Source organism: Vigna unguiculata, chromosome 2, assembly GCF_004118075.2.
Source record: "Vigna unguiculata cultivar IT97K-499-35 chromosome 2, ASM411807v1, whole genome shotgun sequence".
Lineage (NCBI taxonomy): Eukaryota > Viridiplantae > Streptophyta > Magnoliopsida > Fabales > Fabaceae > Vigna > Vigna unguiculata.
Genome location: NC_040280.1, coordinates 31,977,408 through 32,036,752, shown reverse-complemented (window position 1 = coordinate 32,036,752; position 59,345 = coordinate 31,977,408). Strand labels below are relative to the sequence as shown.

The 59,345-nt window shown below is 31.0% G+C and overlaps 8 protein-coding genes across 12 annotated transcripts in view; 5 read left to right on the top strand and 3 right to left on the bottom strand.

Moving 5' to 3' along the window:
- The window catches only part of LOC114168957 (respiratory burst oxidase homolog protein A-like), an 8,945-nt gene extending 5,211 nt beyond the window's left edge, over positions 1-3,734 (bottom strand). Inside the window, exons 1-4 of the mRNA XM_028053960.1 lie at positions 2,732-3,734; positions 2,465-2,624; positions 1,982-2,030; positions 1-90 (exon numbers count right to left, since the gene is read on the bottom strand). The exon at positions 1-90 is cut by the window's left edge and continues 24 nt beyond it. Of these exons, the coding sequence (XP_027909761.1) occupies positions 1-90; positions 1,982-2,030; positions 2,465-2,624; positions 2,732-3,326 (894 nt within the window). The 5' untranslated portion in view covers positions 3,327-3,734. The remainder of the gene's footprint in view (positions 91-1,981; positions 2,031-2,464; positions 2,625-2,731) is intronic.
- A 9,182-nt stretch (positions 3,735-12,916) lies between these two features.
- LOC114168314 (protein LURP-one-related 17-like) lies at positions 12,917-14,202 on the top strand. Its single transcript, XM_028053081.1, has 2 exons — positions 12,917-13,464; positions 13,610-14,202. Exons 1-2 carry the CDS (start codon positions 13,195-13,197, stop codon positions 14,009-14,011), a joined length of 672 nt encoding a protein of 223 aa, XP_027908882.1. The 5' UTR covers positions 12,917-13,194; the 3' UTR covers positions 14,012-14,202.
- A 90-nt stretch (positions 14,203-14,292) lies between these two features.
- On the bottom strand, positions 14,293-19,134 carry LOC114168296. 3 transcript variants are annotated; one of them, XM_028053064.1, is made up of 6 exons: positions 18,876-19,134; positions 18,037-18,385; positions 17,789-17,941; positions 16,376-16,713; positions 15,633-16,140; positions 14,293-15,260 (listed from the first exon to the last, which is right to left on the bottom strand). In XM_028053064.1, exons 1-6 carry the CDS (start codon positions 18,876-18,878, stop codon positions 14,752-14,754), a joined length of 1,860 nt encoding a protein of 619 aa, XP_027908865.1. In that variant the 5' UTR covers positions 18,879-19,134; the 3' UTR covers positions 14,293-14,751. The 3 variants fall into 3 exon arrangements, with proteins under 3 accessions (XP_027908865.1, XP_027908856.1, XP_027908872.1); XM_028053055.1 differs by having other exon boundaries at positions 18,037-18,300; XM_028053071.1 differs by having other exon boundaries at positions 18,037-18,275.
- A 9,432-nt stretch (positions 19,135-28,566) lies between these two features.
- On the top strand, positions 28,567-36,462 carry LOC114173869 (E4 SUMO-protein ligase PIAL2). Of its 3 annotated transcripts, none has more exons than XM_028058522.1 (16): positions 28,567-28,847; positions 29,308-29,380; positions 29,524-29,589; positions 30,050-30,115; positions 30,203-30,285; positions 30,529-30,580; positions 30,657-30,722; positions 31,101-31,168; positions 31,249-31,297; positions 31,391-31,475; positions 31,566-31,667; positions 31,785-31,830; positions 33,015-33,066; positions 33,382-33,498; positions 33,721-34,578; positions 35,632-36,462. In XM_028058522.1, the coding sequence occupies exons 1-16, from the start codon at positions 28,687-28,689 to the stop codon at positions 36,298-36,300; spliced, it is 2,613 nt and encodes an 870-aa protein (XP_027914323.1). In that variant the 5' UTR covers positions 28,567-28,686; the 3' UTR covers positions 36,301-36,462. The 3 variants fall into 3 exon arrangements, with proteins under 3 accessions (XP_027914323.1, XP_027914322.1, XP_027914324.1); XM_028058521.1 differs by having other exon boundaries at positions 31,779-31,830; XM_028058523.1 differs by lacking the exons at positions 28,567-28,847; positions 29,308-29,380; positions 29,524-29,589 and having other exon boundaries at positions 30,064-30,115; positions 30,198-30,285; positions 31,779-31,830.
- Positions 36,463-37,776: 1,314 nt separating this feature from the next.
- Positions 37,777-41,951, bottom strand: LOC114174080 (protein SGT1 homolog A-like). The gene is made up of 10 exons (XM_028058827.1): positions 41,668-41,951; positions 41,507-41,576; positions 41,260-41,384; positions 40,820-40,961; positions 40,257-40,353; positions 40,083-40,148; positions 39,076-39,211; positions 38,852-38,934; positions 38,241-38,345; positions 37,777-38,118 (listed from the first exon to the last, which is right to left on the bottom strand). The coding sequence occupies exons 1-10, from the start codon at positions 41,912-41,914 to the stop codon at positions 38,011-38,013; spliced, it is 1,179 nt and encodes a 392-aa protein (XP_027914628.1). The 5' UTR covers positions 41,915-41,951; the 3' UTR covers positions 37,777-38,010.
- Positions 41,952-47,989: 6,038 nt separating this feature from the next.
- Positions 47,990-50,635, top strand: LOC114173292 (endoglucanase). The gene is made up of 8 exons (XM_028057581.1): positions 47,990-48,290; positions 48,389-48,601; positions 48,806-49,006; positions 49,151-49,228; positions 49,323-49,475; positions 49,562-49,670; positions 49,800-49,966; positions 50,062-50,635. Exons 1-8 carry the CDS (start codon positions 48,045-48,047, stop codon positions 50,386-50,388), a joined length of 1,494 nt encoding a protein of 497 aa, XP_027913382.1. The 5' UTR covers positions 47,990-48,044; the 3' UTR covers positions 50,389-50,635.
- A 1,884-nt stretch (positions 50,636-52,519) lies between these two features.
- On the top strand, positions 52,520-55,612 carry LOC114174252 (meiotic recombination protein SPO11-2). The gene is made up of 11 exons (XM_028059051.1): positions 52,520-52,644; positions 52,735-52,818; positions 52,993-53,122; positions 53,223-53,360; positions 53,456-53,544; positions 53,654-53,782; positions 53,929-54,023; positions 54,190-54,252; positions 54,373-54,449; positions 54,539-54,666; positions 54,975-55,612. Exons 1-11 carry the CDS (start codon positions 52,564-52,566, stop codon positions 55,107-55,109), a joined length of 1,149 nt encoding a protein of 382 aa, XP_027914852.1. The 5' UTR covers positions 52,520-52,563; the 3' UTR covers positions 55,110-55,612.
- Positions 55,613-56,430: 818 nt separating this feature from the next.
- LOC114174243 (2-C-methyl-D-erythritol 2,4-cyclodiphosphate synthase, chloroplastic) lies at positions 56,431-58,746 on the top strand. The gene is made up of 2 exons (XM_028059041.1): positions 56,431-57,047; positions 58,175-58,746. The coding sequence occupies exons 1-2, from the start codon at positions 56,586-56,588 to the stop codon at positions 58,406-58,408; spliced, it is 696 nt and encodes a 231-aa protein (XP_027914842.1). The 5' UTR covers positions 56,431-56,585; the 3' UTR covers positions 58,409-58,746.
- Positions 58,747-59,345: the final 599 nt, after the last annotated feature.

The following is a 59,345-nucleotide window of genomic DNA, read 5'->3' as shown; positions in this document are numbered from 1 at the left end:
GTCTAACTCTTCCATGATCAGAGCTGCGTATTCTTCGGCTTGCTCTTTTAATCTGGATAACTTATTTGCTGAAGCGCTTAGCATAATGATCTGAGAAATGAAATATAACCGTCTGTTTAATACAAGTTTTAAGTTTACACATAGACATCATTTAAATTCAATATAAACACTTTTCAAAAAATTATAAATTTTTGTGAGTAGCAACAAATTCATCAGGTTCAGTAGTAAAATGGAGCAAAGATTTGATTCTTTGCTTGGAAAAAAAAGTAATATATATCATTATTATTTTAAATATATTATCGTTAAGAATTGGGGGAGTCAAAATAATATATACTAAAATTTTTTGAACTCATTAATCATTCATTTGAGAATTTTGTTTAACATTTAACGTAAAATTATATTCTTAATACTCAATTTGAGAATACCAACTTGTACCACAAATTTGAGAATGTTAATTTAAGTTATTAAAATGTAAAAATATTTAACTAAATACTAGTAAGTGGTATATACTGACGCCTGTAAATTGGTGAGATTAAAAAAATAGACTCAATCGGTTTAATTTACAAAAAAAGCACGGAATCATTGGGATGAAAACAACTATTTGATGGTTTGACCGATGTTGGTATTTCTATGGCGTGCATGTTTGGACCAGCTACAAAAAAAAGAAGGTAAATGTCCATCCTACCCCCACCAACCGCAATGAAAGCGTCAACTTTATAAATTCCAAGAAATTTGTTTAATCAACAAAGTGGGAGTGGCATCTATGTGAGCAAAAGCCAGAAATTCATTGGCCTTAGAAAGGAAATTATTTGTGTATAATTAAATTTGATATATTTTTACAACCATTAGAAAAAATAGAAAAGAAAAAGTGTGAGAGATAAATGATAAAATATATAATTATTAATTATTATACGAATAATATGACTTAACTTTCATTGAATAGCACCTAACAGTACGCTTATTGCTTTGGAACAATAGAAAACGTCCGGAAGATCAATTTATTAAAACACATATTTAAACGTTAACTAATAAAATAAAATTTTTATTTTATTTATTTAATAAATATAGTCTTCATCCATAACAAGAATATTTTTATTTGGTGTCGTAATGCGCGACATTACAATGCACGACATTACATGTGTTTTTACTACTTGTAAATAATAATCAGCTTCAACTGATTCTAGTTATTGTTATGGTTAATTATTAAAATTCAACTTGACAATATATGAGTCTATATTTTTTACTGACTTTTTTGGTACTATCCTCTGGTGAATATTAAAAGTGAATATTAAAAATACATTATGTTAGTATTTTAAATATTGTTTTAATATATTTTAAAACAGTAGAATTAGTAATAATTAGTGTATTATGAAAATACAGTATAGGAACAACACTAAAAAATCAATAAAAAATCCAAATTTGCTAACATACGTATAGGCTATAGAACAACATAGCACAAGTGCCTTTTGAATAAAAATAAAATAGTTAATTAAATATTTTCATTATAATAAAAGTAGAAAATGGACGTGTTTTTCTCTCTCATAAATTATTACCAAAAGAAGAGCACACACGAAGCCTAAGATTAAAAAAAAACTAAAATTCAATTTTTAAAATAAAAACAAACAACACATGTCAAACTTATACAATTAAATATACGACTGCAGTTAATAGTGTTAATTAAGTGTACGTGGGAAGAAATTAATTAACCATGTTCTAACTAAGTATGTCAAGTTCCTTACTCTTTCTTTTGAAGTTGTTGATCACGCTTCCACTTACAAAAATTGTTGGTTATGAGTTACGCTAGCTTCAACTATTTAAAACCCTATAGAAAAATAGTATTCACATGGCTATGCATAAAAAAGTCTTAAATATATTGAAAAATTAATTCAGTAGACAAAGGAGAAAACAATTCAAATGTCATAGGTGCACAGATGTATATCTGTTGATGAGACATGGAATGAAATTTCGGACAGAAATGTACCTCTTTCACTTCTTCTTCGGTGATTCTACCATCTTCGTTCTTGTCCACCCTATGAAGGTGATTAGGATTTTAATTAGACAGGGAGGAAAAATAAATATTTGCAGGAGTTTTTCTATCGGATACAAATACGTAAAGTAAAAAACTTAAATATAGATTTAACTCTATCGCAATTTAAATGTTTCATAAACTCAGTTCATTTGAAGTTTAATTTATTTAATTAATTATTTTCGCTTTAGTATAAAATTCTACGTTTAAATTCTGAGCGATTAAAAACGTAAAAAAAAGGACTAACACGCTACTTCTTCATGCCGCAGTTCTTTTCATAAAATTGAGAAATCCTTAATTACTAAAGCAAATAACGAAGATTTTTAAGAAGAGTGGTGTTTATTAAAATAAAAAGATAGGAAAAAAATTAAGTGAGAAATTACTTTTAACTAACTTTGTTATTTTTCAAAAAATATTATTTAGTCAATCAAAGCTTACATATCAAAGAAAATCTGGAGCCGTGAATCAAAGCTTTGATCGGTAATTTGCGACCAGAATTCGCTAAGTTCGTCTCTGCTGATCTTTTCAACCCTGAGTCTTCGTCTGCGACCCAGAGCATCGAACAGTTCCAGTGCGAACTCCTTAGAGTCCTTCATTCCTTCAACAAATAGAAAAAACTCTTGAACCAAAAGCGTAAACAAAGGAGTGAAAATGCAAACACGTGCAACGGAATACTCTGAATTGAAATTTGAAAATAAGTCGAACCTATGCATTGCGCAAAATCAGTGCGGTAGAGAAAACCGTCTCTAGCAAGACTATCGAAATTGCTTTGCACCTCGTTCCAGGCATCAACGCCGTTAGATTTACTGCTAATGAATTTCAGTCCACGGAGCGCTTTCTTCGTACCGGAGCGGTTGCGCTCAAGCTGAGCGCGCTGCTTCCTAAGATCTCGCGGCACGAACGCCGTTTCAGATCCTCCCTGGCCCCACGAAAACCGCCGCAGCTCCGCCTTGAGCTCCTGCGAGAACTGCCTCGCCTTCGCAACCGCCTCGGTCTTAAGCTCCTGCGAGAACTGCCGCCACCGGCTGGGAGAGCTCCTCCTGATCGATGGCGACCATGCGGAGGACACCGGAGTTTCAGTACCGCTTGCGGCATAACCTTCGTCGACGTTAACGACAGCCACCGGCTCAACGCCGCGGAGAACGACGGTGTGATCGTATTGAACGTCAAGAGTGACCTCGACGTACTCGTCGGCGACGGAGTAGGACTCTGTTCCTGGCGACGTCCCTGCGCTGACGAATGCAATATCCGGCACCGTATCAGACGCCCAGCGGCGTTCGTGCTTTGGAGAAACGTTCATGATGACTGAAAACAGAACAATGTATAGTTGTAGTTTAGGTACAGGTATCGTTTCTAATGCGATATTATAGAGATATTTTAATTTAACGAGATATTAGTTTGTTATATAATAAGGTGCGGGGGAAGGTATTGGGAGGAGTTTGGTTGGGTATGGGAAAGGAGAGAAGAGAGTAGAGTTTAGGAAAGAAGAAGGAGAATGAGAATGTGGCAAGAAAAAGACAATAACGTGTGCAGAGCTCTTGATAGAAGGAAACAAAATAGTTTGACCAAAGAAAAGGACAATGGCTTTGCTTTTGCAGTATAAACCAAAAGAAGGCAGGCACTGTTGTTACACTTAGAAAGAACAGAGATTACGTGGAATAGTGATAATTGTAATCTATAATATCCATAAATGGAGGGCGTGGTTTTATAAAATAGAGAAATGTGTTAGGAGTGTAATTGTGCAGGTTAGACGATGGTGTTTTCTTGTTCTTGTATACTTTTGCATAAAACTGGAGGAAGTGGTGGAAACAGAGGGTGAGAGAGAGTGGTGGGGCCGGGGAAGGAAAGCGAAGCTTAAAACTTTAATGGTAGTGGGACCCAGGATACCAGAGTCTTCGAAGTCCACGACGGGACGGATGGCCGAGTGAACTCCACTCACGGTTGTCGCCATCAATTCATTTGTTTCTTTAAATCATATTTTTTTTCTAAAGAAAATAATTTATTTTTGAAGAAGTCAGAAGGACTAAAGCATCACGTGTACATGTGTTTTATCTTTTTAGAATTAAATATATTTTTATTTCTTAGATAATTTTTCGTCAAAACTTTAAATTAAAGTTTAATTATGTCTTTGTTCTACATTTTAGAATCGAATTTGATATTAAAAATTTTAAAAGTCTCAAAATAATTCTATTTTTGTTAAAACATTTCAAGTTTACTCTTTATTTAAGTCTGGGTCGACGTCATGTCTCAGTTTCTTGATTTTTTTTATTTTTATTTTTATTTTATTTTTGAACTTTAACAAAAATAAAAATTTTGTTACATGTCAATCTGTTGTCATGCCACATGGTAATATGACAAAGTGATGTAGCAGTGACAATGACACATGTCACTTATATCATTTCCAAAATCTCAATTTGGTCCCTTTATTTTAATTTTTGTTTTAATTTAGTCACAATTTTTGTAAAAAATTGTAATTTTGTCTCTTTCCAAATTGAAATCAAATTTAATTTCTATATAAATGTACACAAATATTTCTATCAAAATTGATATTTCAAGTAAATATTTTTAACCAGATTAAGTTCATTTAATTAATATTTTACATTGAACTTTATTTAAAATTGTTTTAAAGTTATTAATAGAAAAAAAAAATCATAAATTAACGAGTTCACGTAAGAATAAAAAACATATAAATTTAAAATTTAAAAACAATTTGAAGTAAAGTTGAATGTGAAATACAATTTTAAATAAACTTAGTTATGTTAAAAATATATAATAAAAATATTAATTTGAATAAAAATATCAAATTTAATAAAAATATTTGTATAACATTTATATAAAAATTAATTTTTCTTTTAATTTGGAGAGGGACAAAATTGGATTATTTTTATAAAAATAAGGACTAAATTGAGACAAAAATTAGAACACAAGGACCAAATTGAGACTAAGAAGATAACACCTGGTATGATACTGACACACCTGGCATTATCACTACCACATTACTCTGTCATTGCCACGTGACATGACGACAACTTGACACATGGCAAAATTTTTATTTTTTAAAAATATTCAAAATCAAAAATCAAAAAAATATAAATATAAAATCGAGTAACAAACACATGGTACCCTATCTAACGGCGTCAACCCATACTTAACATAAAGGACAAACTTGAGACGTTTTAACAAAAAATGAGACCATTTTGAGACTTTTAAAAATTTGAATACCAAATTGAGATTTTGACTTCAAAATAGGAACCAAAGACACAATTAAACCTTAAATTAATTAAGTTTTCTCAACTTTAAAAATTTAGTATTTAGCTTTTTTTAATTAATTTTTTTCAAATTTATTTAACATTTTAAATGTATTTTATAACAATATTTGAGTTATTTGTATCGTCTAACTCATTTTCACTTTTATGTTAATAGAAAAAAATGGTTTAAAACATTAAATCAACTTAATAATTTTTATTAAAATAATTAAATTCATCCATCGATGAAAAATTAAATTAATTTAAAATTTCGAAAAGTTAAATTAATTTAAAATTTCAAAGTTAGATTAATTCTAATTTTTAATATTTAACATTTTTTTAATACATTTTTTTCGGTTCAGATGTTAATCTCGAGTGAAATTGTAGCTTCATTTTAGGTTTAGTATTGTCTCCATATGTTTTAAATTTTGTTCATACCTTCTTCCAAGATTCTGGGGCATACCGGATAAGAATAGGGGATTCATTTGGCTTTATGAGATGCCTTTTATCCATCAGTTCACAAATTAATAATACTTTTCGTTTTGTATGTCATCTTGAGTTTTAGGCTCTCTTTATTTTATTTGAACAGACAGTAACAAAGCACAGATTTATAAAGATAGATGAAAAAAAATTTCCCTGTTCTTATTAAATGAGTCAAGTAAAACAGTAGAGATAAATGAGTCAAGCGGAACAACAGAGATGGATTTGCGCGATGCTTAATAAAATCCATTCACTCATATATGAGTGGATTTAAAAAAATATAAACTCATTTTACTTTTATGTCCATTTTATATTATATATAAAATAATATGTATAATAATATGTATAATTAATTAATAATAATAAAAATATATATAAATATTTATAATAATTAATGATAATTACTATATTGTTAAATTTTAATATTTTTAATTTATTTAATAATCATTTTATTTTATTTTTATCTTCAAGGATATTTTAGTAATTTTCAAATTTTTATTTATTAAAACTTTTTTTTAATTTATTACATCAATCAAATCACTCACTAACTTTTTTAAAATTCATTTTCAAATCCACTCTTTTTATTCTCTAAATTCACTGAAAAAAACACACATATTCATCCATTCAAATCAACACCAATTCATCTTCATATTCTCTCTTAAATCTATCATACAAAGTGAACAAAGCCTTAAGTTTTTTCAATAAATTAATTCATCAGTTTCTCAAACCGAAAAAAGTGCAAGTCAATATAAAATTATAAATATGCAACACTCTTAACTTTTACTACAGAATAACGAGTATTTTTTTTAAAAATCCGGAGTTTGATTATATTTTATCTTGTTTGTTGTTGATGAAACATTAGCATAACTGGAAAATAACATGTTAACAAAGTTTTCTTTTACAAACTTTGATAAATTACCGATTTAGATAAAAAATAATTACTTTATTTAAAAAAAAAATTAAATATATTTTAATTCTATTTAGAGAAAGTTTGTCAACTTTGTAAACAAAAAATTATAAAAAAAAAAGATAGTTTTCCTTTGATTTGAGGCTGCGGAGCTAATTTTGAGGCAGTCAAATCGCCTATTTTACGCAGCACACTTGAATTTGCAAACAAATAATTTGAGTAGTCTGAAATTGTGATTTTTTTTTTTGAGTTTTATTGTAATAATGTTGTAGTAAAGCTAGATAAACAAATCAATGCAGCCTTGATAACTGTATGAAGAGAGATATTTAAGCTTTCTTGAAATTATGAAATATGCCTTTCATTGAATAAAGTTGGATTGGTTTAAGAGCTATGATGAGTTAACAATTTGTTTTTTAACAAATTTTTACAAAAAATATTATTTTATTTTAATTAAAAAATAAAAAATTATTCTATATTATATATATAAATATATATATATATATATATATATATATATATATATATATATATATATATATATATATATATATATGGACTAGTTTCTTCTAGAACCTTCTCTTGTGTGATGAGTCTAAAAGTTGAGAAAGAGTTATTGCTTATATATTTCAAAACAAACAATTAACGATGTCTTCACATTTATCTGACATCCTTAATGATCGAGATAATGTTAAATAATTTTCACTTACTTTTTAATTATTGAAAAAAAGAAATGGAAAAAAAAAAGAAAGAAAGTGGGATTAGGGTACGAGTGAGATTGTTCTAGAAGATCATTACGTATATTAGCGGAAGATATGAGGAAGCCATCGCTAACCTCCAAGTTTCAAGTCAATTGCTCACCAACTCCTATCCTCAACAACAATTGCTTATAGGCATAAATAAACCTATTATATAACATTCTTAATTTTTGTGATTCACATCTCCATTTTCCCCGAAAATATTATTCTATTTAGTATTCAGAAACGTCTTTCACAAGAATATTAAAACCAATCGAAATCCACACAACAAAACCGCAACTAATATTTTTTTTTATTCATTTATTTGGTATTGAAAATCGTGGCTGATAATTAGTGTTGCCAGTTGTTGCCTTGATGCCTATCACACCATTTCGTTGTTTGATTTATTTAGAGGGAAAAAAAAAGAAAGAATTAGTCAATAAGAAAGATGTTTAATTGTTTATTATAATGGAATGTAAGAAGTCAAAAGAAAGTGTTTTAAAAATTATATAATAGGATTGATTGGATAAGAAAGAAATACAAAGATGAAATAGGGATGTAAGTTTTATTATTTTCTAAATTTGTTTCCGTAAATGTGAACATCATAGTCCATTTTCTAGTCCCAATGAAATATATTTAAGTTTTAAAATTTAAAATAATTTTTTTATAATACTATGCGCTATCATATGTGTATGCATTAATATTTATTAAAATAAAATTAAATATATCAGATAAAAAAATAAATATTGATAAATAAAGAATAAGAGAAAAAGCAAAGCATATGATTTTATAAAAGATTTATAAAAATAACGGTCAATTTTTAAAAATTTAATAAATTATTATATTTAAAAAATAAAATTGATATTTTGAAAAGTGGACACAAAAAGAGATATCTCATTTATATATTGTTATAAATTCAATTACATAAAAATTAGTTACAACATGAATAAGTGGTTGGACAAAACTACCTGGTGCTTTCTATACATCCTTATTGTAAAATCAATTATAGTTTTATTATTTATTATCTCTTTTATTGATTTCAATAATCAAAAAATATAAATTTCTTTGACGAGTTGGATTTCAAGGAGAAATTCATTGTAACTTGTAAGAGTTATCTTGGAGAAAATAGTTTGAAATAAATTTAAATGATTGAGTATTGTTGAAAAACTGTGTCACGCTATAATATAAGTATGGAATACAATTATTATGTCCATATCAGAAACAGTTATTGGCGTGACCAAACTAGCATTGAGCATTTCGTAACTGTATCTTTGCATAAACATCAGATTTGTGATTGGATTTGATTAGTATCATTCGAAATAAAATGACTCTCATACGTAAAACAACCATATTTGGAAGATAATTAATTATATTTAAATGTTCATTGTTTGTTGAATTTTCTTGGATAATTGGGAGTACATAAAATCTTGGTTAGGTAGTTACGTAGCATCTGTAAACGTAAGTCTGAATCAACACCGACCTTTATTATTGTTTTTTAAATTCTTAGGTAATATTATTTTCTAAAAAAATTTTGTTTTGCACGTAACAAATTCGATTAAATTAATAGAAATATTTACTTTTAGAAATGACATGAAATTACAATAGAAATATCTACAAGAAACTTAAACTAAATATTTTTGCGAACCCAAAATTCATATAACAGTTACCAATTTTTATTGTCACAAAAAACTACATTAAAAAGAAAAAGATAACAGAGCCGAAAGTTGGTTTCTTTAATAAGAATCAGGCTATTACTTTCTGCACCCTCCACAATACTCAAAAAGACTTAAACACCCTTAATCATTGTACCATACCTCACCACCGCTTACACCAGTCACTGCGCCGCTGCTGTTGCTGCAAAGAAACAAGAGACAGAGAACGCTACACAAGAAAAAGAGTGAAAAAAAAAAAAAAAACTCATTTTGAAATATTTGTTTGAAACGTATTCCGTATATTTTGAAAAGCTTTTTCCAAAACATATTTCATGAGTATTGAAAAACTCATTTCGGAAACATTTCATGAGTTTCTAAAATTTATTTAAAAAAATTTCATTCTGCAAAATTAAAATTTACTTCAAAACACATTTTATATGTTTCAGAAATTTTATTCCAGAAATTATGTTTTGAAAATTGTTCCGTAAATCTGAAAATTCTTTTTTGGAAAGCTTTCAGAGTATTTAATCTGAAAGTCACTTATTTAGAAAGTTTGTGGAGGTGAACGAAGAAATTGAGGGGTGAAGGAAGTAAAAGCCTAACAATCATATTGCCCGTATGATGTATTTGGTCTGAATTTTTAGCCCACACTTATAGAATTGTTTATACCGTGTAATTAATCTGAAACACGAGTTACTTTCTAAGTAAATGACTTATGATATCACATTAATATGATCGTACTTATATTTGTAACTCAAATTAAATCAATTACATTATAATTAATCGTTTAAATCAATTATGATATAAATTGTTTCAATTGAAATTGATTTTTTTACTGTACAGATTATCTCTTTAATTAATAATTGAAATGATTTATTTCACACTCGCAATTTCATATTTTCTTATATCAAATTAAAAATTAAAAAAATTGATGACATAATAATTAGGTTATTATTATGAATTGATAATAATCACATAGTTGAAAAGGCTAATTAGTCCTGGCGCACGTGGTTGACGTTTAGAAGGAGTATTATGGAATATTGGGTGTAATCTTTTCCAAACTTGGAAGCGATTGATATCTATGCGGGACCCACTAAGATCACTATCGTTGCAAAAGAATGAGGGACACGCGTCCTTCATGCATAATCCAAAAAATAATAATCTCTGTTTCATTAAAAAATAATTTTCCTTTATCAAATCTCATTCATCCCTACCTTAATTGTTTGCTTCACAAGGGAAGAGAGAAAATAAAACTTGTGAGAGTAAATCAAATTTAGATGGGTTTATTAATGAAATTCATGTATAAAACAGAAAAAAAAAATTAAATTAATTGAGGAATACAAAACTTATTTTACAAGATTAAAATTCTTGTTAGCCATGCAAAAGCAAAATGATTATGTTAGTTGCAACAAAACGATGTAGTTGAAGTTTGGTTTATACATTAGTTTAGTTTACATGCTCTAATGCTCAAAAGAAGAAGAAAAAAAATAGTATTAATTTTTAGAAGTGAAATTTAAATTTAATTTAACAAAATTAGCTTGTAAGACAATATTTGTATTACTGTATATTTGTGTTATTTATAGTCGATATGATATCTTCGTCACATAATATTTGAGACATATATATTTTAAATGTGAGACTAAATATCATTAGTAGTCTGATAAATTTAAACTTAACTCAATCTCATAAAAATGGTCTGTCAAGTAAAATTGTATATACTTATATGGTATGAATTCTGTCTTTAGTAAATATAAAATTTTTAATATTAATGATTTGGAAGAAAAGAGTATTATGTTCAATTTTATGATAACAAAAATGCGCAATTGTAATTTTACGGTATTCCAATAGGTTAAACGTCCCATGTAATTTAAATGATTAGTTAATACATTTTTTTTTCCTATCTAAGTGTTTAAGTTTTGAAGCAAAGAATCTAAAAATATCGGGTTGGTTGAATTGTCTTGGTTGAAAAGCAAGTATTCAAATTGGAAAGCATTTGATGAGAAAGAGAGTGGTGAGACATAAAAGCGTAAGGAAAGCACCAAATATGGTCACCAATCGAATCGTAACCAAATTCAGCACGGGTCGGTTTGAAAGCTCTTTCTCTTCTTCTCTTCAACCACACAAAACACCAAAGCCGTGTTTCAACTTTCGACTCACTGACCAAAGAAACGCACACAATCATAATCATGTCTGCCACACCATTACATTTCCTATCACTATCTACACATTTAATTTTCCCAATTAATTATCCATTATCAATGCTATTATTAATAACTACTAATCTTTAGAAGAAGTATTACAAAGACAATTAAGGAAAACGAGATTGTGATGGTTTTAAGCAAAATAATTAGTTTACCAATGGCTTTTTCAAATTTTAAAGCTTGATGAACTTTACAAAATTCAATTCATGCACAAACGACACTAAAGAAAATTAGGTTTATATTTATATGAACCCCTCAGGCTTTTTGGTCAAAGCAATTAGTGTCCTACGTTTTTAGGTTACTGTAGCACACACCATGTGACTAAAAGCAATTTTCAGCTGCTTGACCTATTGAAAGGCTACACCAATGGCTGGTAGGCCATTTCTACTTTCTCATCTGTTCTACCCACTTCATTATTATTGTCCTTCTTTTATTTACTCAACCCTCTCCTGTTTATTTTATATAAAATTAATTAAAAATACTTAAAAAATTATCAGCAAAAATATGAATAAATTGAATGAAACAAATTACTTAAAATATTCTAACCCTTTTATAAAAAGATTTACAAGATATCTACAAAAATTTTACACATTTTAAAAATATTTATGGTAACAAAGTGTTGAAGAAGAAACGGATCTCCATACTTTTTAAAAGAGAAACGGATACACTAAATACTTTAGTTTTGGGATCTCCATACTTTTTTTTGCTACAAAAATATAATTTGGATTAACTTTTTTATTAAATTTATTTTTTTCAATTAGTTGTTAGTGTACTACGTGAAATATTTTTTCTAGAAAACATTAGAAATATCCAATTGAAAGAAAACGAATTTTGATTCCGAAGATTATATGTATATTTTATTCAAGTTGTAATAATAAGTATTGTTCTTTTCCGTGACCAATGAGAAATTTTGTTTGAGCACTCTCTTTAGTCACAGTGTTAGAATGTCCATAATTAGTTTTTGTTTACTTTTTTTTCTTTCATTTTCTTAAGAATGTCTATGTAAAGACGTAACTGAGAAAATAAGAAGCCAAAATCTTGAAAAAGAATCTAAATAGATTAGTTCTGGAATGGTTCTAGATCTTTGCTGCAAACAAGGCCACGTGTCACCTTCCGCAACATGTGTTAGTGTTACTTAAACAATTTCAACGTCAATACTTTTCTTCTTAGAAACACTTCAATACCCATCGATGTCTTAAAAGGGCTGCTTTTAAAAATCTTCTCCAAATCTCACATGTTCCAAACCAGATTTTGAAGTAATAAAATATTTATTCAAATGCAAAATAGAAAATTGTTACACTACCAAATAGACGCAACTATTTTTCACTTTCTGGTCCCTACTAATAAAATTCAACCTTTTGTTATATCATAGCTAGAGAAAATATCTAATTATTTGTTTTCTTTTTCAACACCATCCTTGTCGTGAATAATTTTCTTTCTTTCCCAACTGTTAATGTTTTTTTTTTTCAGAACTAAAAATTAACTTAAACTAGATGAAATCTGTTAGTTTAGTTAATATTACATGTACTGTTTCCGTATAAGTCAATAATTTTCCGCGCTATTATTTAATGAAATGTCGGCAAAAGGCTCACAAAAAAGAAGAAGAAAGTAATAAGAAAGTGGGTTTAAAAATGACATGTCAACGTCGTGGCCCTATATAATAATACGCGCTCCGCCATGGAAGAGTGTGTGAGTGAGCTTGTAAGGGTGGGTACGTGAACATGTCATGTTGTCACCCATACTGGTAGCAGCAGAATTTGAAATCAACAAAATCATTTTTTTATTATCTTTCGAAGACGTTCTCCGTTTTACTTTTCTACTGCGAATGTTACGACAGTAATGATATAAATGTGTTCCTTTGGCCCCGTTTAAACTTGACGCAGAGAATCTATCTAGCGAGGTTGAAAGTAAGAGAGAGTGAATTTGATAAAGATCAAAGAGAGAAAGAGATGAGGGTGTTTCCTAGGTTCAGATCCCTGTCAAGAGCAGTTCATCAGGAACAGGAACAAGAACATGAAGAAGAGAAAAACAACGCAGAAAAGTTGAGCACGTCCCTGACAGTTTGGAGAAAATCCTTGGTGATGAGTTGCAAAGGATTCACTGTGATCGATTGTTATGGGAATTTGGTGTATCGGGTCGACAATTATATTGGTCGACCCAACGAAGTCACACTCATGGATGCCTCGGGAAGATCTATTCTCACCATGTTCCGCCGCAGGGTATGTTTAAATTATTGTTCTTTATATATCATAAACTTTCTCTTCTTTCTTTTTTATTTGTTTATATGAGGAAAAGTGATGGTGCGATTCGTTTTTTGTTGACGATGGTTTATTAAATAGTTTATGTATGTTTGACCATGTGCAGAGGCTTGGATTGTTGGATGAATGGTTTGTGTATGAAGGGGAAGTGGGGAACATTAGAAGAAGGAGAAGTAACTTGTCTAAGCCATCAAAGAGTCCAATTTGTTGTGTGAGGAAGAATGTTAATATTTTACATGGCAACTCCAATGTTCTGGCCTATGTGTTCAGTGGAGTTTCACATTCAGATAAACGGCATGTGGCGTTTACTGTAGAGGGTTCCTACGCACATCGTACGTGTAAGGTGTTGGATGAGTGCAGAAGGGTCGTGGCTGAAATTAAGAGGAAGGAAGCAAACACCAAAAACGTCTCTTTTGGGATAGAGATTTTTCAGTTGGTTGTCCATTCTGGCTTTGATCCTGCGTTTGCCATGGCACTCGTCTTACTCCTCGATCAAATGTTTTCGTGACACTTTTTCATTCTACATGCGCTTTTTCTGCCTCGTGTTTTGTTAATATTTTGAGATGTAGTATATTTCAAGTTTTGATATGTTGTTCACGAGAGAGATCATAAAGGAAAACCCAGATTGGCCTAGGACTGTTACGTTCAGTTTCTCAATTCCTTGTTTCTTTCTTTCTGATAAAATTTATAGAAATTCAACTCGTTTCTAGTAATTAATTTCCACTTTTCATTCATCCTTCTATTAAAAGAAATTGTGCTTTAATAAGATGAATAGAGAAACAGTTCAAATTATGAGACTCCGGCAAACTACAGGAGAAAAATGTTATTGGGTAGTTAAGGTCACATTCATGTATCACATCTCTAATCAGTAAGCACCGACTATCCACAGTACCGTAAGTCTCCCGCACTGAGCAATTACTTATGATGAGAAATGATAACAGAAGTGGCATGCTATGGCATGTCTGTTACATAAAGTCATCGTACATAAGCACGCGAAAAAACTGAGAATCTGCTTGCTACTGTTGCCTCAAATGCTCTACATTGAACTAAGAATGATGTTATTTCTGTATACCTACAGTTAAGTTACAACATTTGAAACGAGTTTTCCCTTGAAAATAACATTTTCAACAATCTGATTGCAGCCATAACGATAATATAGAAAGCAGCCAATGACTAAATCTAACTTTGGGTAATCACAACAGCTGTCACAGCAATAGATGCTTCTAATTAGATAAGGCTTGATCAATCTCACTTGCCCTTTCCCCGTTTCCAATCCACTAATCCTAATTTTTGAACCTTGAATTGACTAACATAAGCCTTACCCTTATCCAAAATCCTATTAGTTGGGTGCATCATCGTAAGCTGCTTCAGTATGGTAGCTGTCGAGTGCTTGTTTTCTTTAATCAAGTCCCTAACCGGTTTACTGGGTAATGGCATACTTGATTTTGAAGAATAGGGTCCCTTCTTATCATAATGTGAATGAACACCATTCCTATTCTCGACTGTGGAAACCCGTGGCTTTTTTGCAGGAATTATTTGGTCGACAGTTCTGGCCATCAGGTTGGATCTAACCACTGAAGTTGGTGCTGAAGACATTTCTTCATGGTTTGCAGTTGGCTTCAAGTTTTTACCTTTCATGTTCTTATGTGAAGTCTTCTTCTGTGATCTCATGATTCCATATGGGTTCTGTCCTGGAGAGTTCGTTGTCATTTCACACAGAGTTTCTGCAGCTTCTAATAATCTTGGACAGTGCCCATCTGCCAGAGACCAAAATATTAAGCGGGGAGAAGATGGAGACACCTAAAACCACTTGTAACTTCAGCAAATGATTTAAGATTTACAATACATAAAACGTATTTCAGGCTTGCTGGTCATGCTGGCTAGATTATAAGATTTCAAATGAAATTTGGTATAAAATTATTTCATGAGGGAAATAACATAAATGGAGGTTCTGAATAATTTGCCTGATATCCAACCAAGGAAAAGTAGGGTACAGCAATAGCCAGACAAGTGTGCAAATAAAGAAATGATGTGTTTTATTCAATAACATCAAGTGACGAAGGGGGGAAATATATTAGATACAACACAAAAGGTAAAAAAAATTCAGGTAGCCGAAGAAAAAAGTGTACCTGTAGTAGCCTCGAAATCTGTAGGACGTGTTACAGAAGATGAGGAATTCCAATGACAGAAAGGAAGAATAGCAAATAAAGATGGGCAATCTTTATGGCTTGAACTACTGGTGGAAGGAACAAGGCTCTGATCATAACTGAATGAATCAAGGTTTGTAAAACAACCACGACTGATATCAGTAGAGCTAGCAATTAAACCTATCCTTGCCCATTTACCTTGACATGTGCTTCTACTTGTTGATAACTTAACTATGTCTGAATTAGTTCTAGAATGGCTTCCAAAAGCAAGTGACCATGGGAAAGTTGGCAAGCTTGGTTGATGAGATACCTGCTTGCCAGAACGTAGATTATTACTATTCTTTTTTGGAACAACAGGCTTGGACTCATCAAGGAGCAAAGAATCCAAGTCCTGGGATCGAGGGACTGCAATCCGTTCCAAGACATCCTTCGGTTGATATAATGGAAAGTCAAGTAGACTAGAGGAATTTTTGTTTTCAGTACAAAGATCCTGGATGTCAAGTACTACAGAGTATAAATAACATTACCATTATATAGTTTTATTTTACATTTACTATCACTGAAGGTAAATTTGCTTAAGAACTAAAGAACAAGACCAGCCAAAAAAATTATATATACAGCTTTTATATTGCGCATGAGGTAGTCCATTGTAATTCATACCAGTCCTATAAGCTATAACTTGAAAAAAACATGAATCTACTGAATACTAACTATTAAGTACTAACCTTGTGGCATTCAGACATGTCTGATGTGCAAGACTGTTCTTTATCCTCGATACCATTACTTTCTACAGCACTAAATAAACTCATTTGGCTATGGGACATCTTGTAGAAGGAACTATCAATTTCATCCATATTTTGGGATTGGACAGACTTTGGTAACTGAAGGAGAGAGCAAGCCTTTCTAACTGAATCAAAAATACTGCCACTTGTATTTGATGTCTTCTTCCTTACATCTTCACTCAAACTAAGGCAGTCAAAAGTTCCCCTAAGCAGTCCATCCAACGATGGCACATCCAGAAGTTTTGTCACATCATGAATATCATGCTTCAGACCATATAACCCTGACAAAATTTCCAAAATTTCCAGTTTAGAAATACGTAATCTTAATTCAGTAATGGCAGCTATATATCATAAAAACCAGAAAGCATTCTGGTAGAGAAGCTTACAGAAATAACAACACCTTATCCAATTAGATGGTGCTCACTAAATAGATAATTGTTATTGTGTTATAATGGTTTCTCTGAGAGTTTTCTTTGGTCTTCTCTTACCTTTCTCTTAATCTGACCATCTTCCAGTGGATCCACCTTTCTTATTGGTAAAGAAACTTAAGACTAGATATTTATATTAATGGAACCAAGAGTATATGACCAAAACTTATAGGATGTTTGATCAGAACTGATAACAGTAATATAGCACTTTGTTCATGTATAACAGCATGTGGGCTGGATACTAATAGATGGACAAATATTACTGGTAACTGGTCAAAAATCATATTTATTAGGGGGGCTATTATTTTGAAATGCTCAAATAGAAAATTTGGTTAACCTAAAAACGAGAGCCGTAATTTAAAAAAAAAAAGAATAATAACACATTAAATTTGTAGAAGTACAAAGAACTGAATATTGATAAAATGGCTTCAAAGTAATATAAATATAACCACAATGAAATTCATTTCAAGAACGATAATATAATATAGCATGTCTTTTGTTCAAACATACATGTTACAAGAAACATAATCAAGTTCCTACATTTATCTTACGCAATCATTTAACTGAGACTAAACACATGTGGTTATGAAATCATTTTATGGCTTCCATAGCATCACCATCACAATATTAAGACTAAAGACTTAGATATATTATGTACTTAGCTCTTGAAGAGAATGTTTTAGTACAGCAACATATAGCACAATAGTTAACTAGGAAGCTAGAGATGGGTGAATAGAGAGTTTCGACATAAATTACGTCAGAAACACCTAACCAGATTGCTAACAGGTTAAAGAGTCGTGACCTTAGGTAACATGCATAACGATACACTCACGCACAACCATAGTGAACCCAAGACTGCAAATAATCACATCAAAAAGTAATTTTATGCAAATAGTATGAAGAGTACAATAGACTTATAGTTACATACCAAAGAAGTTGTTCCCTCCATAAGCAGAACCAAAGATTGTGGCAGCCAATTTCAAAGAAGAACCACACTTAGCCGTAGAAGAGGCCACCTTGATGTTCCTTTTCTCTCCACACTTGGTAGAATGGCTCTTTTGCTTTGAAATTTGACTTTTCTCTGTACCAAAACAAAATCAAGGGAAAGGTTGTGAAAATATAGATATGAAGAAAATAATATCTGCTTTCGGGGACAGAAAATATTAGGAGAAATACTCTTTATGCGGTCTGATCCAAGCCTTTCAGAAGCATCTCTTGACTCCTCTAGTTTATTCAGGCTAGAGGATTTTTCTGATTCAGACATCCTTGGTCTCTTTGAACATGAACCACCACTCCGGCTAACTTTTGTTGTTATTTGTTGTAATGACATACCTTCTTCGACTTCAGGACAACTTTTCTCCTTTCCACTAGGCACATTTTCAGACAACTCCTTACCCTCAAGACTGCGAAGCTGACTAGAATTCTTACACAGTTGAGTCTCTAGAAATTCATTTCCAGGGGAAAATTGAACATCATATTTCATATTTGCAACATGTGGCACAACAAAGTTAACTGGATAAAAATCCTGCAACAATTAACGTCTATAAAAGCAAAACACCAAACACCATGACAAAGTTTTAAGAGTTTAGACTGAAATTAATGTACTTTACCTAAAAGACAACAACTCAACCGATGTGGCATGCATAAAATGGGTAGTTAGAGATAGCAACCACCTCAATTCTCATATATATACGTATCTATTAAGCCCGTACTAAACAGTTAACAGGTAACACAGGTAGTAATGGCTATTTAAACCAAAAGTAGTGTCTATGTGATAGAATGAAAACCCCATTAGGTGCCATGGAGGTACTCAAAGAGTGAGAACCTCCAACATGTATGTATGGCGTACCTAAACCTATACCTAGCTACTCCAATCCATTAAATGTTGTTTTCTTTTTCTCTCGAAAGCATGGAGCGATGCAGACAAGTCATGTTAACAATGAATGGCATAATAATCTGAAGAATGCGAGACAAGAATAGAATAAAAAGAATTCAAAAACGAGTGAGACACTTACCATGTTCTCGTGAAACTGTGAGAAACCCTTCTGATCCCATCAGTTGAGTAAATGGAATTGCAAAGCATTTTCGAAATTTACACAACAGGTGGTTGTGTGAGTGTTGGGTTATACAGTTATACATGAACGGGAAATGAAGGTGTATATTTACAAATGTGGCAAGTTCTGTTCGTCAGCGGGGAATATTCCGGCCAAGAACACCACCGCACACACGGTCTTCTTTTTTCCTTCCTTTCTTTTTCCACTACTCAAGCAATGGTTTATGTCACTTTGTTTTTTTCAGGATTCCTTTTCGCATAGAAAATTGTCAATCTTCTACTAACATTTTTATGAAAATATAATACAAGATGTTAGTAAGAAATTAAAAATGAGATTGCGTATTTGTTTATCGGTTTAATCAATTGGAAGTAGAGATGGCAAATAAACCCGTGCCCGTGGGTATCACCCGAACCCGTCCCCGTTTTGACGGGAATCCCCGCTTTGACTGGGTATGGGTATGGGTATGGGTAATACCCGAAATTTTCAACTGGGGATGGGAATGGGGATATATATATACCCGCCCAAATACCCGTCCCCGCTTAAATTACTAAACTATTTATAATTTATTAAATAATCTAAAAAATATATATAAATAAATAATATATTTACACATAAAATATAATATAATATAATATAATATAGTATATATACATATAAATAAAATATACTTTTATATATATATATATATATATATATATATATATATATATTTACACATATACATGTAATGTAATGTAATATAATATAATATAATATAATATAATATAATATAATATACATATAATATATATACATAATAATATAATATAATATAATATATATAATATATACGTATAAAACAAATTAATCATTTAACTAGTGAGATCTTTTATAAACAAATTTATAACATTACAAATTTATAAAAATTTAAAAGAAATATATATATATATATATATATATATAAATAAAAGCATAAAATATCTACGACATATACATATAATATATATACATAATAATATAATATATATTATTATATTTATATTATTATATAATATAATATAATATATACTTAAAATAAATATATATCTATAAATATATATATATATATATATATATATATATATATAAACATAAGATATCCACACATATAATATATATACATAGTAATAATAATATAATATATAATATAATATAATATATATAAATAATTATATATATATAAACATAAGATATCCACACATATAATATATATATATACATAGTAATATAATATATAATATAATATAATATAATATAATATAATATATATATATATATATATATATATAACATATTTCTCATTCTCTTTGTTTTTTGTTATACATTTTGTTTACTCTCTCAATTGTCTGGTTTGTTTTTCAAGATTTAATTTTGAAGGTAATTTTTCTTCTTCTTATTACATCATTTTTACTCTCTGTACATGGTTATGTTCAAATAGGTGTTCCTCAATTTCATTCTATGAAATAATTTTTAGGTTACACATTTGATTATCTTTATTTATTTATTTATTTTCATGAAAATGTTTGACTCTTATTTTGTAGCTCTTCTTTTTGTTACTTTGGTTATACACTTTTTTACTCTCTTTTAATTGTTTTTAATTGTTTGGCTTGTTCTTTAAGGTTTAAGCAGATCTTCAAGGTACTTTTCCTTTTATCATAATCTTAATTATACATTTTTTTCCGTTATGTTATGTTCAAATGGATATTCTCAAATTTGGGTCACACATTTAATTATCTTTACTCCTTTATGATAATTTTATTTATTATTTATATTTTGTTTCATGATAATGTTTAATTCTCAATAAGTTACTGGAGTGTTATTCATGATATATTGGCAATTGCTTCAGTTTTAGATCCAAGGTACAAGATGGACATGTTAGAATATTATTTTTATAAATTGTATGGTAATGATTTTGATCTGAAACTTAGTAGGATTCGTCAAATGTGCTATGATTTGGTTTTGGAATATCAATCAAAAAAGAATGAAACTTCTTCTTATAGAGCTACATCATTGGAGTTGGGAAAGGATGTTGATAATGATGCGAATGAATTTTTAGAGTTTATGGCAAAAAAGAAAAAATCTAGAACTACAGTTATGAAAACAGAGTTGGATTATTACTTGGAAGAAGATAATTTGCCGGTTACACAAGAATTTGATATCCTATCATGGTGGAAAACAAATGGGTTAAAATTTCCAACCCTTCAAGCAATTGCAAGGGATGTTTTAGCTATTCCAATAACAACTGTAGCTTCTGAATCTGCTTTTAGTACTGGTGGTCAGATATTAACTTCTCACCGTAGTCGACTTCATCATATTACTATAGAGGCTTTGATGTGTACAAGAAGTTGTATATGGAACTCAAACCATCTAGGTAAGTTACTCAAATTTATTAATATTTTTTGTTAGTATTTTTTGTGAATTCTCATCTAATATTCTACATTTGGTGTTTGTAGGTGTTAAAAAATTAAAAGGAAAAGATGTTCTCATGAGTGAAAATGAATCTGATGAAGAAGGTACATTATATTCTAGTAATTAAAATTTTCAATTTCAATTATTATATCATATCTAATTTTTCATTTTTTTTCTATGTGTAGGTGGATCGAATGCAAATGAAACCACTGATCATTTGTAAAATTAATAAATATTTTGGTTATTATAAAATTTTAGTAATGTGTAATTTTTTAGCTTTTATATAATTATTTGAATTTTATTTAGTTGTTATTTGATACTTTAATTTGAGATTTATACTATTATAATATTTTTCTTAATATTTGACATCATGAAAATCAAAAAGAGTATGTTATTTTAATATTGAATATTTTGATAGTATCATGATTCCGTTGGTGTGATTTTTAAATTTTTTTTATAAAAAATATTTAATTGATATATGGAACAATAAAAAAATGGGTATGGGTATGGGTATAAGAAAATACCCGTTACCCGGTGGGGATGGGGATGGGTCAAAAGTTGTATACCCGTTGGGTTTGGGGATGGGGATGAGATCATGATACCCGTACCCGCCCCGCCCCGTTGCCATCCCTAATTGGAAGGTCCCGTTATTCTTCTAAGATCTCAATTGGTTTTTAAGATATTATTGACTATCTTAATTTTTTCTTTAAAAAACAACTGAAACATGTTAAATTTTGGTTTTGTCACGTTAGCTTGTAGTTTTTTTTTAATTCTTTTTAATTTTAAAAAATTGTCAGGTGTTAAACTATGGTTATGTCAATTGTTTATATAAAAAATCTCAATTTGAATTTCTATATTTGTTATCTTGTCTTAATTTAGTCATAATTTATTTATAAACGAAAGTAATTTCATCCTTTCCAATTTGAGAGTCTTTTATAGGTAAAATTTTTCCTCTTTCAAACAACAAGTGATTCGATTCCGATCTACAACAGCATTCAAGTCGCCACTTGAATCTTGTCATGTATACAAATGTCTATGCTCCTTATCCCAATAAAAATAATTACTTAGATCTTATCACATGTACAAAGATTCGCATTCTCAATCCTCGATAATAATAATTTTAAAATATATAACATATAATAACAATCTTTTATTATTTTAATATATATATATATATATATATATATATACACACACACTAGCGTAAACACAGGCGCTATCGCGTCTGTGTGTATGTATTTTTTAAATATGCGTGATATTATATTAATAGGTGATAATATTGTAATGTTATTAAGTTAATATATAAATTAAAATTATATTTATTAAAAATAAAGTGAAATATATCATAACAGATGAAAGAATAATCATTGATAAATAAAGAATAATAGAAGAAGCAGAGATAGTCAATTTTACAAAAAGCTTGTAAAAGTAATGATCAATTTTTAAAAATTTAATAAATTATTATATTTAAAGGGTAAAATTGGTATTTTTAAATGTGGACACAAAAAGAGAAATTTGAGTTAAGTTTAACTTCCATGCTAAAAGCAAAAATATTAAAATATCTTTCATCGTTGAACCATGTTATTGCGGCTATCGAGCCTCTGCATCCGTCACCATTGTCACTACACTTTCGTTCTCCATTGTTGTTGTAATCCTTTTGAGAGGAAGCAATAAGAGAGAGTGTAAACCGATGATAATTTATGGGAAACTTGTTCAAGAAAACTCATTCTGAATAATTTGTTTCAGAAATCTTGTTCTTAAAATCCTATTCCAGACTGCATCTTATAAGTTTTGAAAAGTTTGTTATGAAAAGTTCATCTAAAAAAGTATTTCATATGTTCTAAAAAGCTTATTTTGAAAATTCTGGTATAGAAAGCTCTTTACAAAATGTATTTCATATGCTTTAGAAATTCTATTTCAAAAATTTTCTTCCAAAAACCCTGTTTTGGAAATCATGTTCTTAGAATTTCATAAAGTTTGTTCCAAAAATCTTGTTGAATAGGTAATCTTGAAGTCCCTTTAGGAAGGGTAGAAGGTTGTTTTGAAACATGTGACTGTTGTTAGAAATCATAGGAGCGCAAAATATAAAGCCTTTTTCACTCATCTATAACAATATATAGAGAATAGACACAATCAATCATCAGTTAACGTTATTTTAATACAGTAGAAAATGTATTTTTTTATTTATTCTTGTAAATATTTTATAATTACTTGTTGATTAACCTTTAAATGTATTAGAGATTTCCTTCCTTCATACTTATTGCATTTACATTGTCACGTGCTTGCTGAAAAAAAAAATTGTCATATGCTTCTTCATCTCTTTGATTTGATTATCTAATTGTTGTCTATTAAATGAAATTTTCAAAATGGTTTATAAATTTTAGATCTTTACCCTTAATATTTTGCCACTATAGAAGAGGTTTGTAGTTATTTTAGACAAAATTTAACATCTACATTGGGATAGATTAATATCTCTCGTAGTAGTAGTAGTCGACTTGATTAATTTTATTATAACATGAAATTATTTGTACCCTCAATCATATAAAAATGCATCCTTAAAAAGAATTATTAAGATAAATCAAGATTGTAAAAAGTTTAATTTGGACCTTTTGAAATAAAATGAAAAGTAATGAAAGGCTAAAAAATAATCAAGGAATTAAAAAATAAATAAAAGATATTAAAAGGAAACATTAGTTGTTCTGTAAAAAAAATATTGATAACATTGACTTGACCAATATAATAACGATAAGTCCAATGAATATCTTTGATATATTCCTTTAGTTGTACGTTATTTTTGTTATGATTTTTTGTTTCTTCTATTTTTTCTTTATATTTAAGAATATATCATTTTTATAAAATTATTTTATCTTTTAGGGATGAACAAAATTAATCTAACTAAACTTAACTATAATTATCTGTATTATATTAAAGTAACAAAAAAATTATATTTAATAAAAATTAAATATTCAAGTAAAAAATAATAATAAAAATTAAACAGTATTGTTTTACCGTTTAATTTTCTTATTTTTCTTCAATGGCATCTTACCCTAAACACCGCGCAGACTCCATTTTTCAATTCAATAACCACCATTGAGACAATGATCGTGAGCTTCTCATCCCCGTCACTACTAAATAAGGTCATGTCGCCTTGCTCTCGTCGTCCCTCCTTACCCCCCTTCACTGCAATTATAGCATTTCACATCCCACCTAATTGGTATGTTTTTTTTTTAACATTAACCCTAACTAACATTTTATCCTTCTCTTATATGTCTTTTGCATTCTTCTCATTTTTTTATACTCAAAGCTTCACTATTCCCATTTCAAATATTTTTTTCATCGTCTTATAATATTTTTCTTAAATATTTAGACTTTTACAAATTTCGGAACTTTATGCTCCCCACTTTGACAAAATAGTTATCTGTGTGAAAGGTGAATACAAACAAATTTAAGCTTGTCCTTTGAATTTTTGTTATTGAAAGTATACAGTTTATATTATTAACACTTGCTATATTTAATTTGCGAAAAAACATTATGTTTCAATTGTTTAAGAGGGACCTTGCGATTGTGGTGTTGGTGCTAAAAAAACTGTTGGGTATGACAATTTTTGTGCACATTACAAAGCAACTCTCCTTTTGCTCTACATTAATTAATTATGAAAGTGTGAAATTTTCCTTTAAATTTTCTCCTCTTTTTTTGAAGGTGTTTTAAAATTCAGCACAACTAAAGAGTATTTCAATTCAGTTTGGTTCGATTTGGTTTGTTTGGTTCAATGCAGTTCGGTTCGGTCTGGTCTGATTCGATTTAGTGTGGTCCGATTCAGTGCGGTTAGATTTGGTCCGGTTCGATTTGGTTCGGTTCGGTTCATTGGGATGCGATTCGGTTCGGTTCAATTCGGTTTGTTTTAGTTCGCTTCGGTTCGGTTCAGTTTAATCCAGTTTGTTTTGGTTCAGTTCGGTTTGGTTCGGTTTAGTGCGGTTCAATTTGGTTCGGTGCGGTTCAATTATGTCCGGTTTGGTTCAGTTTGGTTCAGTTCGGTTCGGTCTGGTTCAGTTCAACTCAGTTCAATTTGGTTCGGTTCAATAAAGGATATATAATTAATTTTTAAAATAGTTCTTAAATGTAAATTGGAAAATAAAAATGAACGTAAAAGAGGTTTTTAAAACAATTGTTGCAGACAAAAGAGATTTTTAGACTAACGGTTAAAAGTAAACTATTTATAAAATAATAATTAAGGGTAAAATTGGAATAACGAAATATGAACACAAAAGAGGGTATCCTCTTTATATATTGTTATAGATGAAAAAAAATAATCTAAAACTTAACTATAATTATATGTATTATATTAAAGTACAAAAAAAAAGCTATTGTTAATAAAAATTAAATATTATAGTAAAAAAATTAATAAAAATGAAACCACATTATTTTACCGTTTATTTTTAAAAAATTGAACTTCTATCGGTTAACTGCTCACTAATTGAATTATGTATTTTATTTTCTCATCTTTTTTCAATGACCTCTTATCTAAAACACCATGCACACACAATTTTTTAATTCAATCACTACCATTGAGACAATGATCGTTAGCTTCTCATCCCCGTCACTACTACATAAGGCCATGTGGTCTTGCTCTCGTCGTCCCACCTTACCACCTTCACTACATTTCTAACACCTCACATCTAACCCAACAAATATGTCTTATTTTGAACCTTAACTCTAACTTACATTTTAGCCTTATGTTATATGTGTTTTGCATTCTTCTCATTTTTTCATACTTAATGCTTCAATGCTCCCATTTCACTTTTATTTTTCATTGTCTTATAATATTTTTCTTAAATATTTAGGTTTTTACCAATTTCGGAACTTTATGTTCACCACTCAGACAAAATAGTTATTTGTGTGAAAGGTGAATACAAACAAATTCAAGCTTGTCCTTTGGATTTTTTTTTTATTGAAAGTATACAGTTTGTTTATGTTATTGTTTATACACTTGCTATATTTAATTTGGGAAAACAACATTATGTTTCAATTGTTTAAGAGGGACCTTATGATTGTGGTGTTGGTGCCAAATTTTTTTTTGGGTATGTCATTTTTTGTGCACATTACAAAGCGACTTTTTTTTTGTTCTATATTAATTAATTAATTATGAAAGTGTAAAATTTTCCTTTAAATTTTCTCCTTTTTTTTTCTGAAGGTGTTTTAAAGCACAACAAAAGAGTATTTCAGTTCAGTTTGGTTTGATTCAGTTTGATTTGGTTTGGTTTGGTCTAATTCGGTCTGGTCCGGTTTGGTTTAGTGCGGTCTGGTTCAGTGCGGTTCAATTCGGTCCGGTTCGGTTCAGTTCTGTTCAATCTGGTCTGGTTCGTTTCGGTTCAATGCTGATCGGTTCGGTTTAGTGCGGTTCAATGCAATTCGGTTCGATCCAGTCCGATTCAGTTTGGTTCAGTTCGGTTCGGTCTAGTTCGGTTCAGTTCAGTTAAGTTCAATAAAGGATATATAATGAATTTCGAAAATAGTTGTTAAATGTAAAATTAGAAAAATAAAATATGAAGGTAAGAGGGGTTTTTAAAACAACAGGTGCAGACAAAAGAGATTTTTAGATTAACGGTTAAAAGTAAACTATTTATAAAATAATTAGTTTTTAAAATAATAATTAAGGGTAAAATTGGAATAACGAAATATGGACACAAAAGAGGGTATCCTCTTTATATATTGTTATATATAAACGACATTAATCTAACTAAACTTAAGTATAATTATTTGTATTATATTAAAATAAAATAAAAAACTATTTTTAATAAAAATTAAATATTATAGTAAAAAAAATTAATAAAAATTAAATCGTATTATTTTATCATTTTTTTAAATTGAACTTTTATCAGTTAACTGCTCATCACTAATTGAATTATGTATTTTATTTTATCATTTTTCTTAAACGACCTCTTATCTCAAACACCACGCACAATCTATTTTTTAATTCAATCACCACCTTTAAGACAATGATCGTGAGCTTCTTATCTCCATCACTACTATATAAGGCCATGTCGTCTTGCTTTCATCGTCCCATCTTACCACCTTCACTACAATTTTGACACCTCACACCCGCCCAACTGATATGTCTTATTTTGAACCTTAACCCTAACTAACATTTTATCTTTCTCTTATATGTCTTTTGCATTCTTCTCATTTTTTCATACTTAATGCTTCAGTGCTTCCATTTCACTTTTCTTTTTCATCGTCTTATAATAGTTTTCTTACATATTTAGGTTTTTACCAATTTCGAAACTCTATGTTCTCCACTTTGACAAAATAGTTATTTGTATGAAAGGTGAATACAAACGAATTCAAGCTTGTCCTTTGGAATTTTTTTTATTGAAAATATACAATTTGTTTATGTTATTGTTTATACACTTGCTATATTTAATTTGGGAAGAAACATTATGTTTCAATTGTTTAAGACGAACCTTACGATTGTGGGGTTGGTGCTGAAAAAACTTATGGGTATGACATTTTTTGTGCACATTACGAAGCGACTCTCCTTTTGTTCTATATTAATTAATTAATTATGATAGTGTAAAATTTTCCTTTAAATTTTATTCTTTTTTTAAGGTGTTTTAAAGCACAACAAAAGAGTATTTCAGATCAGTTTGGTTTGGTTTGGTTCGGTATGGTCTGGTTCGATTTAATACGGTTTGTGTTCAGTGCAGTTCGATTTAGTTTGGTCCGGTTCGGTTACGTGTTTTTGGTTCGGTTCGGTTCAATGCGGTTCAGTTCGGTTCAATTTAGTGTGATTTAATTCGGTTCAGTGCAGTTCAGTTTGGTGTGGTCCGATTCAGCTTGATTAAGTTCGATTCGATTGAGTTTAGTTCAATAAAGGATATATAATGAATTTTTAAAATAGTTGTTAGATGTAAAAATAGAAAAATAAAAAAAACGTAAGAAAGATTTTTAAAACAACTATTGCAAACAAAAGAAATTTTTAGACTAACAATTAAAAATAAACTATTTATAAAATAATTATGGATAAAATTAAATTAATGAAATATGGACACAAAGAAAAATATCCTCTTTGTATATCGTTAGTTATAGATAAATCTCGCATTTTAAAATATTTCCAAAATGAAAATTCAGTTACCGCCAAGGCACATAACACACCGTGGTTAATCAAATTTGATTGGCTCGGGTAGTCAACCCGACCCGAATTGTTCCTTCAAGCTGAATCCGACCCTATCCGTGTTTTTACGACCCATCTTCTTGCGAGGCAAAATTGAAACCCTCTGCGGTTGAAGGAAACTACGCCAGAGCAGATTCCGTGGTCATTGGCAGCACCAAAAGCTCTACGGCGTAAATGAACGGGGCGGCGGGGTTGCCATTGCCGGCAAATTCGTCGCCATCAGTGATCAACATGTACAGAATCAACAGAGTTACGGAGCGTTTGGCTTGGCTTGCTCAACCTGGCAACCGAGGCGATCCTAAAGAATTTTATAACCACTGCCTCTCCCTCTCTCGGTATTTCTATCTCCTTATACATTCTAATTATTTATTTTTCTCTTCGCCGGAAATGTATCAGCTTACTTCTAGTCACAGATTCTAAATGTATATTGCGTTTTAGTTGAAGCACCTTAGTTGGATCAAATTCTGGTGGTGGTAGGTCTTAAACTGTATTTTCGAAGTATTGCGTTTTACGAGTGGGTAGTGAAAATTTATACTGGAAATCAGTAGAGTTCTTGTGGTGCACATTGTTGCTATGGCAGCAATGAAATTCGTTATCCTTAGCTTCTAAGCCATCACCTTTGAGTTTGGAGTTTTGGCTTTTAGCTCAAGGGAACAATGGATTTTTATTATCTGTATGACTAAATAAATAAACAGCTGAAAAAAATGTTAGGTTTGCATGGAATGCCCATGTTTTGTTAACTTTCTGTTTTAGATGTGCTGGCCTTTTACTAGGTTTATTTTTGACGTTTTACAGAGGCATTGATTATGCACTTGCCAATGGGGAAATTCCGGGCAATGCTCATGAGCTGCCTTTGCTGGTGAAGCAGGTGATTTTCATGGCACTGTGTGGGTGTCTCTTGTTAACTTTTTTTTTTTTTCAATGACGGAACCAGGAAGAAGTTTCATCAGTTTTTTTCAATTATGGTGTGCATGTATGTTGAAAGCTTTTACTTTTTCCCTTTCCATGTAGATTTGTCAACTAAAGAATGATGAACTTTCGCAAGCTGCTATGATGGTGTTGATGATATCTGTAAAGGTAAGTTCATTTTTCCATGTTGTTGCTCATTGCTATCAGTAACTTGTTGAATTTGCATTTTCTACGACTAGTGAAAACCTTGGTTTGGATAATTGAGAAGAAGACCAATTAATTGATCTTGAGGTGCATAATTGGTGTTGACTACAGGATAACTAAGTGAAGGTTTTCAGGAATTGTTACCAACTACATGATGTTCTTGCATTTTGGCACAATAATTGCGTTGAAACTATCAAAGCAGGAAGTTTATACTGATATCTGAATCTGAATAGTTCTCTAGTTCTTGAAGAATTTTGGATGTTTTATATCGTAAGTTGAATCTGAATGAAAATGGGACATAGTATTTATACCAGTTTTTCTGTGCTTACCTATAATATGTTTCTCAAAAGCATCCCGAAGTTATGCACCATGACATTTATGCAGTTTTGTATTTCCTACCTACTGACACTTTCCATCACTGTAGGGTGCCTGCGAAATTGGATGGTTCCAAACGAAAGAATCACAAGAACTTCTTACTATTGTGGATGAGGTTTGCTTATATGTTATTGTTTTCATCTTTTTCTATCTGGTGGATTCTAATTTTCATGTTTTTTACCGTCATCTTTTTGTAGTATAGATCGGAAAAGTCTACAGCAGTATGGGGAGTATAAATGCTACACGTACACAATGCAATTCTGAAATATCAACTATTATGGAGAAGTACGGTCCTATCGTATGAGCTATTTCTGCATATCTTCACTTACACCTTTTCTTTTACTTTTCAAATAGACAAGAATATTTTACTTTTGTGTATTTTTTGCATCTAACAAGTTACAGTTATCACCGTAGACAAGAATGTTAACCAGGAAAAAATGAAAGGACCTATAAGAAATAATGCATCTGAATTTATCACGTTATCTGATGTGAAATAGTAATATTTTACTTATGTGGATTTTCAAGCAGGTTCTATCCTAATGTTAAACTGGGTTCAATACTTGCATCAATTGAGGCCCAGGTTGTTCCTCTTGAGTTGTCAATTCAGTTCTTATTTTGTTGAGAACATATTTAATATTATTTTATCTGCAATGCAGCCTGGATATGGAGCCTCTCTGGTTGATTTTCATATTACCAAGAGTGAATTTGTTAAAGACAAAATTGTAAGAATTGCTCGAATTGACTTGTTAAACTGGGGCTATATAGTATTATATATTATCAGAATGCATTGCTCATTGTCTATATTTTATAATTTTTTGTTATCAGAATTAACCTATACCTTCAAATTAGGATTTTGGGAATCATAGAGTAATATGAAATTTTCTTTCCCTCTCCTCATATCGAAGATGTTGCATGCTTCATTTTTTATGTAATGTTTAACATATTTTAGATTCTTTTGTACCATCAATCACCGTCTATTTTCCTTTCAGTAACAATAATAGTATATCATTGTTGTTTTTTATTTGTAATTTGAATACACCCAATATTATTATTATTTTTTGGTTCATGTTCTAAGTTATATTACTTATTTCAACTTGCAGTTTTTATTGGTGGCACAGTTAGATAACATTGAGATATCAGCATGCCTCATAAGTCCTCCGCAAGTGAAGTATGGTTGCTATTAAACATATTAAACGTGTGGATGGATTCTACTTTGATGCTGACTGACCTTTTTATTGCATGGTGTAGTTTTCTCCTCAATGGAAAAGGAGTAGCCAATAGGACTTATGTTCAAATGGTCTGTTGCATATTTGCTCACACATTCTTAAGATTTAGTATAGACTTTTTTGTACAGTTTGGCGTAAACTTTATCTGTCATTTTGTTAATCAGGATCCTGGACCTCAAATGCCAACTGATGTGACTGGTATGCTTAAATTTGGGACAAATCTTCTTCAAGCTGTGGGCCAGTTCAATGGTAATCGTTTAAAACTACTATTCTTCCCTATCATCCTTGTAGTTTTCAAAATCAGCATCTTTCTGAATTGTAAGCATTATCATTGTAAAGGTCGTTACATTGTACTCGTCGCCTATATGAGTTTTACACCCTTGCAAGAAGATCCGGTTCTTCAAGATTATCTCCAGCCTGTTGTTACCTCTATTGATTCTGGTATGAGTTGGATATTTATAATGACTGTACTCAAGAAAAACCCTAAATCTTATTATGATTTGTATTAATCCACCATTGACAATTCATTGTTATTCTTTTACCTGTAACAAGATTCAGATATTATTGAGGGGGCTTCACAGATTTCGCTAAATTGTCCAATAAGGTATGTGTTCAAGATACTGATCAGTGATCACTTCTTTTTATTCCTTTGCTTTGGCTGTTGCTAGATTTCCCATCTTTAATATAGTATCATAGATGGCATTTTTTGTTGGAGATCCATTTTAGTCTCTCACTGTCTATTGATGTAGTGCATTAGAAATATAGCCCTTTACAGACCTTCAATTTGAAGAATTACGGAGTTAGTTATTTGTGCTCTTATCTATTGTGTGTTCAGAATTAATATGTTGATGGTCCAATACTGTTTTCATTAAATCTGGTTTTCTATATTTGTGTTTGAATTTTAGTTAAAACTATTTTATGAATTGAATGTGGAAAGTCAGAGGTAACAAGTCCTTTTGTGAATTGTTGGTTTATTCCGTCAGTGCTATTTTTGCAGTTTCACTTTAGTGGAACTCATGCCCTGTTTTCACTTTTGGTGAATTTTTGCCTTTTTTTCTGCCTTTTCCTGTTGAGCTACAGTTAGATATGAATGAACAATGAACAATGATTATGTGGATGCCCCAAAGCACTTAATTGAATATCTACGGCATTAATAAATGTAAATTGTTAAAAATATTTTAGCGTGAAAGTTATCTTTTTATCTTGATTTCAATTTTTGTAATGATGTTTTCTATTAAATAACCATCATAATGAGTTTTATATTTATATTTATTCAACCAGAACCCAGCAGTCTGTTTCTTGTCCCAAAACCTTATTATATCACTTTCTAATTCTGATATTGTTATTTTGTAACTAGTACACTACAATATTATTGAATGCTGGATAATTGGTTCTTCCTGATATAGTTCTCCCTGCTTAGCAATTGTTGTTAGTTCACGTACATTCATACATATGCCTTTTGTGAATAACAATCTAATTGGACATATAAGTTTTGTTCACTACAGTTTCAGAAAGTTCTCATGATTTAACATTGTTTCTTAGTGTTGTCATTAGCTATAATTTTTTTGAAGTTTTCTATCTTCAAAGTATGGTTTCTCTATCACTCTTCTGTTATATTTATAATTTATTGTTAGGCTCAATGCCTTTTACTAGAATGCTTTACCGTGCAGAAATTTTGCTTAAGATAATTTGCTCAATTATATTTGAAGTACAATGGGGATTTTCACTATTTTCATGGTAGTTTTTTTTATAGAAGTTGATGTGTTGTGTTTCAATCTGTACAAACAGCTTTACACGTATTAAGACTCCTGTCAAAGGGCGATCATGCAAACATTTTCAGGTGACTCTTTCTGCACTAGCATCAGTTAATGTGGAAAAAACTTAGGGTGGGTCCTAACGTGTTTCTCTACACAAATATAAAAACTGGCTTTAGAAGTCTACTATCATGCGATAAAGCTAATTGTCACTGCTCGAATTTAGAGGATGACCAAAATTAGTGAAAGAGTGTCACCAACATTCCTCTAAAGTGAAAAATTTATGATTTGGTTAAATGTTACAAGTCTTTTTGTGTACTGTGGGTGGGTGCATGTATATATTTATATATTCCCCTTTGTGTCTTCCCTTCCTAACATTTTTTGTTCTGTTGTTACTGTAGTGTTTTGACTTTAACAACTTCATCAGTATCAATTCTAAAAGACCATCCTGGCGCTGCCCTCATTGCAATCAGTATGTTTGTTATGGTGATATTCGACTTGACCGAAACATGGTTGAGGTAAGTTGTTTTACTTTAATCCATCAATTTAGTTATCTATTGTTTATTGGCATCACCTGAAGATTGGGAGTGGAAATTTTAGTTTGTTTTTTATTTTGTTAATCTGGAACCTGCACCACGCACTTTCAAATTTTAAGGGACACCAAATTGACCCTAGGGTTAATGAAAGGTTGTAAAGATGTGAAATATAAACCTCTATTTTTTTTTTCTTTTTAAATAAAGATCCTGAAAAATGTTGGTGAGAGCATTACGGAAGTGATTGTCCTTGCTGATGGATCTTGGAAGGCAGTCTTGGAAAAGGATCATGATGTGGATAAGATGCAAAAGAAGGCCCCCAACCATGAAAAGGAACAAACTGAACCACAAGAATACACTTGCTCTCCTGCGACTGTTGACCTCACCGAAGATGATGATCATGTGGAGGCGATGGACTCTTCTGAAATTGTAGACAGAAAACCTCCCCAGGCATCTGTTCAAAGTCAGTTTGTCGCTCCAAATTCAACTTCCTTGGGTATGAACACTCCTGGTGTTAATCGAAATGTGGCTGCTCAATTAGATGACTTTTTGTCTGGGGTTTATATTGCCCGTAGTAGGTCTGATACCCCAATGGTTAATACTTTGGAGCTACCTGTTCTGCCTGATTCTATTTCTCCAGCATTTAATCAAGAATCTGCAGGTCGTGACAATAACCCTGCTGTTAACTCTGCCATGCGTAATCAAATTTCAGCACCAAACAATTTGCCGATGCAGATGAATCATATGAATTCAGTTAACGAGTATGGTAGGTCGTCCTCGGGGGCAAGACATATTAATAGAAGTCCAGTAGCTGTTCAGGCCCTCCCAGTCCAATCTCAGGCATTGGGACCACAGCAAAATCCACTAAATTTGAAGAATTCCCTGCTGTCTAGCAATTCCTCTTCTACTTCTCATATTTCTTTGCCCAGCTCTTCTACAGGAGATACTATGAAAGCCATACTTAGTGATACTGAAAGACAGCAACGTTTTTCTCGATCCCCAATGAATCTGCCTCAGGTCTCAGGTGTGAATTCACCTGCATTTCGGCATCACCCTGCAACACAGGTTGGTTTGTTGACTCTATGCCTACGTTTTGTACTAAATTATTACTACACGTTTTTAGTGGCTGCTTTTGAGGATACACTGAAACTTGCTGTCCGGTGTTTATGTTCCTTATAGTTCAGTGTTAGTATCTTGTGCCTTGAAAGGAAACTTGACAACTGAAACACTAGGTCATAATAACTATGTGCTGATCATAAATTGTATAATTTTTTTGGGTATGGTATTCAATTCCGGATAGGTAAGGTCAAGTACATAGCATAGCCCACATAGGGTTAAAAATCACTCAATCACCAGTGCCTTCTAGAAGCATTCAATCCAAACCACCTTAATCATTTTTCTGTCTTCTTTTTCCTTGATAGGTGTTAAACCAATATTTTCCTTATATATAATTGTTCCATATTGGATTAGTTTTTTGTGTGATTACATATCCATATTAGCATGCTCGTTAACTCTGTTAAGTAACAAGACTCTCCTGACCAACTACAAGGAAAATCAATTTGTGACTCCTGAGATTCTATTCTTACAAGTGACTAGAAGCTCTTCTCCATCTACGGACCTGTTTGGACAAGTTTGTCTGAGTACTTTTAGGAGAGAGAAAATAAAAAGAAATTAGTTTTTCATAAGTTAAAAGTAAATGAACTTATGTATAAGCTAATTTCTAGATGTTCTTTTATATAGTTTTTAATTTTTAATTTATACATAAACTAATTTTAGTGTTCCATTTTTATTTCCTTTTTTCTTTACCTCAGAAATGTTTGCCGAAAAACTTGTCTAAACAAACCTCAGGAATAGTCTGTTAAATTTCTTATCCAAGAAAAAGATCAGTGGGAAATAAGAAATTATATAGACGTCAGGGCAACTTCAGGATATGTGAATGTCCTATAATACTTCATATTGAGTTGCTATTTTTCATTTCTTGTACTGTAAAAATCATTGATGCCTGAATTTAATTTCTTTCACCATCAAGTTGAAAATCATTCATTAGAAGAACCTTAATTTTGAGTTACTTTGAGTCCATGGCTCTTGCACTCATCTTTTACATCTCATTGAAATCAGAATCGGGTACCATTACAGAGCCCGCCAACATCAACTCCATTGCAGAACACATCCAGACCTGGTTCATTATCTGATTTTAGAAATCAACACCTCCAGCATTCTCTGAATCGGCCACGACAGCATCCAACTTTCCGACCATCTACCACCCAATGGTCTCACATCCAGCAAGGTGTTCCACAATCTGGAAATTTACCGGCAGCAGGCCGGGCTGCTCCACCGCCTGCCAGACAAGGTATTTTCCATGCTAGGAATGTTCCGCCGGCTGCAACCACTGCTCATAGCCAACAATCTAGGGGTTTGGCTGCTAATCAGCCTCCTCCTAGACGGACAGCACCACTAGTTTCTCTCCAAAACCAAAGCGGTGTTGCAGGCACACCTTTTGCAACTGACAGTTTCCATGGAAGAGGAAACACAGCACAGTCAGTTTCTAGACCTGATGAATTATTCAGTACGCAAGCCGAACAGAATTGGGCTCCCACTGGACGAATGCGTGGAAGTCTAGATTTAAGTCAGCCTTTCGATGAGTCTATTGCACAGCGAATAATCACGCCAACACAAACTCAAAGTTCAAGGCCACCACCTCTCCGGCGAGCCACTGGGTCGACCCAACAGGATGTGCTTACGGCTAACAATAGAAATGCAAATGCTCACAATCGTCCTTCCACTTGATCACACTTCTGCAACTCTCTACTTTCTCATAGCCTTTGTTTTAGAATTGTGTCTGTATATAAACTTGTCTAGTAACAAATACAGAGAATTACATTCACAGCTTATTATCTGACATCCATGTTCAAGGTTTTATTTTCTGTTCTGTGAAATATTTTCTAACAACTTATTCTCGTACCGTTCTTTTTATTTCATGCCCATCGAAAGTGGGGATTTATTGAAGTTTTATCAGTAAATACTAAAACTGTAGTAAAATTAGTAAATATATGCGTAAGAGATTTTTAATTCAACAATGTTTTGTTCTTAAGAATATCGTTTCTTAAGCGTCATTCTTCATGCCAAAATGTGGAGAGCATCGTCTACACAGTTGGGTTTAGGCAAACTGGTGATACTTAATTGTATTTCTTGAAATCGGTCACAAAAGAAGGGAGCTCACCTACAAAATTTTTTTATCATACCACTGAAGAAAAGAATTAAGTAGGTAAAATTAGAGCATGATGGATTATTCATTTCTATATCTATGCTATTATATAAATCCATGCGATTATTTCAAAGACTTTTTTCAATTTTATCCTTCAAATTAATTTTTTAAATTTAATCATTTTTTCTTAATTTTTTAATCATTTTAAAATTCAATAAGTAAAAATTATTTACAAAATAAATAAAAGTATATATAAAATTGTAAAAATTATTTATATTTATTTTTATGATTATAATGTCAGGAGTGTGTTTTCTAGTATCAATAAAAAAAATACAATAATATCATCTCAGATCGTCAGATCTAAAATAGTTTGAAAGTGACTTAATTTGAATAAATTTAAAAATAATAATTACTAGTTCATTAATTGAATTACTTGAAAATATAAATAACTATTTTTCTTTATAGCTATTTTTTTTTTTGTTTCAACAAATAATCAACTAAGAAACTTAAATAAATTTGACGACTTTTAAAAATTACTTAAATATATTCTATTTTAACATTTTTTAAGATACATACATTTTTCTATTTCCTTTTTTTTTGTTCTTTTATTTTCATTCACTCAATTGTTTCGGATTGGTTAAACACATTGATGACTTTTGTAATCTTGCATTAAGTTGAATTTATAAATAAAGAGGTATTGTCAAACAGGTAGTTTCTTGATCCATCCAACTCATGCAGTACATTATTACTGTCATTCTTCTGCATTACTCTTGTTTATGAACAAATTAAATTAAATTTCTTGATCCCTACAACCATTTTTTTAGGCCGATGAGATTCAATAACTGCCCAAATTCTAGTTGTGTTGCATCCATATACGATTATTTTTTATTCAATGTTCAGTTTGACATCAAATTTCAACTTTTTAGGTTATAATAATTTACTTTTCAGATCACACCATTTAAAAGATTAATTTAATATGTCCAAAATTCTAATATGACGAAGCTCCGTCAACAAATCAAATTTTGAACTTTTATAAGGAGCATCTTTGCTAAAACTCATCCTTTCAAACTTAATTTTCCAATATTTGATTCATAAAAAGATAAAAACTTGAAATCCGACATCATACGAACATATACCAAGAAAATAAAATCCACTCCTACAGCAAAAGCAAATTGAGTTGTTCTCCCACAAAAATAATTTCTCTTACACAAATGAAACAGCATTAACAATGATAACTGATTACAACCTGAACTCCCAGAAGCATAAGGTTATATGGATATTTGAGTAGCCAATTAATACTCCCATTTTTTCAGCTCCAAGCCATCTGGAGGACTGCCTTCTACCTTCTTTGATCCCACTTCTTTCCAATCGGTTGATAGCACTGTTCCATTTGACTCCACCTACAAAAACAAAGCAGTTAAAAAAAAAGGGAGCAGATGTTAATGGTTTAAGATAAAACTAACCGAAATCGGGGGAAATAAAACACGTGAATAACAAAGCATGCACAGAATGGATATCTTACGAAAGACTTGCTCATTGCTCTCCTCATGTCCTCATCTGCATTCTGGTAAATATCACGGAACAATTTATTCAAACCAGCATCACCATCAAGCTTTTCTTCTTTCTCCTGAAAGGCAGGCCACAATTTTGTCAATATCGTTGTCTTACATGATGAGGTACACATTCTGTTTGATCTAGATTTACACTCTTCTAATTTTTCATTATCCAAATACGACGTAGGTTTAATTCAGGTCTTCCAGCTAAACAAAACATCTGAATTTGGTCCATGTACAATTTAAAATCTGAAGTTTTCACATTAAAATCTACACTCATCCATCAGCATGTCATGATTTGGATTCTCATTGCTGGTAAGGAATTGAAACACACGATTTCAATGTCTTCAAGGTAATCCACATCAGTAAAACTACCATCACATCAACTAAGAGGGTGCCACAATTAGTCAATTCTGCCAACATAAAACTATTTTTTGTCGATGTAACAATCACATAAAGAAAGCTAATTGCTTTATCTTAAGCCATGGGAAACTGGTAAAAGTTGAAATTGAAATTATATGGAGCATCTAAAAATTAAGCCTAAATTATCCCGAAGGGAGAAAAGGGATAGCTTCCTAACCTCTTTTTTCACTAGAGCTTCCAACTTATCCCAATCTTTTGTCCTTGCTTTTGATGATGGGTATGAAGGCCTTTGAGATTGAACTGCATGGATTAACAGCGGGAGTAAGCTAGCTCACCATCAGGAAAGTAATTGCCTCAAGTTACATTCTCAATTATCCAATTAACAATTAGAAGGACACAAATGTATCAGAAAAGGATCAAATATATAAATAGTCATCTCACCTATAGGCATGCTTATTTTAGTAGGTAGTGTATCCTTGCTATATTCCAGAGATGTCCAATTAATAGCTTCAGCTTTTGCAAGACGAATTTCAATTTTGGTTGACAATACCACAACTTTGCAGTTGTTGGGTATTATCTGATTTGCTCAAGCAAAAGGAAAAGGTACGAAATCAATAATGAATTTGAATATTTATTTGCTATTTGCCCAAGCAATACATAGCTTATTTTAAAATTAGAAAAATAAAATCAAGTAGCTGTCCCCTGATAAACAAACACAGATATTAAACTACCACCAGCCCACATCCCCTAGACTTTCATCCTGAATAATAGAGTAATATTCAAATATACATAAAATAATTCAACAAAAGAAAGGAATAGAACGCCTTGCTAGTAAAAAGAAGATAAATTTATGGAATAAAATCATTATTCCACCAAGTAACATAATTGAGTATTTGTGAGGTTATCAATAGCAGATGGCCAAAATTCAACCAAATAAACATGTCATTGTGGCAAACAGTACCACCATAACGGGCCTCTGTACATAAATTGCCTATGGTGGAAGCCCAAGGGGTCAAAATAGCTGTATGGTGACTGCTATAATGATTATTTAGCCATCTTTTGTGTTTGGAATATTCAAAATGAAAGAATTCAAAATTTCATCAGTACATACATTAATGTACCAAGTTTATTTAAAATAATATTAATTCATTCCAAATGAATCCATTTAAATTCTATAATTGAAGTATTCCAAAACAAATCTAGATAAAAACAAGAGGAATATTATCAGAGGCCCCTCAGATCCCACCAAACAAAAACAATTGCTTCACTAATGCTGTCAGTTATTCAGGGTCTATTTACTGGTGAAATAAGAACAAAACCTCAAGGTAGATAAAGCAGGATCTTTTTGTCATGGCACTGTAAGAAAACGGTATCTATTTTATGTGATATCTAAAAAGATAGAAAATCATCAAGTATAGACAAGTAAACTATTAATATAAATCAGTTACCTTCCCAAACAATCGAGGTTGGAAACGATAGGCATCTTGCCCAGGAACATCAATAGTTACACTAAGCTGTAATGTTCAAGTACTTCAAGTTATCTGGAGAGTTATATATGAAAAACATGAAGAAATAAAGCAGCGGTACAGGGGAAATACTAAGCACCCATTATATAAACCTACAATCTGTTCACCGAAGTCAACAACCAAATCCTTTGCTGATATTCCTTTTGCAAATATTGTCACAACCACTTCTTCTGGCTTTTGGTAGTATTCATGTCTGGTTCAGCATAATCAACAGATTATCAGTTATTGAGAAAGAAATTTCAGCATACAATGAAATATCCATAGATACAACACGAGAGACACCATGCCAAAAGAACAAATTATTGGAAGTTTATTAGATAGTAGCATGATATTAACATTCCCCATACTCCTAGACCCCACGCTTGATAAGCATTTTTTTAGACGAAATAATCATTAAAGAAACACCATCCCAGGAGGCTTTTTGATTAAATATTGTTTTATGATATACATAATAAGCTTAATTAAAATACGAACCTAGTAATAATAGGATTAAAAAACCATAAAATACCATATAAAATGTTTTTGATTCTTATATCAGGTAGAATTATTAACGGATTTGATGGGAGTAGAGACTCGTGATGGTGGTTATATTTTTTGTATAGAACTTAATAATGTAAAAAATAACAGCATGGATGATAGAAAAATAAAACAGCGAGAACCTGTATTTTGGTCTGTTTATTGTGACTTCCTTGATTTGGGATACCAAACTGTCTTCCTCAGCTTCTTTGGCCACCCCGTCATTCCTAATGCTCAAGTGGGAACCATTTGACGATAAGGTGCTAACAAGACCATTTGATTCCTCTGATAAATGAAGAGATATAATATATCAAATGAAGAGAAGCATAATTTCTCAATTACAAAAAACTGTTATATTAGTACCACCCACTCATTATACCATCCAAAACAAATGAGAATTTCGCACTTCACTATCTACTATCTATAAATCTAACAACAACAAAAAAATCACAATCATTGGATACGATAAAAAGGTCAATTACTACTAAAGTTAAACTGATTCATCCAATGTCAATAATCAGTCACTGTATATCGGCACACACAGTTCAAACCTAAAAAAAGAGTAAGTGTAATGTGTGGTCACCTGAAATAAAGCGATCGCATTCTTGAATCAACTTGGAGAATCTTAAATCATCTGGCGCAAAAGCGGCACCGTTTTGAAGTGCTACCTTGGCAGTGTGATATTCTTCTAGCTTCATACAAGCGGTCCTGCAAAAATAAATAGCAACAGCAACTAAGAGGCATAGAAACATAGATACGCTGATTCAATGTGAAAATTATGAGAATGTTTGAATTTGTATATAAATTATTGAAAGAGAAAAGGAGTAAACCCTTTGCGAATATAGGCCTTGGACAAGGAAGGGTTTAACTGGATGGCGTTGTTGGCATCGGAAACTGCTTCTGGCGATGGAAACAAATACGTTTGAGTAAGAGAGAGAGTGAAAGTAAAATTAATGAAGCGAAAAGAGAGAGGGAAAGTGAGGGTATGAACCAGTGAAAGCGTTGAGCTTAATATGGGCTTGTGCTCGGTCAGCGAAGAGATGAGCGTCGTTTGGATCTAGTTTTATGGCTTCGGAATAGAAATCGACGGCGAGAGCGAAGTCGTCGTCGAAGAATGCTTCCTTCGCTTTCTTCTCAAGTTCTTTCGCCATTTCGATTTGGAGTGTGCTCGTTGACGTGTGTTCCACAGTGTTATTTCTAAGCAGGGAGTGTTCTTCTAGACCCTTCTCTTCATTCATTCCTTGCTTTACTTCTCCCTCTCTCTAACGTATTTACTTTACTTCCACCCAAACCATAAACAATCTTTACAAATTCTTTTTCTTTTTCTTTTTTAATAAAAAAAGATAATATTAGTTATATAAAAACATAAAAAAAAAAAGATTGTTCTGTTTTGTTGAATTTTATTTACACTTACTTGTAACACTAAAGTAATTCTTTATTATTCTAAATATATTTTCAAATAAAATAGGAGTGTATTAAATAATGGATCTCTTCGTATATTATTATAAATATTAGGTTGTTTTTTTTTTTACATTAAAATTTATTTCACAATCAAACATAAAAATTAAACCCACTAATTAAGTATCTTAATCGCGGAAGTTGACACCGTGAACACCAACACCAGAAGAGTTGTAGGGCGCAAAGTAAATAGGAAATGGAAATACACGAAGGAAGAAGAAGAGTTAAAAAAAAGAATTTTTTTTTCTAAATAATTTAATAATTTAGTTATATTAGTTAGTATGCTAATTTTTTATTTTACTTCCAACCCAACCCAATGTTTTACATCCATCACAAATTTACACTTTATCAATGTCTAGTCTAGTGCTTCTTTTTTCATAATACACTTTGTTCAACTACCAAAAAACATATTTTTATAAATATGGTTATTTAAATATAATTATTTAATTATTTTAATTAATATATTATTTATATTTATATTTTTTGAAAAAAAAAATTGTTTAAAATTTTTTATTAATATAATTATGTAAATATTGATTAATATGTTATTTATATTTATATATTATTTAAATATAGTTATTTGAAAATTTTATTAACATAAGTTTTTAAATAATAATTAATATATTATTTATATTTATATTTATATACTATTTAAATAGATATAGTTATTTAAAAAAAAAATATTTTTTTAGACCGTAAAGTATCATTTGTATATATGGACCTGTCAATCCTATATTTTTACAATTTACACGTGTCTCCTGTTGTGGTGTATGTGTTTCATAGGTTGTCAAATATATTGTTTTTCTCTCTCTTCTCTCCCCCTTTTCCTCCTCCATACCCTGTTTGATTGCTCCCCCTCTCTTTAACCTCTCACCATGACATGGCACATCAACCGGGAAAGCGAAGTGCATAAGCTGAAAATGACGGCGTTGGATTGATTCTTTCTTGCTTTCGATTTATACGTTGTGGACATGACAATTTTGTGTCTTTTCTTTTTATAATAAATTTGAATAAAATAGTATATATATATATATATTAAAAATATTTTTAATTTTAGAATTTTGAGTCAAAATCAAAATTTATTTTGATCTAAAATTTGGTATATTGTATTCTGAAACTCTAGAAGTTATAGGATATAATTATTCTAATTCAATTCAGTTAAAAATTTTTACGTGTCAATCATATTTTAAACTACTATTTAAATATTTTTAATTTTAAATCAAATTTTTAAAAAGCAAATCCTTAAAATTTAAATTTAATTTAGAAAAATATTTTTTATGTACAATTTAAATCAAATTACTTAATAAAATATTAACTCAAATAAATTTGATTTTTTTAATTTAAATAAATTATGTAAAGATATAAATTTTAAAATACTAATTTTTTATCCACAATAACTTTAATTTCACATGTTTAAATATAAAAAAATTAAAATATATGAAATTAAATTTAAAATAATTCTTTCTAATTAATGACTTTTTCATTAATAATTTCATTTAGATATTTAATTTTAAAAAAATATTTAGATAAAATTTATTAATAACTATTAATCGGTAACTAATGTTCACGAATATACATATGTGAGTATCCATTATACAATTCGTTACAAGTTTTATCATCCATACATATACATATAAATATATAATATTACATATTGTATTTACAAATAATTTATCATATATCCATAATATTTAGAATACGATTCCCCAATAAACACTAAACTTGTGATTAAACATATTCTTGACACGTTGAAATTATAGGGCTATATTATAAATATGGATGGAGCTTAAGTGGGCCACCACACATTTCGTCACAAAAACTGGTTATGTTCCAGAATTAATTTCTACAGACAAAAACGAGTGAATTGCAGAACCTAACAAAAATACTGGGTTCAAGCAATACCAAAGTGCAAATGCCCAAAGAACACTGAAGAAGTATATACCTTGTTTCATATTAGAAGGGAAGGGATACTTTAATCCTAAATGTGAGACTATATTTACAGTTTTCTCTAAAACTTTACCACAAAGACCACTTAAGGTTGGTTCTCGATTATACATTTCCAAAAAAACCAGTTAAAATCATGTTTAAATATACAACTTTAGTGTAATTTACATTAAAATCATCTATATTACTATATAAAGAAAATGATGTATATACATTTGTTTTTTTAATTTTACTCTTTAAGTTTTCGGTTATTAATAAGTTTACTTTCATTGTAAATAAATAAAAATAAATAAATTAAACAAAATTATTTTTCTGTAAGACCCATTTAATTCTGTCCCAAATCCCAATCTATTGGACCTAAAGTTGATCCACAGGGTGTCCAAAATCTCTAAACCAATCATAACCCTCTCATTCTGTCAACTTTTCAAAAAAACAGTTCATTTTCTCTCCTTAGAACTGTTGCTAGGGTTTGGCCTCTACTCTTTGTCAAGCTAGCTCAACTCTATTTCTCCTAAGTTGGTTCCCAACTCATAATCTTCCTCCTCTGGTTTGATTTTCGTGATTCCAGTTAGAGTTCACCGTAATAACGCGTGTTCAATTTGTGTTAGTATTTTCAGCTCTCAAATTTGCTCTTGAAACTGCAATGCTCGTTGCCTTAGATGTCGATGTCTTTAACTAGCATTTTGTTTGTTAATTTTCCTCTTTAAGTTTTCAATTATGTTTATAAGCTTAATTTCATCTTAAATAAATTAAATTGTGCTTCTAAATCTAGCTTGTCAATTTTTATAATTTTTTTAAAAATTAACTCGTATTGATAAATAAAGAATTAAATCGCACCATTTTAATGTTTTTACCTGATGTAAAAGAGTTTATTGAATGAAGATATCCCTTAATTCTAATACACTATATCAAGCAAACTTATAAAAAATAATCAATGAAAAAAATTATTAGTTACTATATCAATTTACGAAATAAAAAAGTTATTAATTACTAAAATAACACTATTATAAATAAAAATTTATAATTGGTTGTTAAAGTGTTCATTAATTAATTAAAGACTAAGTTAAAAATTAATTTTTTAATAGCCAAAATTTTAGTAATAAATATTTAATGACGAATTTATAAACAATTTTTTTTGTGTCAAAATTTTGGCAACTAAATTTTAGACCAATTTAAATATTAATTATAATATTTTATTTATAATAATAGTTATTTTATTAGTTAATATTTTTTTTTGTAATTTGATATTTAAATTGATCAAATATAGTCATCAAAAATTAATGGAAGATTTTAAATCAGGTGAAAAAACATTTTATTTGAATTTGAATATCATTAAGCCTATTTCGTTTTTTTATTATTAAAAACTAAAATAAAATTAAAAAGTGCTTCAATTTGATTTTATTCCGTGTAAAGTCGAGCTGACTTATTAGAAAAGCTTTATTGAGCACCCAATTCTTTAACAAGTCCTTAAAAAATTATCCAAATAACATATAAACAGATAAATTATTTATTAATAGAACAATTTACAATTTCCCAATAGCATAACTATTAATTTTTCATTACAAATAGTGTATAAGGAATTAATTGCATCTAATTTTTGTTTTACAATGTACGTGTGTGTCTATCTAATTTTATATATGTTAAATGTCATTAATAAAAAAATGTTTATATGTTATAAAAAGTTATTTTATGTCAGTCTTGACTTGCATAAGATTGAAAAAAAAAATCCAAAAATAATGATTACATTTTATATAACACATAATTCTTATATATTATAATAATTAATTGTAAAGATAAAAATACGTTTTGTCATTTTTTAACTTTAGAAATTAAATTATAGTCTGTAAAAACTAAAAATAAATTATATCATAGCTATTCAAAAATTATAATGTCAAAATTAGAAGATAGACAATAAACTATAATCATCTAAGCTAGGTCTATTTGTTTCCTAATAGAAATACAATATTGAAATTAAATTAATAAAAAAGTAAAATTATGTATGTAATTATATAGTAATTATATTGTTTAATTGAATTACATATCTAAAAATAATCTAATATTTTAATTTAAATTATGTTTTCATTTTTACCTGAACTAAGATTTTTTTATTGTTAAGTTATCTTTCGAAAATGATGACGAAGACTAAAAGAGTGATTAAAAAAAATCCGAATTTTAAAATAATAATTTATTTGACAGGAGTAAATTAATTGGTTTGCTTGAAAATTGGCTGATTCCTAGTGTTGTTTCGGGACAACTATTTGTAAGAAACTTAATCTTTTATTAAATTTCCCTCTTCTCTCTTCCATTTAGGTTTATCATTTTTAAAAAAACTAGTTTTATCATATCTCTTTCCATCTGTGTGTATGTTTTTTTCGTTAAAACAAATTTAGAGGTCAAGAAAATAATAATTTATAATTAGGTTTTAGATAAAATCAACGTAATTTATATGTTTAAAAAATAAATATTTTCGTCAGTAATAAATATTGTTCGTAACTTTTATTTTATTGAAAAATTTATCGTGTTTTCGTTTTTAGGAATATAAATCATAATTCTCCAACTCCAATTTACTTAAATCTTATCCCTAGTCTAAAGATCCACACGCTAGATCTTACTAAGACCAACAAGATCCACACGCTGGAATCACTAAGAACAACAGTAAATGAATACGTATATTTAGTTTATGGACATATATTACTTTGACTTCATCTCAAGAAGTAAAGTCAATTTAAGATTATATATATATATATATATATATATATATATATATATATATATATATAAATATCCTTTATTTTCAATTATTTTCTCATTCTTAAGTTCAATGGCACAGCACAAAGTTAAGTCTTGGTTGCGCGAGTCTATACAAAGTTGCGATATGACACTGAATAGTTAGTTAGTTAATCCCAATATAATTTGCATGTGGTGTGATATTCTTGTTCTCCCCTTCTCTCAGTTAATTAATTTACGTTGAATGTGTTAACCCGTGAAACAAGTGATCTGTCCCACCATACTTGAATAAAAAAAATCTATGTACATGTATCGCCGAAATGTGTGGTAAGTATAACAACGATGAATTATGATGCCTATATCGTTCGTTAAAAGATTGCACCAAAATTTCTCCGAAGATGCCATGTTATGCATGTGAGATGACGAACATGAATCATACGGGAACAGGATCAGTTTGGACAGAAATAGTAATCGCCGAACACTGTCCTGTTCTCAATCAAGAAGTTAAGCCTCTCGGAACAAGTTGGTCCCACCGGATTAGTTACACTTTTCTGCTGTTTGCCGGTAATTTCATATCAGAACACGTAATCATAATTATCCTAATATATATCCGATGTATAACGTTTTCTTGAAAAATTAGGTCATCGTCATTGAAACATGAAATTCAAGTGTTACGATTACGATTACGAATCTCATAAAAAAAAATATATTATTAAATAATGTAAAAGAGATGCCAAAACGAACGCAACATGAGTGTGTCTGTATGAAATGGAGCAATAAGAAAGCGAAACGTTGATGAGTAAATTAAGAAACAGATATCCACTTATGCTGCCTAACTTTTTCTTATCTAAAATACTATTAATCAGACACCAAATCAATTGCGCCACTTGCTGTAAGAAATTGATAATCTTAGGTAAGCCCCCAAAAAGAGATGTTGGTAATCACGTAGGAGTCTCTTACGAAGAATAATGCATGACAAACACGGAAATTTAGAGGGAATGGGGTGTGGAACATATTTCTCTTGTTATAATGAGGCAACCCTAGATATATCTCCGTGACTCCTTCCGTCTGAGTTTGATTACTGCACGTCACTCTATCTCCCATTCCACCTCCACTTCATCAAGTTATGTAGCAGTTAGGTAATGCCGCAGGCATTTTCCATCTATATATACGAACCATAGCTTGCTGGTTTAGCCGAACCAAGAGATCGAGTTCTTAGCTGATACTCATATATACATCATGGGGTACAATTTGTTGTTGATTGGTGTGTTCTTGTGGAGTTCAATGGTTAGTCACAATGGATTAGCCACGATGGATGATGATGGGAAGTTGATGAGCTCCTCAGGCTCACCAAATTATGATTATGCAGACGCTCTTGGCAAAGCCATTTTGTTTTTTGAAGGACAACGCTCGGGGAAGTTACCCTCAAACCAAAGAGTGAAGTGGAGGGAAGACTCCGCTCTCTCTGATGGAAAACTTCAAAACGTATCACTAACTAACCCTACATTGTAATAAACTATAGTTTATATGTAAGTGTTTCTTATATCTTGATTAATCATCTATATATATATCATCTGTGGCAGGTGAATTTGATCGGAGGATACTACGATGCTGGTGATAACGTCAAGTTTGGATGGCCAATGGCGTTTGCTACGAGCTTATTGAGTTGGGCTGCTGTTGAGTACGAAAGTGAGATATCTTCGGTAAACCAGCTTGGTTATCTCCAAAGTGCTATCCGTTGGGGTGCAGACTTCATACTCAGAGCCCATACTTCCCCAACCACCCTCTACACACAGGCCTGTTTCTATATTTAGCAAGAACACTGTTATCGTAATCACATGCTATAAAAAGTAAACGAAACCTTTTTCTAAGATCAAAACTTTTTACTCCTATAGGCTATTTTGAATCAAAACCTAAACACGTAAGAAGTGGTTGAGAAGAAAAAAAGTGCAGCAATAACATGAATTATAGTTGACTCGTTCACATTTAAATGGTGATAGGTTGGAGATGGCAACGCTGATCACAATTGTTGGGAGAGGCCAGAAGACATGGATACACCAAGGACAGTGTATAAGATAGATGCTAATTCTCCAGGGACTGAAGCCGCAGCTGAGTCTGCTGCGGCTCTTTCTGCTGCTTCAATTGTATTCAGGAAAATAGATGCCAAGTATTCCTCCACGCTATTAAGCCATGCGAAAACAGTAAGCAATGCATCATGATATATATACGATTTATTTTCAATTATTAATATATAATTATTATGACATGGAAATGTTGACGTGCTTCCAGACAGCACAGTTTGAAGGTTTTTTAATATACTGTTTATGATGGTGTTTTGCATGCAGCTGTTTGATTTTGCAGACAAGTACAGAGGTTCTTATTCCGGTTCTTGCCCATTCTATTGCTCGTACTCAGGTTACCAGGTACAAGATGCTGGTCTCGAAACGTTTAAACACTAGAACAAAATTTTCATTAATCATTAACTCATCGGGATTTTTCGTAATTTGTATAAAAAAGGATGAACTGCTATGGGCTGCTGCATGGTTGTACAAGGCAAGTGGAGAAAGCAGGTATCTGACCTACATCATAGGTAACCAAGGATGGAGCCAGGCAGTGTCTGAATTCAGCTGGGACAACAAATTTGTTGGGGCTCAGACATTACTAACCGAGGTCTTACATATTTAATAAATTACCAGTACCTATTTTTTATTAAGGAAAAAAGATAATAACTCTTCCTTTATAATTTCTTTCTCCAGGAATTTTACGGTGGAAAAAAAGACCTGGGCAAAATTAAGACCGATGCTGAGTCATTTATATGTCGTGTGATGCCAGGAAGCAACTCTCAACAGATTAAAACAACTCCTGGTATAAACATATATATTATACCGTGTTGAAACAAGTGGTTATTTTTATAGAAAAGACTAAATAGAATTTTCTATTATAGCTCAGTATTAGGCAATGTGATTAATGGAATGAGTTTTATTGTTGACTCAGGTGGTCTTCTGTTTACTAGAGATAGTAGCAATTTGCAATATACCACGAGCTCGACCATGGTGCTATTCATTTTCTCTAGAATCCTAAACAGAAATCACATCAACGGAATCAATTGTGGCTCCGCGCATTTCACACCGTCTCAAATTACAGCCTTTGCCAAAACACAGGTATATATATACACGAACACGAAACTCTCTCATCAGAAACAACTCAAATTCAGACATTCAAAAAAGGGTTTAATCAATGTGTGTGGGAATTGCAGGTGGACTACATACTGGGAAACAATCCGATGAAGATGTCGTACATGGTGGGATTTGGCAGCAAATACCCAAAGCAATTACATCACAGAGGCTCATCCATCCCTTCGATAAAAGTTCACCCAGCGAAGGTGGGTTGCAATGGTGGTCTCTCAGATTATTACAACTCTCCTAATCCAAATCCCAATACTCATGTGGGTGCCATTGTTGGAGGACCCGATTCAAATGACCGTTTCAATGATGCAAGATCTGACTATTCCCACACCGAGCCCACCACATACATGAATGCTGCTTTCGTCGCTTCAGTGTCTGCTTTGCTTGCCAAAACCTAAACTCCAAATTCAGGATTCATGTTAAAACCTATTGTTCTACTATTGTCATTCATTAACGAAATAAATGGAAATTACACTTTTATGCGCTGTTATATATAGCACAATCATAAGCGTTTTTCTTTTACTTGCCAAGATTTGACTTTTCTAATTTAACTGACTAAGAAATTGTTGGAATGGGTGGGTGGCTAGGTGGCTAAAGGCTGAAATCAGTGTATAGATATATCTCTCGTTTCCATCACAGTTAATAGTTGTTATCTGTTACAGTGAATTGAGAAGTTATTTCATCGCCCAGATTTTCTTTTGGTCATTAAAGAAGTGTTCACAGATTTGTAACAAATTGTTGTATATTTTGGATATGTCCACAGTTCTACTCGATTATTTTACAACTTTTTAATTATAAAGCTCAATTACATAAAAATTATCTACATTGTTAAAAATATAACATTTTATTATAACGAATGATTATTTAAATTATATGTTTATTTTAGTTTTAAGAAAAATGACATTTAGTTCTGTTTAAGTTATATTAAATTATATTCACAATTTTTTGTTTTAAACTATAAAATTATCAATATTTTTTATGATTTAATTAAATATTTTTTTAATTTTAGCTTTTACTTTTAATGTTTTTTATTTAATTTTTACATTATGATACTCTTAAAATAAATTATGAAAACTACTCTATAGTAATATTGTTAGATAATTTGTCCAACCAACCAATTAATTACACCTTATTTTCAGGGCAACGTACTTCATTAGTGTTCCCTCACTTTGGTATGCATCACTGCAAAATATTGCGTAATTGTAAACTGTTAAAGGATTAAATATGTCTTTCAAATTTTAGTCAAAATTTGTATTAGTATTTTTAAAAAATTTTAAATCAATTTGCTTTCTAAACTCTGTAGATACCTGAATTAATCTTTTTAACTAAATATCTGAATTAATTTTTTAACTAAATTTTATTAACTTTATTTAATATTTTAAATATATTTAATCATAATATTTTAATTTATTTATACCGTTTTATATATTTTTACTTTCATATTAATTGATAAACACGTTAGAAACGCTAATTAAAAAAATTCAATCCGGGTCCCAAAAAGGAAGAAAAATTATTATGTGGGCACTCATTTTCTTTCTCTTATTCTACAATGATATGTTACATTTGTCTTCCTTATTATGTATTTGTTTTATATAAATTTTTGTTCCAATTCAACCTTTTAGTAATATTTTTAAACTATGATTATTCTATAATTTTTTATTGACTGTTAAATAAATTTTTTTAAGTATTAAGATTTTCTTCATTAAATTATTACCCAAAAAAACATGTTTTATATATATATATATATATATATATATATATATATATACTTGTTATAATATTATTAAGAAATCTAAGTGCAAATATTAGAATGTTGACTTTTATGAATATAATATTTTAAGATTTTTGGATTAGAAATAATGTATTTAATATATATATATATATATATATATATATATATATATATATATATATATATATATATATATGTTGTATAATCTGTGATTGCATTTGCAATTTTTTATCAAAATTATTTTTGTCATCTGTATCCTATTATTATATACCGAGAAAGTTGAGTGACATGTATGATCAACCTTTCAAATTTTCAATAAAATACTCACAAACATCAACCTTTAAAATAAGATGGTGTGGAAGATATTTATGTATGCAACTCATACTTTAACAAAAATTTTCCACAATATATTTTAGTAGAAAAATCTCATTTATTTGATATCCGATTTTTGTGTAAACAATTCATACCTTAAATATAGTAAATCTCCCCAATCTACCTTATGAAAAAAATCCCAATATTTTTACAATGAAAAATATCATATTTACCTTCCTAATTACCATCAAGCAAGGTCACTTTCAGAAAATAAAAGGAGTTAAATACTTGGAATTAAATTGTCAAAACAAAGTAAAAAAGAATGGACTTAAAACCATAAATATTAGAACTTAAAACACCACATAAAGTATTTTAACAAAACTACATAAAATAAAATATATTCTTTTTCTCTAAAAGGACTGTTTTATGTGTAGTTAAACGACATAAAATTGTTGTGTTTGACACAAAACTATCTTATCCGGGCATTGCGCGCCAATTATACAGTTAATTCTGAAGATTTCCCGCTCCGATGGAAGATCTTCAAAATTCGGCTCTAAAATTCTTCTCCGATCAAGAGCTCTGTAATGTCGATATTGTCCCTCCTGCTCAGGTAATAATGCTCTTTCACCATCCATCCTTTTTCGTTTTTCTATTTCTCTTGATCTTGATCTGGCCAGCCGTTCCGTTTCGACGCGTGCAGGTCCGAGCGAGAATTGAAGTTTCTGTCCTCAATTTTCTAAAAATATTAAATGCATCCAACCCTGCCATCTCAGATTTGCCTTTGGTACAATTTCGATTAATTATAAGCAATAGTTTCCCTGTTTCACTTGAATAAACTTTTAAACACTGGTTTACCTTGTTCTTGTCACTGTGTTATCTTATTCTTAGTTATTTGCTATCAGAAAACAAATATGAATGTATTTCAAGTTTCATCTTAATAATCCTAAGAAACAAACAGATTCAGAGAAAATATAGCAATAGTCGAGTGAACCATGGCCTGTTGACAGAACTTTCACGTGTTTTTCTCTCCAATTCCATATCGACAAGGTCTCTGATGAGACCTAATGCAGCAAAGCCCTTCGTTAGGGGTACGGATTACGAATGTAGTTTTTCATTTTTCTTGTTCTTTTCTTTCCAATATTTTTGTTTTTGTGTGTTTGAGATATAAATTTAATCTTTCACTTGCAGTGTGGAAGGTGATGGAGATGTGCTATCAGATATTGCTTCAGGAAACGCGGGTCACGCAGAGGGAGCTCTTCTACAAATTGCTCTGTGATTCGCCACACCTGTTTCCCTCTCAAACGCATGTTAACAGGACGATCCAAGGTTATTATTACTGTGTCCTTTCTTTTTTATGTCTCTATTTTTTTTTTTCGTATAATTTTGAAGTATTAACTGGAAAATCAATCTGAGTCAAACAGATCTGGTAGCATTGCTTCGGTGCAGCCGATACAGTCTTGGAATCATGGCTTCCAGTCGAGGACTCATAGCTGGCCGTCTGACTTTGCAGGTATCTCACGAATACCTCATTCGAGGGTACTGCAATTTCGGTATTTTATGGTTAGGATATTGTATACGAATTGTTTGATGAAATGTTGCAAATGATGTTTTTTGTACAGGAACCGGGCAAAGAGGTTGTTGATTGCTCTTTGTGTGGCTCTTCTGGATTTGCAATTTCTGGTGACTTGAATTTGTTAGAGAGATTGGTTCTACATGCAGATGCTCGGTACGTTATAATTGTGGAAAAGGTGAGCTTGTTAGAGGTTGTTTGGTTTATTCAAATTCCTAATTTCGCTGAACTATTGCACCATGCTATTTTGAAAGTTGAAACGTTCCATACTTTCCCAAGGAAGAACAATACTTTTTGATACAATAATATTTGGTTCTCTTTTAGCACGCAATATTTCAGCGGCTTACTGAGGATCGGTTTTTTCATCAAATTCCGAGCATTCTTATCACTGCTAAAGGCTATCCAGACATGGCCACAAGGTACTCTGCACACCAGTTTACAAGATAGATAATTCAATATCTTTGAGATCTGACAGGATCTCAACAATGTTCTCAATTCATGCTAGAAACTATCATGTAATATATGGTGGTGTTAATCCATTGATATGATGCTTTTAATAACTGAAACGCCAAAGTTCAAATGCAGATTTCTTCTTTATCGGATCAATCGAGCTTTTCCAGACTTGCCAATTTTAGCTTTGGTGGATTGGTATAATTCTTGGTTTTTGTACCAATAATAACTTCCCGCTGTATTGTTTCAGAAAGACATTCTGTTCTTTTATGTTAAAAAATGTAACATTTTGTTCTATCCGTGTTTAAACTTATAAAGGAACCCAGCTGGATTAGCCATTCTATGCACCTTCAAATTTGGAAGTGTAGGAATGGGCCTAGAGGCCTACAGATACGGTAGTTGTATAATCCCGGTATAACAAAAGTATAGAAGCTCTGATGTGTTTAAAAGAAACTTAAGAAAGGTTTTTATATGCATTGTCTAGCTTGCAACGTCAAGTGGTTAGGACTGCGGAGTAATGATCTACCTTTGGTGCCTGATCAATCTTTCGTTCCATTGAAGCCAAAGGATCTGCAAATTGCTCGAAGCTTGATGTCCTCAGGAATATTACAGGTACGCTATCCAGAACCCCTCTGAATTTTGCCCCTAGTGTATTATTTGCCTCCTCGAGTTTTGTTCAGTGATTTATGATTTTTATTTCAATTGATGAAATTCATTTCTTGTACAAAATATTTTTACATACGTTGCTATTGTGATTCTTAGATTTCCATGCAAGAAATATGCATATTGGCTGTTACAAGAACTGATCCGTATAAGCATTATGTTAAAATTGATGTCCATCAAGCATCATCCTTAAGGCTAACAGAAGAATATTATTTTCGACCAGACCGTGTTTTACTTTAACAAATTTTGTTTTACAGGATAATTACAAAGATGAAGTGACCGTAATGATTCAAAGAGGAAGGAAAACTGAAATCGAAGCTCTATACTTTCATGGATACGACTATTTGGGAAAGTATATTGCTAAAAAAATTGTACAGTCCGACTACATATGAATATACTCAATATATGTCTAAAACTGTAAAATACAAAGCTAAATAAAAAGAAAAAACAATTTCCGTAACTCAAATTTATAAAGATTATCGGTTGCTACTTTCTGCACCCCCACTTTTTCCTGTCTGCACCACTGAATTCAAATATCCCCATTTTACCCTACAGCCAATATTTAGTCCAACCCTAATTTGAAATCCTTATTTCTGTCGCACCTCCCTCCCTCTGCACCTTCCCGCTCCCTTGTACACAACACCTCCCATTTGCACCACGCCTGCCTCTGCGCCTCCCCTCACAGTGTGCCCCTTGCACCATGCCTCTCACTACACTCTTCATTGTGGCAAAACAGCATGTTGTGGCGTGAGTTAAACACCACGATTCTAAGCGAATAAGACATTGGCACATTCCTGATTTACCATTTCGGAACTTATTATTTCTCTACTGTTAGGATTTATCCTAGACTACAGAAAAAACATTTTCGAAATGGATAATTAGGAAGAGATTTAGAAATACCTTTTAAAATACACATAAAAAAATTATATTTCAGATTTAGTATTCCGAGAACACTAATATGAAAATATTTTAATAATTTAAAATAGAAAATTAAAATATGAATAATGGGAATGAATATAATATATACAATATTGAAAATCGATGAAATAATTTTACAATTTGTAGAGAATGAAAAAACTTACATTATTATAGACTGATATAAATAAAATATTAAAATATATGATAGTGTTAATAAAATTATTTCAGTAAATATTATTTATATATGTTATTTTTTAATAATTTCTTAGTTTATGTATATAGATGTTTTTGGTTTTTAAGTTTTACATTTTAATAATACTTAAATATTATTAGGTTGATCAAGATGTATCAGATTATTCACTTTGTATAACATGATAATGATAATAAGGAACGTAAACTCTATTCTTAAATTATTTCATCATCTGATTAAAAGTTATAAGCGATACGGTATTTGTTCGTAAATCATTCTGATATCTAACTCAATAATAACATAGAACTTAATTGCCGTGTTATTGTTTACGAAACCATGCTAACAACGGGGATAAAAAAAATATTGGAAGAACCAAAAATGAAAAAAAGTTTAGAAAGGACCAAAATTAAAACATCATGAATTAATTAAACCCAATTTCTAAGAAAGAATCAAAGAAAGACGAAGCTAAATATGGAGAAGTAGAATATAAGAGTCAAAGTAAAATGCAATATTTAATTTAGATAATATCTCAGATTGATCGTTTTGTTTATTTTTTAATCACGAAGTCTAATTTGTGGAACTGAGCCGCCCCTGCAGGCTGCTAGTAACTCGTCCCACATTTCAGACATGCCACAGGGAAACATAATATATGGGACACCGCTGTTGTGAGCCACTCACACAAACTTGTGTCTTGTCTTAATTTGTTTGTTAGTTCCATTTCCATCTAGACCAGATCTGTCACTTCTAAGCTTCAAAAGCTATGGCAACTTCTTCCTTTGCAGCATCTTCCATCCTCCTTCCATTCACAACAAACCCTAAATCCCCTCACTTATTTGCCTCTTTCCCTTGCAAAAACAATACCCTCCTTCCCAGCCTCCGTCTCAGACCCATCTCAGCCTCAGCCTCAGCGGCTTCAATCCCAACCCCCTCCGTTCAGGTTGACAACTCTCCACCCTCCGCCGCTCCTTCCAAGGTTCTCCCCTTTCGGGTCGGCCACGGTTTCGACCTCCATCGCTTGGAACCCGGTTACCCCCTAATCATCGGCGGAATTAACATACCCCACGAAAAAGGTTGCGAGGCTCATTCTGATGGGGACGTTCTGCTTCACTGCGTCGTTGATGCTATTTTGGGGGCGTTAGGTCTTCCTGATATAGGCCAAATATTTCCCGATTCTGATCCTAAGTGGAAGGGTTGTGACTCTTCGGTCTTCATTAAAGAATCTGTGAGTATTATCCCACAAACATGTCTTCTTTATTCTACTTCATTTTATCTATCACTAACTGATTCTTGGTTTGGGCATTTGTTTTCCGTTGTATTATTATTTGAATTCAATTCATTCCCTTGGTGTAAATTAAAAGAACTTTTAATTTAAGTAGCTCTTTTAAGTTAGTATGCGGAGTTAGAACTTAAGTTGTATCTTGAATTTAAGTATGGTGTAAGGGAATGAAAGGACGCATAATGGAATGGCACTATTTCTTCTTGTTTAAATTTTTTAAAACAACATGCAATGAAACCTTGTGTATTCTTTTCAATTCTATCACATAAGTACTGATATTGCCCTCAAAAACGGTTTCTTATTTTTGAATATAGGATGAGCAACTTGATTTCCCACTCTGCATTTACCTGTTTTTATTAGTTTTTACATGCATAGGCTTTAGAATCTGATTCCGACGATTCAACTCTGCATTAATCACATAGGAATCACTCAATACAGTGATGAATTGGTAAGGAAATGACGGAGAACTTTTGATCACACCCTATTCTTAGTCAACTTTTTCTTTGTGAAGTTTCACACTTTCTTATGATATGCGTGCAAGCTTGGTTTGCCATTTAGAACCGCAAATCCACATTTCAGATTTGAAAAATAGAAGTTTGTTTTGATAGTTAGAACCCCAATCCACACTTTTTGATTTGAAAAATGAAAGTTATTCTATTTAGGGATGTAGAAAGTGAATCCGCATTTGACTTGATCCGGTGCTAAATCAGTCATGCACACAATCTATTTGTCCATCTCATTCTTTTAAAATAGAAAGTTAACAATTCAGTTATAGCTTACCTTTGTTGTGATATTTGTATCTAAGCATTTTTTGTCGATATAAATTATTTGTATGAAGTTATTTTTCATTGTATCTCAGAATCCTGTGGTTCAATTTGATTTATGATTCACCATTTGATTACTTAATGCCATTTGGTTTGATTTGTATTTGCTACATGATGGCCTATTGGCTGTGCAATGAAATCGTTTTTCATTATCATAAATCTTTTTATTATGAATGTGATTGAAGATAAGTTGTGGAACTTCCGGATATTTTATCTGCATCTTCTAATCTGTGTTGTGGTATTTTACAGGTTAGACTGATGCATGAAGCCGGTTATGAAATTGGAAATTTAGATGCTACATTGATACTTCAGCGGCCAAAACTTAGCCCTCACAAGGACACTATCAAAGCCAACTTATCTGCACTGCTTGGAGTGGACTCTTCTGTAGTAAATATCAAAGCAAAAACTCATGAAAAGGTGGACAGCCTTGGAGAGAATAGAAGTATAGCAGCTCACACAGTGGTTCTTCTAATGAAGAAATGAGAAAGAATCTACAAATGTTTTGGAACATGATGGAACTTTAATCCGTAAAATCCTCATATATTTGTATTCCTAGCTTGCAGTGTACTGTTTATTGTTTATCATATCTTATAGGTCACCCTGGTAGCAATTTTTTTTACTGATGTAGCTCTTGCCCTGCATTTTTCGAAGAACTTGGTAGCTGTCTTTATGTTTATTTTTTTGTCATTTTGGAAATAAGAGTGACCCTGTGTAGGTTTAAAAGGCACATGCGGAGGAAAAAATATTTAGTCATTCTGTGTATAAATAAACTATAAAAGTGAACTTGTTTTTATAACAAGTGAGCAAGGATCCATGGATAAGTGTTTAGTGGTTTCGAATATGTTCATTTCAAAACAGATTTATGGTCAAGTGTGATAATTCACGGCGTTGACTTTTGATCATTGACCTTTTCTTCGTCCACTTTGTGGAAAATTTCACACCCATTTGGTTCGGTCAAATTTACTAAGCTAATAAAAGTGATTTTTAAGTTCATACTTGGATGTTTTTGAAAGTGTTGGGGATTGAGAAAATAGTGCAGCAGGCAACTTTAAAGGTTATTTTTAATATGAAAATTGACGATGAATAGTCGTGGTTGAACGGGAATGTTTGGATAGGATATTTTAAGAGGAGAAAGTAATATTTAGGGATTTGTAAGTCAATATGCAAAAAAGAAATTTAAAATATGATAATTATAATAAGAAATTTGAATGAAGAACGAACAGAATCCTAAATTTGATTTTAATACAGAAGCTTTTAGAAATTCTAAGCTAACTCGATTGTCTTTATCATATCAATCTAACTTGAATCCGTTCAAAATGCATTCAATGTCAATCTATTAATTTTGTTCGGTAATGAGAAGGTGCATTGAAGGGTGTGCCAATGATAATTCCAACACAGCCTCCTCTTTCTCCATTGATAA

Bases quoted from the DNA above. Each gene is read 5' to 3' on its own strand.
- LOC114168314 (XM_028053081.1), top strand. From the start codon at position 13,195: ATGAGGGTGTTTCCTAGGTTCAGATCCCTGTCAAGAGCAGTTCATCAG. The intron at 13,465-13,609 runs GTATGTTTAAAT...GACCATGTGCAG, and splicing joins TCACCATGTTCCGCCGCAGG to AGGCTTGGATTGTTGGATGA.
- LOC114168296 (XM_028053055.1), bottom strand. From the start codon at position 18,999: ATGTATAACTGTATAACCCAACACTCACACAACCACCTGTTGTGTAAA. The intron at 18,301-18,875 runs GTAAGTGTCTCA...ATGAATTTCTAG, and splicing joins CACAGTTTCACGAGAACATG to AGACTCAACTGTGTAAGAAT. The intron at 16,141-16,375 runs GTTAGTACTTAA...CTTGACATCCAG, and splicing joins ACATGTCTGAATGCCACAAG to GATCTTTGTACTGAAAACAA.
- LOC114173869 (XM_028058521.1), top strand. From the start codon at position 28,687: ATGAACGGGGCGGCGGGGTTGCCATTGCCGGCAAATTCGTCGCCATCA. The intron at 30,723-31,100 runs GTAAGAATTGCT...TTCAACTTGCAG, and splicing joins AATTTGTTAAAGACAAAATT to TTTTTATTGGTGGCACAGTT. The intron at 31,298-31,390 runs GTCTGTTGCATA...TTTGTTAATCAG, and splicing joins ATAGGACTTATGTTCAAATG to GATCCTGGACCTCAAATGCC.
- LOC114174080 (XM_028058827.1), bottom strand. From the start codon at position 41,914: ATGAATGAAGAGAAGGGTCTAGAAGAACACTCCCTGCTTAGAAATAAC. The intron at 40,149-40,256 runs GTAGGTTTATAT...TGAACATTACAG, and splicing joins TTGACTTCGGTGAACAGATT to CTTAGTGTAACTATTGATGT. The intron at 38,346-38,851 runs GTTAGGAAGCTA...CCTGCCTTTCAG, and splicing joins AAGCTCTAGTGAAAAAAGAG to GAGAAAGAAGAAAAGCTTGA.
- LOC114173292 (XM_028057581.1), top strand. From the start codon at position 48,045: ATGGGGTACAATTTGTTGTTGATTGGTGTGTTCTTGTGGAGTTCAATG. The intron at 49,671-49,799 runs GTATAAACATAT...TTGTTGACTCAG, and splicing joins ACAGATTAAAACAACTCCTG to GTGGTCTTCTGTTTACTAGA. The intron at 49,967-50,061 runs GTATATATATAC...TGGGAATTGCAG, and splicing joins CAGCCTTTGCCAAAACACAG to GTGGACTACATACTGGGAAA.
- LOC114174252 (XM_028059051.1), top strand. From the start codon at position 52,564: ATGGAAGATCTTCAAAATTCGGCTCTAAAATTCTTCTCCGATCAAGAG. The intron at 54,253-54,372 runs GTATAATTCTTG...AAACTTATAAAG, and splicing joins ATTTTAGCTTTGGTGGATTG to GAACCCAGCTGGATTAGCCA. The intron at 54,450-54,538 runs GTAGTTGTATAA...TGCATTGTCTAG, and splicing joins CCTAGAGGCCTACAGATACG to CTTGCAACGTCAAGTGGTTA.
- LOC114174243 (XM_028059041.1), top strand. From the start codon at position 56,586: ATGGCAACTTCTTCCTTTGCAGCATCTTCCATCCTCCTTCCATTCACA. The intron at 57,048-58,174 runs GTGAGTATTATC...GGTATTTTACAG, and splicing joins CGGTCTTCATTAAAGAATCT to GTTAGACTGATGCATGAAGC.